Source organism: Podarcis cretensis, assembly GCF_951804945.1.
Source record: "Podarcis cretensis genome assembly, chromosome: 9".
In the NCBI taxonomy this organism is placed as follows: Eukaryota; Metazoa; Chordata; class Lepidosauria; order Squamata; family Lacertidae; genus Podarcis; species Podarcis cretensis.
The window spans coordinates 4,935-65,882 of record NC_137178.1 but is presented as its reverse complement, the minus strand read 5'-3'; the positions used below and the strand labels follow the sequence as shown (position 1 = coordinate 65,882).

At 52.0% G+C, this 60,948-nt stretch overlaps 2 protein-coding genes across 7 annotated transcripts; one reads left to right on the top strand and one right to left on the bottom strand.

The window, feature by feature from the left end:
- Window positions 1-357: 357 nt before the first annotated feature.
- LOC307223808 (THO complex subunit 6 homolog) lies at window positions 358-4,888 on the top strand. Of its 4 annotated transcripts, none has more exons than XM_079990109.1 (8): window positions 363-928; window positions 1,326-1,569; window positions 1,831-2,011; window positions 2,117-2,223; window positions 2,329-2,475; window positions 2,597-2,677; window positions 3,988-4,099; window positions 4,457-4,888. In XM_079990109.1, the coding sequence occupies exons 2-8, from the start codon at window positions 1,342-1,344 to the stop codon at window positions 4,798-4,800; spliced, it is 1,200 nt and encodes a 399-aa protein (XP_079846235.1). In that variant the 5' UTR covers window positions 363-928; window positions 1,326-1,341; the 3' UTR covers window positions 4,801-4,888. The 4 variants fall into 4 exon arrangements, with proteins under 4 accessions (XP_079846238.1, XP_079846237.1, XP_079846235.1 ...); XM_079990110.1 differs by having other exon boundaries at window positions 367-928; window positions 3,988-4,200; window positions 4,457-4,715; XM_079990112.1 differs by lacking the exon at window positions 2,329-2,475 and having other exon boundaries at window positions 358-928.
- Window positions 4,889-5,607: 719 nt separating this feature from the next.
- On the bottom strand, window positions 5,608-53,699 carry LOC307223807 (maestro heat-like repeat family member 5). Of its 3 annotated transcripts, none has more exons than XM_079990107.1 (34): window positions 52,503-53,699; window positions 49,437-49,597; window positions 48,161-48,315; window positions 46,439-46,567; window positions 43,688-43,847; window positions 42,850-42,905; window positions 42,374-42,481; window positions 40,458-40,574; window positions 38,319-38,438; window positions 31,935-32,060; window positions 29,180-29,302; window positions 28,517-28,596; window positions 27,951-28,086; window positions 25,812-25,907; window positions 25,231-25,335; window positions 24,070-24,205; window positions 23,419-23,534; window positions 22,005-22,145; window positions 21,045-21,202; window positions 20,782-20,917; window positions 20,409-20,599; window positions 19,511-19,648; window positions 19,233-19,350; window positions 18,833-18,976; window positions 17,994-18,170; window positions 17,221-17,376; window positions 16,616-16,738; window positions 14,921-15,023; window positions 14,296-14,370; window positions 9,400-9,493; window positions 9,021-9,073; window positions 8,502-8,651; window positions 8,142-8,301; window positions 5,608-7,047 (listed from the first exon to the last, which is right to left on the bottom strand). In XM_079990107.1, the coding sequence occupies exons 1-33, from the start codon at window positions 52,517-52,519 to the stop codon at window positions 8,144-8,146; spliced, it is 4,056 nt and encodes a 1,351-aa protein (XP_079846233.1). In that variant the 5' UTR covers window positions 52,520-53,699; the 3' UTR covers window positions 5,608-7,047; window positions 8,142-8,143. The 3 variants fall into 3 exon arrangements, with proteins under 3 accessions (XP_079846233.1, XP_079846232.1, XP_079846234.1); XM_079990106.1 differs by having other exon boundaries at window positions 21,996-22,145; window positions 52,503-53,698; XM_079990108.1 differs by lacking the exon at window positions 14,296-14,370 and having other exon boundaries at window positions 21,996-22,145.
- Window positions 53,700-60,948: the final 7,249 nt, after the last annotated feature.

Sequence of the window (60,948 nt, the reverse complement as noted above, 5' to 3'; positions counted from 1 at the left end):
TCCCTCCCGGAACAGTGGGGGGACTTTTCTCCCAAGTCACGCGGGTGGCGCTGAGCTCTGCTCGCTGCCTCTGCTGTTTCCACGAGGGTCGACCCACTGAGGCTTCCGCCGGGCGGAGAACGCAAGCGGAAGAGCCGCCGACCAGCCCCACCCTGCCGGGGGTTGGGCTACACGCCCTCCGGGGTCCCCTTGCAGCCTTGTACTTCGGCTCCCGCAGCGCCCCCTCGCCGCCCAGTTCCACCTCCCGGCCAGAAGGAGGCGCAGTTGTGGGACGGAGGGACGAGCCTAAGCACCGCCCTCTCCTTATCGCATCACGTGACAGCGACCCTCCGGCTGCCCCTGAGCCATTTCCGGCTGCGCCATGACTGCGGCGCCGCCTTTGCTTCCGAATCTTCGCCCTTCGCGGCCTTTTTGCCGCGGTCCCGCTTCTCTTCCTGCTGGTGCAGCCGGGACTCGCCTCCCGCCCCTCGACCTCTCTTTCTCTGGGAGCAAGGAAAACAACAAGGCAGTTTAACTCGGAAGTCAGATGGAGGCGTCTCCTCTTCCTGTTTCTATCTCTGTGGGCCAAGGCGTGTCCGCTTCTTCTTCCGGGGCGTATCTCGGGATCCGGATGCTGAGGCGGGAGCGCCGCGGAGGTGCTTTCCTTCCTCCTCTCTGTGGCAGGAAGGAGGCCAGGGAGGCGCCCGGCGCGAATAACGAAGAGCGACGGCGTCCCGGGGGCAAGGCGCGTTCTCTCTTGACGAGAAACTCCCAGCCAATCGCCTTTCGAGGAGGCGGCGCTGCTCCGCAAGGTCGAATCAGCGGCTGCGGCGCTTTCCTCGCCACCAGCCAATGAGAGGAAATGGAACGCCTCCTGGGGGCGTGGCGGTGGGCGGTGGCGCGTCCGTTGCCAAGGCGACCACTTGAAGGAGGCGCTCGAGGCGGGCAGGTGAGCCGAAAGGCGGTGATGGTCCCGTGACGTCATCCTCGCTCGCTCTCCCCCTCCCCAACGGAGCGGCTCGCCTGCGGAACTCGCGGCCTCGGGTCGCGGCGCCGAAGGGCGGGCCAAGCCGCAGAGGGAGCCTCCGCGCCCAGCGGCAGGCAGTCTGCGCGGAAGGGGGAGTGAAGCGCAGCAGGCGGGACTCGGCTCTCCGTCCCCGTCTGATCCTGCAAGAGCCTGGCTGGGGAGCGGACCGGACCCCTTGGAAGGGGCTGGGGGAGCGCCTGACCCCCCATGGCTCCTCCCGCCAGGCCCCTTTGCCCCTGCGGCCGTGGGGTAGGGGGTGTTTCCCGCTGCCCCCCTGCCTCTGACCTCGAGCGCCCTCTTCCACTCCCTCTCCCCCCAGGGATCTCCCGGGGCTCATGGCCCACCGGCGCCTGGCGGAGGCGCTGCAGGTCTCGCGGGACTTGGCGGTGAGCGGGTGCGGCAAGGACGGGGTGTGGCCGGCCGAAGGGGACTCCTGCTGCCCCAGCAGCCTGGCCTGCCTGCGGCAAGTGCCCCTTGGCAAGGATGCACATGGAATCTACAGCCTCTGCTTTGCCCCAGGTGGGGGGCAGCTGGCAGCCGGCTTTGGCAACGGCTCTGTGCAGGTGAGCGGGGACAGGGGGCAGCTCCCAAGTGGGTCCTGCAGACCTTGGCCAAAGGCCTTGCAGGGTGGAAGATGCGGAAGGGGTTGGCCTGAGGGGCTCTTGCTGGCGGATTGAGGGTGAGGGACCTCTGGGTGCCCCAAGGGGGCAATTGAGCCACCCTGGGCTCCCCGCCTTAGCCCAGTGGGTGGAGAGACAGCCGAAACTCCTGCCCCCCTCTCTGCATGGGTCCCCATCTACCCTGCCCCCCTCTCCCTCCCCCAGCTGGTGGATGCCTCCAGGGGCTTGCCTGGCCCCTCCTTGTTCCCGGGGCACCGCACACGGCAAGCGGTCACTGCTCTGAAGTTCCACCGGGCGAAGCCAGGCCTGTTGCTGGCTGCCGGGGCGGATGGCACCATCTCCATCTACGACCTGCTCTCACACTACCCTCTGGCTTCCTGGACAGGTATGGTGGGGTGGGGTGGGGAGGGAGTCCAGCCCTCAGGCACTGGGCCTAGGCTGGGGGACCCCTGCTGTTGCCCTGGACCTCCCCTCTCCTTCTGCTCCCCAGAGACAGAGAACGAGATCAACGCCATGGACTTCTGCCGGGACGGAAGCTCCTTTGCCACAGCAGGCAAAGATCGCCATATCCGACTCTATGACAGCCACACCAACCAGGTGAGCCTGCAGTGCTGGTGGCCTGAGATCTGGAGATCTGCACCCTCTGGGTCCGTGGGATGCTCTTTGTCCGCCTGCCTCTAACGCTTCTCTCCCACTCTGCAGCTCTTTCACATCATGCATGCCCCAGATTTCATGGCCGGGGATGAGTTCACACCCCTCAGCGGACACTCGCGGCGGATCTTTGCCTTGCGCTTCCACCCCACGGAGCTGCATCTCTTTCTGACGGGTGGCTGGGATAATTCTGTCAAGGTCAGTCCTCGGGACGTGCACTTCCTGACCTTCTCTTGCTGATTTTATGCACCTGGGGGGGGGGGCAGTGGGGCCTCTGCCTCCTGCACACAGTTCACCCTTTTGCTCTTCCCTGTGCCAGGTGTGGGACAAGCGGGTGTCCAGAGGTGCAAGGAGTGTGATCAACGGGCCTCACATCTGTGGCCCCGGGATTGATGTGAAGGTGAGGAGCTGGAAGGAGGGGAGCTGGGTTTCCCCCTCTGCGGCACAGTGGTTCAGAAGAGCCTCACTGGCTCATCACTTTTATCTAGTGGGGTTCTTATGGTCTAGATTTTTATTTATTTACTTATTGGACTTTCTGTCCAGGTTTCTCTCTCAAAAAAGCCCCGGGTGGCAGAACAGAAAAACTTTAAAATATGTCTAAACAATCACACACTTTCACTGCTAAATAATATCAAGGTTGCCAGAAATGATGGAATTCAGGCATCAAGCGTCTGGGTGAACTGAGATGCTTTAACATCCTGCCTAAATGTCCATAAGGAGGAAAACAGGTGCACCTCACCAAGGATGGGGGCATTTCACAAGCAAGAAGCCGCTCTGGAGATGGACTTATGGAGGGTCGGCACCAGTCGGGTACCCCCCCCCCCGCCTGCAGTCCCACCATCAGGACCTCCTCCTGCCAAGTGCAAGGTCTGAGGTGGTCCCTCTTGGAAGGGGGCATCCCTGAGGTCCTTCGACCCCAAGCCACTTAGGTTTTTGCATGGTAGTTCTTGGTGCTTTTAGGATTGGTGACCAAGGGCTCCATTTGTTGAGCTGGTGGCCCCCTTCTGCGCTCCGTGCAGCTTCCACACACCTTCAAGGGAGCATATTGCAGTAGTCCAAGCGGGAGTTCCCTGCAACTATTGCAGTTGAGGAAAAGCTGTGGCTGGCGGAGTCTTAGCCAGGTGCAAGCACTCCTCCACAGAGGCTGGTTGGCCTTCCAATGACTGGCATCATGATTAACTTTATTAACATGTATTTATATAGCACCATCAATGCACGTGGCTTTGCACATTTAAAACAAGAAATTGAACCCTCAAGAGTGCAATCTAAGAACTGCAGTCTAAGAGTTGCGAGAAGGGCTGCTCAGCGACTGATCTCCTCATGTTGCTATCTCTGGCAGAGGAGGGTTTCCTGCTTGTGGGTTTCCCTGTGGGGCATTTGGCTGGCCGCTGCCAGAAGAGGGACTAGCAGGCTCACTGGCCTAACGGACCAGGCTCTGCTTCTGCTCTTAGTCCCACCGAGAGGGAGGAGGGATGGCAGGGACGGGGGGGGGGCAGCCTGTGCCCGTGGCCACTGTGAGAAAGAGGTGCTGGGCTTGCTGGGCCCCTTTTGGCCTGATCCGACAGGCTCTTCTCTTCCCAGAGAGAGGAGGCCACCAGAGAGGGCTTGGGCTAATGCCTTGGGGGTGTGCCTGCACATGCTTTTGAGCCAGGAAACCCGGGAGGGAGACTCAGCGGAGCTGACTTGTGCCCTTCTCTCTTCCTCACGTAGGGAGACCAGGTCCTGACGGCCTCATGGGTGCCCCGCAATGCCCTCCAGCTCTGGGACCTGCGCCTGTCTTGCCTGTGGCAAACCCTGCCCTTCCCCTGCAGCCCCACGCAGGGCGAGTTCCTCTACTCGGCCCAGTTTTGCATGGGGGACGTGGTGCTGGCTGGCGGCAGCGGGACCAGTGGGGCAAGCGCCATCCACACGGGCACAGGCCAGGTAAGAGGACCAGCAGCTCAGGATCCCGCGCCTGCTGAGTCACGTTGCCTCCTCTGCTGGCAGCCCCACTCCCAGGGCTGAAAATGGAGATGGGGGGTGAGGGGTGGAGTCCACCTGCATCCTTCCGCACACAAGGCACATGCCCTGAACCGTCGCTTCTCTCCTGGGCTGCTTCTGCCCCTGCTGGAGGGGGCCAGCCTGCCTCCTGCCAGGCTCCTTGCTGACCCCCCTCTTCTTCTCTCCCTCTTCCTGGCAGGTGGTCGGGGAGATTCTGCTGCCCAACAAGCCCGTCCATGTGGTGGCCTCTGCCCCCGGAAGCCAGGCTGTGGCTGTGGCTGGGGCAGGGGGCAACCTTCACTTGGCAGAGCTGCACTGAGCCCTGGAAGGAAGGAAGAGGCAGAGCATCCTGCAGATGCCCAGCCCTGGAGTTCAGGGGCAGGGAAGCCGTCAGCCCCACGCTGCCACGGCCAGGGTGGCAGAGCCAAGCTGCTGCCTCTTGCCACAGGGGTGATGTGGGTGGGTGCCACCCCCTTTCCCCTCCTTGCCCTGCCCAGGCCCCCTGCCCTCCCTACCTCAGTTTCCCTTGTTTGTTCTGCCTGAGGAGGGGGCTCCGCCTGGACCAGGGGATGCCTGGAGCAGAGGCTCTTCCCTCCTTCGGATCTGTGCAATAAAAGCTTCTTGCATCTGGCTGGCAGGATTTGTTTCATGGGTGGGCCAAGTGGACGGGACCCACAGCAAGGCTGGAGCAGGAGTCTGGGTGGGGCACTTGCCTCAGCCAGCAGGGAGGGGTTGGCTAGCTGCAGGTTGGCTCAGCTTTTTGAGGACCCTGAAGCGCACGTGGGGAAGTATGTACGGCAGAATCCTGGCAAGACTTGAACCCCCCCTGCTCAAATCACCACCAGTTCATTTGTCGTAGAGCCAGCTGCTTTGACCAGTGTCTGGAAGCGGCTACTGCCTCTGCACTTCTGAGTTCATAAGGCCTTGTTTTGTGGCGGATGAAAAAACTCCTGAGTCTGCCATCTTTCTGTCCCTGGCTCTGCAGTGGCCCAGCTGCCCTCCTCACTGACGGGGCTCCGTGAGCCCCCCTAGCCCAGGGAAGACAGCCACACGGTGCTGCCTCTCAGGTTAGAGGCATCTGGGGGGCCTGTGCAGGCAGGGGCGGCTCCATCAGGCAGTGGGGTGATGGGCAAAAAGCACCGGCTGGCATCTAATTAGTGGCAAAACTGCCTCTCTGCTTGCTAAGTCTCTTTGGAGTCGGGGGGGCAGGGGTCCCTCTCCCACCAACCACAAAGCTCCCTGGATATGTCCTCCTGGCACCACCTTTTGGGCGGTGCCCCCCAACCCAGAAGGCAAACACCTGTGCAAAGGGATTTGGATGGGTGTTCATTTCCTGGGCTTTTTTTGGGGGGGGGGGATGTCCCCAGTTGGGCATTCCAGCAAAGAGGGAATGCACCTTTTCCTGCTTCCAAAAGGGGGGAGGCAGTGGGAGCTCCCCTAGCCCAGCTTGTTTGGACACTTCCCCGTTGTTGGAGCCATTGCAGCATTATGGGGTGGTGGCTCTGCTGTCAGAAGCAGGGTCTGGGACTCCAAGGCAGGTGAGCTGCTGGGGAGGGTCTTTGAGTCCCAGCTAGGAAGGAGGGGGGCAGAGGAGGGGGTCCCTTGGCGCTGCTGTGGCCAGGCTTTCCGGGTGCCCCTCAGGCAGGGTCTCCCGCAAATGGTTCTGGGGAAGCAGTCCTGGCCAGGCTCACCCGCCCTGTGGTGGAGAAATGGCCGCTGCCCAGCCAGATTCGTGCATATTGATTTATTTTTAACATTTGGATCTTGCCTCGCAGTCCCAGGGAACCCTCAACCCAACTCACAGAGCAACTTCAAACTCAGGTCCTGCCAGGCCACCAAACTGTTCCTTGCCCTGTGTGCCAGTCAGACGCTGTCCAGTATTGGGGGGGAGGAAGCTTCAGGGCAGGCCACTCTTGTGGGTGGGGGCTGGCACTGGCACTGTGAGTTCTACACAGCAGCTCTCTTCCCTCTCCTACTGCTCTTGGATCCGGCGCTGCAGCTGGGCCTGGTGGCCTTCCTGGTGCCAAAGGCTGCCCACTTCTGGACTACTGCTGAAATCTAGGCCAGTGCTTTGGCTGGGCCTGCCCTCCTCAGTCCTTGCCCACAATCCTTCACGCCTGCGATGTCCATGTGGAGTCGTCTCTTAAGAATTCCCTGCCAGATTTGTTTTCAGAGGCTCGTTCCTTTTGCGATTCGGGGAGGATCTCTGGGAAGCAGTGCAGGGAGAGGGATGCCCGCATCCTGCCCACTGCACCCAGGAGGCTCCCCCCCCCAGCTGTGAATGCAGCAGCCCTCTGGTGGTGCTTTCATGTGGGAGGTTGCTGGTGCCACTGGGAAGGAGACCTGCGTTCCAGAGGAGGAGGAGGCAGCTCTGCCACAGCAGCTTGATCCATGAGGGCTCAGTGCAGAACTGGGATGGCCCTGTTCTGCTCCAAAGGCGTTGACCAAGTATGGAAGATGTAGGTCCATGGTAAGAAGTCCCACTTCTGTGCCCTTTGAGCCTTCTCTGACTGGCGTAAGGGAAGGGGCTCCTTTCAGAGCCTGGCCTGGCCGGTCACCCAGCTGGTACGTGAGGGTGCTGGGTGGGCGCCTACAGTCCAAGAGGGTCCATGAAGTCACAATAGACCAAGGGCAGTGGCAGGAGCCTGGCCTTGACTCCGGCGCATCATGGAGCAGCCCTGCTGTCACCTGCGGACGGCAGAAGCCAGGGCCCTTGGGGGGGTCCTTGGAGCACAAGGTGGGGGGCCCCCTCTGCTGCAGGTGTCTCCAAGCACACCATTTGCAAGCAGCCTGAAAAAGGCAGAGAGATGTCAGGACCTGGGCTGCGTACTACTACAGCAACCTTATTGTTTTTACCCTGCCACTCCCCCACCCCCCATGGTGCTGAAAGAGGGCTGTGTGTGCATGCACTGGGGCTGCATCAAGGGATGGGAGTTTCGGACCAAGTGCTTTGGCCATATGGTTGACACCCCATCTTGGGACGCTGGGAAAAGCTTGTGCCTTTTTCTCCTGCCTGAGGCCCTTGACTGTCATGCACTGGCTGGACACCCTCCATCAGTTGCAAACCTAAAGGTTAAACGGGCTCCAGTCTGTTCAGAGGGGCTGAGGCTGAAGGGGGAAGCAGGTGGGCAATGAATATCAGGAGCTGCTTAAAATATCAGTCATTTTGGTTTCAGTCAGCTGCTGCAACTGGAAATATTCTGCATTACCCATTTCTAAATAGAAGAGCCTTCTGCTAATTTCTTTGGCTAGACTCCTTGGCGGAAGGAGGGAAGGTGGGCTGGCTCTGCTCAGATGCTGGTTTTAACCTTTAAAGCCCTATACAGCCTAGGGCCCTCGTACCTATGGGACCGCCTCTCCTGGTATGTCCCATGGAGGACCTTACGGTCTTCAAACAAAAACATCTTGGAGGTCCCGGGCCACAGGGAGGTTAGACTGGCCTCAACCAGAGACAGGGCCTTTTCGGCCGTGGCCCCAATCTGGTGGAACGCTCTGTCCCAAGAGACCAGGGCCCTGCGGGACTTGACATCTTTCCGCAGGGCCTGCAAGACAGAGCTGTTCCACCAGGCCTTTGGCCAGGACACACCTTACCACCTCCTTTGGCAATCCTCACAGAACTCTAGCCCAATGGTTGCCATTAATCTGATTTGAATTGATTTTATAATGAAATGATTTTAGAATGTTGTATCATTTTTACTGTTGTTAGCCGCTCTGAGCCCGACTTCGGCTGGGGAGGGTGGGATATAAATTATTATTATTATTATTATTATTCTGCTCTGACGTGGCATGGCTCCTTTGGGTGCTCTTTGCCTACAGGTGCCCCAATGTCATCAGTCCAGGGAAGGCCCAGCACACTTGGCCTAGAGACTGTCCTAGAGCGATACCTTTATGGTCGACCGTCCACCTGGCTCAGGTGGGCACCTGCATGCTGAGGGCTCTGCTTCCTCCCACCACTGGCGGTCCTTCTGGAAGGAGTGGAGGTCCCAGCCGGGGCTTCGGCTGAATGCCTTCGGTCTCCTCGGCTGGAATCGGTGGGCTGCTTCCCTGTAATGGGGCAAAGTGGGCAGCATTGGCATGAAGAGCCCCCTTGACCATCCTGTGTTCTGGGAGAAGGAGTAAGGAAGACTGGAACCCAAAGCAAGCAAGGGCCACTTGAACACTGGCCTCTGGCCCTCCCTGCCCTGGAGGCTGAGGCATGTCTGAGCCAGCCCCTAACCCGCCCCCCGCCCCCCCACCAGCAATACCTCGCTGGGTGATGCTGCGCTTGGCTCTCCTGGGACTTTCCAGGCCCAGAAATGCAGCCCCTTCCAGCAGTGGGGGGCGTGGCGTTGGCGATTCTGGTGGCAGCAACATTGGGCTGGGCGCTCTGCTGTCACACTCGCTGAGCAGTTTCCCTTTGGGGTGTGAGTGAGAGAGACCCAAGGGGTTAACTTCAGCCTGCCCACTTCCCAGCACTTCTAGCCACACAGCAGCTCAGCTTTCCCCCAGCCAGGCAGCCACTCCCACATTGCCTCATTAGGGAGACCCCCCCCCCCAAGGTGATGGTGAGCAGAGCAGGACTTGGGTCTGGGCCCAATCCACCTACTCCGCAGAAGCCTCTTGCCCTCTTGAAAACCTGGTGGTCACTATCCTGCAAAGAAGCAACCAGGGCTGTTACAAAGGGAGGAGGGGTGAGTCTGGGTTCTTTCTAGGCCTGTGACTGTGCCAAGGAGGGATGGAATCCCGCAGAAGAGGCTGCTGAACCTGAGCAGGCTGTGTCTCACCTGCAGAGCTGCCCTTGGTCTCTGGAGTGCTCTTCTCTCCAGCACCTGACAGCCTGGAGGGGAGGAAGGGTAGATGGCACTTCAGTCTTTGCTTCTCCAGGCACCTTTCCCATCCTCTGGCTTCTTGCGGACGGCTGGTCCTGTGGCCCTTGTCAGCCTCGCTCCTCCCTGCCCCTCTCCTCCCTCCACTGGCCTTGTGTCCCTGGCCTTGCACCCATTCATCTGCCCCCCTTGCTCCCTTGCACAGGCACCCCCACTACACATCCTGCTCATCCCTTGGCACCACTAACGTCTCCACTTTCCCCCGAACGCTCCCCATTCTGTTGGCCAAGATGTCTTTGGCGCCTGAGGGCACCCACCCGCCTGCCTCACAGCTCACCTCTGCTTCACTGACAGCTTCTGCAAAACCACCCGGTACGTTTTTGCAAAGTGCACCATGATGGGATCTGGGCTGGACTCAAACTCCTGGAAAACTAGAGCAAAGCAGGTGTGCTGGTCACAAGGCGGTTCCAACAAGGCCTGGCTGCCACCTGGCTAGGATTGCAGTCCTATAGAAACCCATGGAGAAGGTCAGCCTCACAAAGCCCTCGCTCTGGACACAGCACCAGCCACCGGAGAACCCCTTCCACAACCCTCACCGTGGCCTCTGGGTTGCACAGGGAGGCAGAGGCTGCTTGATCCTCCACTGCCTCCCTCCAGTGGAGCTTTCACAGCGGATCCATGGGACTAGGCATTGAGGGGGCCCATCCTGACTCTCAGCTGCTGCTGAGGTGGCCAGAGGTACTCGGGTTCTGTGGTTGCCCCTGAGGAGATTTCACCCCTCCCATATCCAAGAATCTCCTGACGAGTCTGCTGATTCTCCAGAGAGGAGGAGCAGTGTTCTGCTATCTACTTATTCAGCTCTTGCACCAAGTCAGTCAGTCAGTCAGTCAGTCAGTGTGTCGGAGAGAGAGAGAGACTGAGTGTTAGAGATCGTGTGTAGAGATAAGGTTGCTGCTAAGAGCAGCTGCAGACACTCAGTGCAGCATTCATTTATGCTTAGACCTATTTAGCTCTGTATATAGTTTTGTATTATAGTTGTAGTTATAGAATAATAATAATAATAATAATAATAATAATAATAATAATAATAATTTATTATTTGTACCCCGCCCATCTGGCTGGGTTTCCCCAGCCACTCTGGGCGGCTTCCATAAAAACCAAAAATACACTAAAATATCACAGATTAAAAACTTCCCTGAACAGGGCTGCTTTAAGATGTCTTCTGAATGTCAGGTAGTTATTTATCGCTTTGACATCTGATGGGAGGGCGTTCCACAGGGCAGGCGCCACGACCGAGAAGGCCCTCTGCCTAGTTCCCTGTAGCTTTGCTTCTCGCAATGAGGGAACCGCCAGAAGGCCCTTGGAGCTGGACCTCAGCGTCCGGGCAGAACGATGGGGGTGGAGACGCTCCTTCAGGTATACTGGGCCGAGGCCGTTTAGGACTTTAAAGGTCAACACCAGCACTTTGAATTGTGCTCGGAAACGTACTGGGAGCCAATGTAGGTCTTTCAAGACCGGTGTTATGTGGTCTCGGCGGCCGCCCCCAGTCACCAGTCTAGCTGCCGCATTCTGGATTAGTTGTAGTTTCCGAGTCACCTTCAAAGGTAGCCCCACGTAGAGCGCATTGCAGTAGTCCAAGCGGGAGATAACTAGAGCACGCACCACTCTGGCGAGACAGTCCGCAGGCAGGTAGGGTCTCAGCCTGCGTACCAGGTGGAGTTGGTAGACAGCTGCCCTGGATACAGAATTGACCTGCGCCTCCATGGACAGCTGTGAGTCCAAAATGACTCCCAGGCTGCGCACCTGGTCCTTCAGGGGCACAGTTACCCTATTCAGGACCAGGAAGTCCTCCACACCAGCCCGCCCCCTGTCCCCCAAAAACAGTACTTCTGTCTTGTCAGGATTCAACCTCAATCCATTAGCCGCCATCCATCCTCCAACCGCCTCCAGGCACTCACACAGGACCTTCACCGCCTTCACTGGTTCTGATTTGAAAGAGAGGTAGAGCTGGGTATCATCTGCATATTGATGGACACCCAGTCCAAACCCCCTGATGATCTCTCCCAGCGGCTTCATATAGATGTTAAAAAGCATGGGGGAGAGGACGGAACCTTGAGGCACCCCACAAGTGAGAGCCCAGGGGTCTGAACCCTCATTCCCTACCACCACTTTCTGAACACGGCCCAGGAGAAAGGAGCAGAACCACTGTATAACAGTGCCCCCAGCTCCCAGCCCCTCAAGACGGTCCAGAAGGATGTTATGGTCGATGGTATCAAAAGCTGCTGAGAGATCCAGCAGAACTAGGAAACAGCTCTCACCTTTGTCCCTAGCCTGCCAGAGATCATCGACCAGTGTGACTGAGGCAGTTTCAGTCCCATGATGAGGCCTGAATCCCGATTGGAAGGGATCCAAATGGTCTGCATCCTCCAGGCGTGCCTGGAGTTGTTCAGCAACCACGCGCTCAATCACCTTGCCCAAGAAAGGAAGATTTGAGACTGGGCGATAGTTGGCCATACTGGCCGGGTCTAAAGATGGTTTTTTAAGAAGCGGTTTAATGACCGCCTCTTTCAGCGGATCTGGGAATGTTCCCTCACAGAGGGAAGCATTCACCACCCCGCAGAGCCCATCGCCCAGCCCTTCCCGGCTTGCTTTTATTAGCCAGGATGGGCAAGGATCCAGGAGACAGGTGGTTGGTTTCACGCGTCCAAGCAGCCTGTCCACATCCTCGGGGGTAACGGATTGAAATTGATTCCATGCAACTTGACCAGACAAAGCTCTAGCACTCTCCCGCCCCGGCACTGCTCCCACGGTGGTGTCTAGCTCCTTCCGAATATGAGTGATTTTATCTGCAAAAAACTTTGCAAAATCGTTGCAGGAGATCTTGGGGTCTTTACAAGGCCCCGGTGGTAAAGGTGGTTCCGTTAAATTACGAACCACCTGAAAGAGTCTCCTGCTACTATTTTCTGCAGATGCAATAGAGGCGGTGAAGAAAGTCTTCTTCGCCGTCGCTGTCGCCACTTGGTAGGCTCGATGTTGAGCTCTAACCTGTGTCCGGTCAGATTCGGAGTGAGTTTTTTGCCACCGACGCTCTAGCCGTCTCAACGATTGTTTCATCGCCCTCAGCTCCGAAGAAAACCATGGAGCTGTCCGGGCTCCATGCAATCGGAGAGGGCGCTTCGGAGCCAGACAGTCGATAGCCCCGGTTAACTCCGCATTCCAGCGGGCCACCAGGGAATCAGCTGAAAGGCCATCAACATGGGATAAAGCATCCCCTACCACTCTCTGGAAACCATTTGGATCCATTAAGTGGCGGGGGCGGACCATCCGAATTGGTCCCACCTCCCTGCAGAGGGGAAGGGTCGCAGAGAAGTCCAGTTGCACCAGGAAGTGATCTGACCATGGCACTTCTTTTGTTTCACTTTTACTTAGTGTCAGATCACCCACGTCACTAGAGGTGAACACCAGGTCTAAGGCATGTCCATGACTATGAGTTGGGCCAAACTTATTCAGGGACAGCCCCATGGAGGCCATGCTTTCCACGAAGTCCCGAGCAGCCCCTTGTAAGGTCGTGTCGGCATGGATGTTAAAATCTCCTAGGACAACCAAACTAGGTGTCTCCAGGAGAAAATCCGCCACGACCTGAAGCAGCTCAGACAGGGAATCCTTGGTGCAGTGGGGAGGTCGGTACACCAAAAGGAATCCTGTACTGCCCCTATTGCCCAACTTCCAGAACATGCACTCAGAAAACTGGATCTTCCCAGTAGGACGCCTGGTGCACGCTAGTGACTTCCTAAAAATCACTGCAACCCCCCCTCCCCGCCCACATGACCTGGGTTGCTGTGCGTAAGAGAAACCTGGTGGGCAAGCAGCGGCAAGGACAGGCCCATCTGCTTCCTCCAACCAGGTCTCTGTCACACATGCCAGGTCAAATCCTCCATTCACAATCAGGTCGTGGATGGCAGTGGTTTTATTCATCATTGACCTGGCATTACACAGCAACACCTTCAGGTCATGTAGGTTTCCCCTGTTGATTCCAGTATCCATCCGGTCAAGGCCAGACCCGGAGGCAGGGATAGTCTTCAAACAACGACTAAACCTGCCTCCTCGGTAATGACATGGTCTGGTCTTAGCGTAACTCCGCCTCCTGCCCATGATCACCGAGATCGGATGTCCCAGTGCTTCCGCCCCTGTGGAACTTGTCCCAGCCATTGTGTTGGCTGGGGCCCCACTCCCAGGCAGCCCTGATCCCGCCCCTTAAAAACAAAACACAAACTATACAGAACCAATAAAACAACAACAACAACAAAAAGAAACAGAACAATTATACTAAAATTAGTCCCCAACTAAATATCCATCCCACCCACCCCCAACAATGGAAAAAAGGAAAAAAATATATAAAAATTTAAATTTAAATTTAAATTGTCACCGACTGCTTGAGGACATTTTAAAGCACATTAACCACCTGGAACAGGGAAGCAATGGCAGAACACTTCCCACCCTTCCCAAAAAGTTTGTTCCAAATAAGTGGCTGGGCCACGCCCCCTGAGCCAGTTGGAAAAGGCCCTGGAAGGGAGCAGGCCCTGCAGTCCTCACCCAGCCGAATATGTAGAAGATATTCTACAGAGCTGCTCTCCGAGTCGTGTATACACTGCCAGACTCTGCTATACTCTGCTGTGCGACGACTGTATTGTGGAAGTGAATCCGGTGCTCACAACTCTAAGCTGTGAGTCCACGGCACTTTGACCTGGTGGTCTCTGGAAGTGCTACCCAGCTCGCCTAGCCCAGTCGGGGTTGAAGTGCATGAGTCCAGTTGGTGACACTGGCTCAAGGGCGATGCTGACAGCCCCGTCTGGCTCTTGGGGCAGGAGGCAGAGTCCTGGCCGTCTAACCCGAAACCAGCTACAGGGGCTTTCCTTCTAAGGCATTTCTAAGTCGTTTGACTTTTAAAAGTCCCTCAATCACATGAAAAAATACAAGATAAAGATAATAAAGCAGAAACACAACGTCATACCAACCAGTGAAACATACTATAAAAGCAGAGAGAAGATGGACTGCAGGAACAACAGGGTCAAATCTGACAGGTCAGGGAGAGGCGGGACACACAAGAAAAAGGCCTCCGGGTTGTTTCATGCCTGGTGGAGGGGGCGGGCATTGCCTCTGTAGCTCTGGGCCTGCACCAGAAGGTCTTCCTCCCCAAAGTGCGCAAAGCGGAAGGGCACCCCTCCCCCCTTACCTTTGTTCAGGTAGACAATGTCCTCCTGCTCAAGGTTTTTTGAAAGCTCAGAGCTGTAGTAGTTGAGAGTGTGACCTACACAAAGAGGAACACGAGGCAGTTTGGGCTGCTTCTCCAAGGACTGCTCAAGACTCTGCTGGTTTGCAAGCGGAGAGATCTACAAGCCCAAACCCACACCCAAGTCTGAAGGCACCATTTCAAATGCAAAGGCTTATTCATCCTTGTGCGGCTCATTCACAGATTAAGGCAATAAACATTGGGAAAGGGGTCTCAGAAAGAGGGGAGGCCATGTCAGTGGAGGTGAGGCAATGTCAGGAGGCCTGAGGCTCCCGATGGCCCTGATTCTGCTCCCCTCCCCTCCGGTGGGGGTGAAGGCAAGAGCCCACCCACTGCCTGTCTCCTGGGCTCCTTCTTACTGGCTGGGCTGTCACCCCCAGGGATGCATCGCCACACATCCTGCAGGGAGTCCAGCACACTGCATTGTGCTCCCTTTCTTCAGCCACAAAATAATGTCAAATAGTGAAGGTTTATGGGGGCACTTGAGCATCCAGCTGCATTGGCAGAAGTGCTAACTTAGAGTAGGCCTATTTCCCTGTAGGGGAGAGGAGCATTGCTCTCTGCTCACCTGTGAATCGGGCGGCTGCATGACTTATTTCTGCCTGGGGGTGATGGAGGTATCCCAAGGCCTGGGATATAAAAACGTGGATGTCATCGTGGTGGTTCCTCATCTGCAGAGACAGAAAAGGCTGGCATGGATTGCGGACGCTGCTTTGATTCCTCCTCGATTTTGAGTCTGTTCCCACAGGCAGGTTAACCTGCCCTCTGATCCGCGGGCAAAGGGGGATATATACATTTAATAAAGAATGATTATTGACAAGCCTTTGCTGCTCCTTAAGCAAGCAGCGCAACCAAGGCGGAAACACAAGGGCCTTTTCAGGACACGGCCCCTTGGTGCTGCAGCCCCAGCAGCCAGGTGCACCTTTAGGGAGACTGGCCGGCCATTTGCAGGGCCTAGGGAAGAAGAGACTCCCAAGCAAGCAGCTCTTTTCTCTCCCTGGTGAGAGGCAGGGCTGGGCCTACTGCATCACACAAGGGAAGCCCTGGCCCTGCAGATGTTGCTGAACTACAACTCCCATCAGCCCCACCAAACATGGCCAACACCAGGGAGGATGGGAATTGTAGCTCAGCAGATCTCGAGGGCCAGCGGTCCCCCACACCAGTCCCAAAATCTGTGCCAGAGAAGCTCTGGTGTGGCTGTGTCCTTGAATTGGCCTCCTAATCTGGACTCAACCCCCCCTCCTTGCTGGGGCCAGAGGCTCCCCGTTCCCAGTTGCCTGCCTGGTCCAAGTGTCCTGGGATGATGATGATGAGAATTTATATACCACCCTATACCTGGAGGTCTCAGGGCAGTTCACATAAAAGATCAACATAAAAACCACAATATATATAATTAAAATAAAAACAACCCAATAACACCCCTCCAAAAACAGCCACATTTTAAAAGGGCATAGGATGTCAATCAATTCAACCAAAGGCCTGGTTAAAAAGGAACACTTTTGCCTGGAGCCTAAAGGTGTATAATGAAGGCACCAGGCGAACTTTCCTGGGGAGAGCATTCCACAGACGGGGAGCCACTGCCAAAAAAGGCCCTGTTCTCATAAATGAAGAGGGGCAGCTTGGAAATCAAACAGATAAATGACGGGCAGAGCCACATCTGACAGCAGGGGTGCCAACCTCAATAAAATATTGGTGGGGGGCAGGAAAGTCCAGCCCTGCATACTCAACCACATGGCATGCTGCACCCAAACCATTTGAATGGCAATGCCCATTAACTTTGGGAAGGCCCAGCCCCCTCAAATAGTTTCGGGGGGGGGGCGAAGACCCCTCAGCCCCTAGGAATTGGTTCCTATGCCCAACAGCACAGCTTGCCAAGCTCTTAATCTGGAAACCTCCTGTTTTCTTGGTGGGAGCACCTGTGGGAAGGGAAGGATCCTTTTTCTCTCCTGTGTTTGTCCTCTGCAAGAAAAAGAGCAGCTGCCCTCCAGCCCCCAAGCTGTGCATCTCCTTCGCTCACAGCAGCAGAAGACTGTGGCTCTGGAGGCCAATTCAAGGATGCGGCCGCACTGGGGGCAGCTTCAGAGACATCGACAGGGAGGAAATAAAAAAGGCTGGGAAGCTGAGAGGGGGCTGCTGAGCATGATGGGGGTCATTATGGAGGATGAGAAAAATGTGGCCAGATGGGGGCATGGAGACACATGAATGCCAATAATTTTGTATCTATCTCTGAAAAACCAAACCTCAGACTTGGTGCCCCACTGACCAGGTATTTCCACACATTCACCACGCAATTCCGGGAGTCATCCCAGGCCAGGCTCCGGAACATCAGCTTCAGGTGGGCCCACCCGAGGAAGACCCCGCAGTGCAGGAGGGTCAATTTGCAGCTCTGCAAGCAGAGGGAAAGCCAGGGGGGTCACCCAGGGAGGAGGAGAGGCAGCTGCACTTGATCCAAAGAGACGCTCCAGAGGGTTAGGGTTAACCCCTTTGCCAGCAGCTGGTATCTCCTTCCCTCTCTGCTCCCCTCCCTGTTGGCTGCCCAGATTCAGGCTGCTCGGTCAGGAGAGCTGCTAGGAAGAAAGAGCCCTAGCTCACCATGGCCAAGTCACCAGCCCAGGACTGTCCGCATGGACCAGCAGCTCTCTCCGAGGTTTCAGGCCAGTGCTGCCCACACTGACTGGCAGCAATGGCTCTCCTGGCTCCAGGCAGGCGTCTTGCTCAGCCTTCCCTGCAGATGCTGCCAGGCAAAGCATCTTCTGCATGCAAAGCAGGTGTCCATGACCCCAGAGCGCTGGCCTTGCCAGTGTGCTGGGCCTGCGGATCTGAGGAAAGGGCTGGGCTCCCTCCCTCGGGGGCTCTGAGGCTACTTGCCATGGCTACTGTGCCGTCTCGGTCCTTCAGGTGGAGCAGCAGAGAAAGGAGGCTGTGGAGGACTTCCTTCCTCAGGAGAGGCTTGTCTGCTTCTTTGGCCTTCATCACCAGCTGCCCAAACAGGGAGATGGATGCTGCACGGACGGGGCCTCGCTCCTGGGAGGGGGAACACCAAGGCGGACAAGAGGCACCCAGGTCAGGGCCAGGACAGCTGCGCAACACAGGGTGGAGATGCAGGAAGGTGGGTCCGGGGGGGGGGTCACTGGGTGACAGGTGCTTCTCGCCCCCCAGCTCTTGGGGGCACTGTGCCTTCTCCAGCACTGTTTAACTGGTGGCCACTGGGATCGGGGTGGAGGAGAAATGCATTTTGGCTTGCACCTGAAGCCAAATCAATCAAATCCACACTTTCTAAAGCAATGTGAGAACAGAACCATCCTTTGAAGTTCACATATATTCAAATTATGTGATGCAATTCTCCAACCAATGTTTTCAAAATGCATACTTTGGGCAAAAGTGTGCACAAAAATGAAGATATTAGTGAAAACAACATTTCTCAAAAAGATTTGAACCTCTCCAGGCACTCAGGGGAAAGCGTCTCTGCCCTCAACTGGGTGTCTAAGCAGCAGCAAAGGCCAGTGGCCAGAGGAGAAGAGGCAGGCCCACCCCCTCCCTGGAGGCCAGGGCCCTCATGGCTGACGCTGACCCTCGAGGCGCTGGCTGCCTGGCCTTGTGCCTTTGCAAACATCCTCCTTCCCCAAACGTCCCCCACTCACATCTTCGAAAAAGGAGCGCACATTAAGGGCCAGGTCCATGCAGAGGGGCCCGATCCCCTGGCCGTCCATCTCATAGATGGCAGTCATGATGTCCTGCAGGCCCTGCAGGATGTCTTGTTCGTGGCCACTGAAGACGGAGCCAATCAGGGTGGGCAGCTCCTCACGGAGAACCTTGACCTGAGGGGGGGGGAGAGAGGGTGGAGGGGCTGGGGGGGCTCAGCATCCGCCACTCACACCAGCCACATCAAGCACCCCCCCTTGCTCAGCCAGCCTCCCAACTGCTTCCTCTCCCACCCCAGCTTTGTCCTGAACAGAAGTATTTATTGCCTTGGCAGAGCACCAAGATGCGGGTAGGGAGGAGAGTGAGCGAAGGCAGGGAGACCCCCACCCACCAGGGGCCGGGTGAGGCAGGAAGCAAAGGCTTTGAAGGAGCGGAGGAGGTTTTTGGGGGAGTCCTGCTGACTCCTGATCTGAGAGGGTTTTCCTGGCTAAAAGCTGAACCCCCCCATGCCCCCAGAGTCTGCTGCAGCTGCGCTGGCAAGAGGCTGGCAGGACACTGGCTGCTCCTTCTCCCTGGTGCTTGTTCAGGATCTCCCTTCGGCCCTTTGGCCTGGGGGTTAGGGGCAAAGGGGCCGGAACTGCTTGGCCACCCCCTCTTGGAAGAGGCTACCTCCCCCCTCCCTCCCTCCCTCCAGGAGGCTGTGTCCCAGAGGGAGCCTCACCTGAGCTGAGCACGAGGGGCCCAAATGGAAGCCCTGTTGTGGGGGGCAGAGCATGAGGCCGCTCTTCAGCCCCTGGGGCCCTCCAAGCTCCAGCTGCTTCCTGGCCCCCCCCCTCACCTTTGCCGGCTGGAAGACAAAGCTGCCAAGCCCCTTCAGGCACAGCTCCTTGATGATGGGGTTGGCGGCTGCTGATCCTTCCTCCAGGTGGTCTCGGAGGCTGAACCGGTTCATCATCTTGACAGCGGATGGGCTTTTGAGGAACTGAGAGGCAGGAGGGAAGGCTGAGCAGAAGAACCCCCAAGCCCTGATGGGACCCCCTCCCACAGAGACGCCAAGAGGCAGCCTGAGAGGAGGCGAGAAACGACTCAGTGAAGCCCCCCCCCCGACTTGCCCTGGGCTCCAGGGCTGTCCTTGCGAGAAACCCCTTTCCCCAGCCCTCCGCTTGCCCTGACCACTCAGGGGTGGGAGGAAGAATCCAGCTGGCAGCTGCCCCTCTGACCCCCTGGCACCACCTCACCTCGATGACGAGAGCCAGCGCAGTCATCTTTTTCATCTCATCCTCCTCGCTGTTGAGGATGAGCGCCGCTTCCCCAAAGATGCCGGGGATCTGGGGGCTGTCGCACTCGGTCATGGCCCTGCTCAGGCGACAAGTGGAGAAGGCAGGATGTCTGGGGAGGGCCAAAGTGGGGAGGAGGAGCAAAGGCAGCGGAGAAGGGGAGCCGGGGAGCCGAGGGGGATCTGCCCCCCCCCAGGAAGGAGGCCTGGGAAGAGCTGCCTGGCAGGGCTTCCCCTCACCTGGCCATTAGGCGAGTGCCTTGCAAGAAGCGATCCGGGGTGCTCAGCACCATCCATCCCTGCTGGAACTCGATGCAGGCATAGACGGCCCAGTCTCCAGCCACAGAGAAGAGGTTCTTCATGATCTCTACTGAAGTTCTGCAAGGGAGCACCAGGAGTCAGATCTCCCCAGAACTCCCCCAAACTCTCCTCCCGCAAGATACTGCCTTGGGGCTGGCTCTGTCATGAGGCAGAGAGGCAGGTGCCTCAGGCGGCAGGGGCTGAGGGGAGGGGACTGCGAGGGCCACATCGCCTGCCCTTCAGCCCTCAAGTGCGTGGGAGATGCTGTCCTTTCACCAGCACTGGAGTGAGATCTGCCTGCCAATCCACCGGGCATCGGTATGTGCCTGGGGGGAGGGTACCACCTTGCCCTTCACCTCATGCAGCAAAACGTCTTGAGAGCCAGCTCTGCTTCCCCATTTCTGAGCAGCATGTGGCAGGAAGAGGAAGCCAGAAGCCTCCTCCAGGCACCAGTGAACTCCATCTGTGCCACTCCTGCCTGCGGCTCCCAAGTCCAAAGGAAGAGGCTTCTTCCCATTTTCAGGAGACGCTGCATTTAGCGACGACTTGAGAACAGGCAGGTGGACTCAAAGGCCCCTCCTTCCCCGCTTTCCGCACAAAGAGCCCCAACCCACTTGTTGCATCAGCTCTTTCCTGCCTGCTGGAGGGGGCGGCCTCCATGGAGCAGGCAGAAGGACCTCCTGTCATGCTGCACCACACAGGCCCCCCTGCCTGCATCCCCCCCCAGTTCTTCCTGCTGCAGGACAGGACCCTCCCTGCCCCCCCCCACAACAGACGCACACCGCTTCCTGCTAGGGACCAGCCTGGCCAACCTTCCCTTACGGATCCCGTCAGGTACCTCTGGAAGCTGAGGGCACTGGTGTTTTCTCTGAGGAGGATTTCCTGCCTGACTTTCAAAGAGTCGGGCAAGTCCAGCTGCATCACATACAGGACCTGCTTGAGCAACGGGATGAACAACTGCAGGTGCATCTCTGCCAAGGCCTTGCGGTATCCTGGGATGTGGAAGGTCTCGTAGATGACGTTCATGGCCTGAAGAAGAGGAGCGCCAGGCACTTATTCTTCTGGAACATGCCATGTCCCCTCAAGGCCATTCACGCCACTGTCGCCTGTCACACCCAAGAGAGAGGGAGGGAGGGGCCCTCTGCCTAGAGAAGACCAGCTTCCCACCCACCAGCCAGTGGGACACAGCCAGGCCAGGCCCCGTTACTCACAGCCAGAGACATGGTGGCACTTTCTTCGTTGCTCTCCAGGGGATCCTTGACCTGAAGGTGCTTCAGCAGGAGCTGCAGGACTTGGATGGCCACCTGGGGGCCAGAAGCCATCACTGTCCAGAGCTCGTTGGCGTGCCTGTGAAGTCAGCCCCGCGGGATGCAGGATCAGTCAGCGGCTTCCCCTGGGAGGAGCAGCAGCAGGGAGCAGAGCATGGCTGTGGGGGCAGCCTAGCCACGGTTACCCAGAGAATCAAGCAGCCTACCTGTTGACAGGTATTGAGAAGGACAGGCAGCTCCGCATCACCTCCTCCATGTGGTAAGGGACCATGAAGGCCAAGGCCCTCAGCACCACCTTCCGGGTCCAGCAGGAGTGCTGGCACTGCTGCAGACACAGGTAGATGGCACCAACGATGTCTTTCACCTGGGAGAAGAGAAGCGCTGAAGGCGGCCCAGCAGAGCTTCCGCCCTGTGAAGTGTGGCCCAAACCCAGGTGCCCCTTGGGCTCTCAGGGGAGGAGTCAGCCCAAGGCTCCTTGTTCTGGCCAGCGCCAGAGATGTTTGGGTGCAAATGCTCTTTGGTTTATGTGGGACCTCAACACACACACTCCGTTTTTGGCTTTTGTGTCTCAGTGGGGTTCATCATTTGCAAAGGGAAGGCAGCTCTAGCTCCTCAGTTGGAGTCACTGAGCCAGCAGGGTGGAGCAGAGGCTCCCAGGCTGAGGGACTCTTCTGACCATTAGCTCCAGGCTATCTGTAAAGGGGAATCCCCTCACACAAACCTGCCTGAGCTCTGAGGTTCCAGGGGAGGTCCTTCTGTTGGTCCCACCACCCTCCCTGGCATGCTTGGTGGGGAGGCAGGACAGGGCCTTCTTGGTGATTGCGGCTCCCAGGCAATTTTAGAACACCCTCCCCAGAGAAGCCATACTGGCTCCCTCCTTGTTGTGCTTCTGCCAGCAGGTGAAGACCTTCTTGTTCCAACAGGCTTTGGGGGACTGCTTTTAATGAAAGGGCTGGTGCCATGCTGCTTTTATTGTAATTGCATGGCTTTAAAAGACTTTATATATGCATAGAGTTTTACTTCTATCAGTGTTCTGCATTCTGATGACTGATTTTTCTATATTTTTAGCTGTTCTTGGTTTTATCTGCAAGCTGCCTTGAGTCCCATCAGGGGAAAAGGTGGGGTATAAAGAAATCTAGAATGATAGTCATAATCACCCTTTCCACCTTCATTGCGTGGTTCTTCAGAACGGCATTGAGCACTTCCTCTGCAGCCTTCAGCAGCTCAGCGTTGGAGCCTCTCAGATTATCCAGAACGGAGAGCAGGAGGTTTGTCAGCTGAGACGGGAACAGGTGGTCCTCACCGTGCTGCAAAGAGCAGGGGGAGAGTAAAAGGTAAAATGGTGGGCCGGACCCACCAGGAACCCTCCCTGCTCTGGAAGCGTCCTGGGTTCAACCCCAGCAGCATCTCCAGGCGAGAGGACCAGGGAGTAGCAAATGAAAGATTGCAGGACAGACCACAGTGAGCCTGAGGGACCGCAATGCCCAGCCTGGCATAAAAGCAGCCTCTTTGGGGCCTTCTTTCAGGAGCAAACAGCTCATAGTGGACGCCTTTTCCTTGCCACCCTTTGCTCTCATTTTAAACATCCCATAAAAAACGCATAATTGTTCCCTTCTTAAAAGCCTAGATCTACATCCCCTTGGGAAGGCAGTGAGAGGAGTATGGCTGCTCTGCAGGTATGAGGCTGTATGAGCAGAGGTGGATTTAGGGGAGCACAGCCGCTGGGTGAAGAGCCTTGGGGGTGCTGCAGGAGAATGAAAGGCAAGAAGTGGTGTGGGGAGCCGAATTTTGGTGTCACACAGGTCCATGACTGGTGGGAGATGCTGGGTGGTTGTCCACATGGTCAGAGGGACCAAGCAGAACCTTCTTGTTCTGGGCAAATTTTGGCCAGGCTGGAATATTATTATATCAGAGATCATAGTCCAGAAAATCTGGAGGTGCCTGCCCATCAGCTGCTCCACGTGAACCCTAACCCTCACAAGGACAAAACGATGTTTTTTGTTGGCTGCAGGCAAGTGCCAGGCCCCTCTCCCCACATCACCACCAGGGATCCATGTCATTGGGGTGGGGCTGGCATGGGATTCAGCTGGAGCCCATGCACAGAGGCCCAGGGGTCTGGAGCCTGTGGGGGGCACTTGGGACCTCGTGAGGCCATTTCCATTGCTGAGAGTGAGGTGCAGGGCACCTGCAGGGCACCACCTGAACCTGGCTTGTGGCGTTAGGCCCTCCTCCCTCCTGTAGATCAGAGATCATGTCCAACATTTTTTGTGGTCTTTAATGCTGGCTTTGCACCCCTGCTGTCACCACCATGACCCACTCTCATGGCTCCACAGGGGGTGGCATGGGTTTGTGTGTCTGTGCCCGGTCCCTGCTCTGCTGTGCAAGGGGCAACGCATCCTGAGAGGCCCCCTGCTGCTTTTGCAGAGGCCCCTGAGAGTTGCTGCCAACACACACTTTCTAGGGCTGGGGGAATCGTCTGGGTGACACGCAGAGCTGGATTCTGAAACCATGGCTGAGCTGTCAGCTGAGCCATGGCTGAGCTGTCTGTCCCTCTGTGCGCCAGGGGACTGGTCACCATACCATGGCCATGTGCCAGCTGCTCTCTGGAATCAGGAAAGAAAAGCCATCCTCTTCCTGGGACCTCGAGTACCTCCTCACTGACCACCTCATCCTCTTCTGCTTGCTCTTCTTCAGCGCTGTTGAAGGAACAGAGGGCAAAGGAGGAGACCACTCTGGGCAGCAGCGACTTCAGCATTTGCCAGAAGCTGCATACTGAAGATGCCAGGCAGGCACACCCTTGCGGGGAGGCACTTCCACAATTTAGGGGCCGCCACACAGAACACCCTCTCCCAGGCCAAACCTCCAGCTTCTGCAGGTGGAGGAACTACCAAGAGGGCTCCCTCCACGCAACATCTCGGAAGGAGGCAGCCTTCCAGGTATTTGGGGCCTGAGTCATTTAGTGCCCTAAACACCAATGTAAATGTGGATTGGGCCCAAATGATGGCCTTTAAGAAATCAGTCTGACACGGCTGACACCCCCTCACCCCCTGCAGGTGCGATGGGCAACTGTGGCCTCTAGCTCACTCACTATCTGGGCACAGCAGCAAAGAATCACAGAACTGAGAATTGTAGCATTGGGAGCAATGCCAAGGGCAATCTAGCCAGGTCCCTGCAGTTCAGGAAGCACAGCTAAAAAGATGTGGTGGTGGCGGCAGATCCCCCATGTCTTACCTTGCCGACGCAGCAGGACCTCATAGAGGCAACTGACTCCTTGCACCGCAAAGGAACTGATACGCTGCACCGGATCATTGCACAGAGTAATCAGGACAGCTGTCAGATGAGCCAACTTGCAGAATTCCCCTGAGAACTGATTTACATAAGGGAAGGGAAGGAGCTGCTGGCAAGGCACCCTCCGGGTGCTGCCTGCTGTTGTGCATGGACTGGGATGCCCACTGCGGCGACCCAACAGCCACAGGACACATGTCTGGAAGCAGCTTGGGCAGGATCAATGCCATGTGTGCTCAGGAGAAATGCCAGGGGAGTCTGAGTGTGTCTGCTTGAGGGGAGCATTGACCTCCCCCCTCCACAAACCCATGCAGAGTCCAAAGAGGCCTTCATGGATTCTACCAACGCCCTGAGTCATCATCATCATCATCATCATCATCATCATCATCATCATCTTCACCATCACCATCACCATCATCATCATCATCACCACCATCATCTTATTATTATTAATTCAAATTATAAACCACCCTTTATCCAAAGATCCCAGGGCAGTGTACAATATTAAGAACTTAATTTACACAGCATAATAAAAAATAATAATACAGAGCATAATAAAACACAGCATGATAATAAAATAATCATAATAGCACCCACCCATATATAACAGGCCATAGATTGCTTAATGGTGAAGGCCCGGGTAAAGATGACATGTTAAGTCATCCAATGATGTTGCCAAGTGAGCCTCTCAGGGGGGAGCATTCCACAGTTGGGGAGCCACCACAGAAAAGTCCGGTCCTGATCGTGCAAGAGAGCTAACTCTCCTGAACGCCCAAAGTGTTGGAAGTTTGTCTGGATGCTGCAGCCACCGCTGTGGAAACATCTTCTGCAATTCCCCACTGAAGAGTCCTCAGGCCACGCGGGGCTGGAGCAAACAGCCCAGCACCATCCTGGGCCTGTTTTCCTCCTTAGGGAGCCAAGGTTTCCTCTGCCCCTCTCTGCCAGGCACTGCGATGGGCTCCAGGGGGCACCGTGCCATATGTGGACAAAGGGGGCAATGAGGAGGGGGCTCAGCTGCCCCAGGGCTGTCCCTGCTGGACTTCTGGCCAGGAGCGCGTGAGGAAGAGAGGCCTATTCTGGGCCCAAGGAGACTTTGCTGATACTCACGTCTGAGTGGAAATGTGTAGCGACGAATTTCAAGAGCTTCATGGCTGTCTCCACAGCATTCTCTCGCACATGGTTGACTTTTGCCTGCATCCAGGGCTCCATGAGCTGGAAGACAAAGGGGAAACTCAGGAAATGTGTCCTGGCTGAATTCTGGGACTGAAGTTGAGGGTTGCAGACAGCACTTCTCTTCCGTCAGATTTTGCAGAATTAGCAGGACCAATAATTGGGTGTGTGTTTGTTCCTGTTAGCATATTAGCAGTCTCCTCTGCATCTTAGAAAACAAATGATTTATGTCCCTAAACATGTCTCTGAACACCCCCTGCCCCCCTTCAGAGATCTGCTTGGCATCCTGTGATGTGTGGCCTAAGAGGAGAGAGCCTGAGAACTACGAGAGGTGCCAGCACTTGGCAAAGGCACCAGAGCTCCTTCCGCTGCCCCCTCTCTAACTGCACACCCCCGGCATTGGTACCCAGGGAGGCGGGCAGGTGAGGGGCTCTGGCACCAGCTCCCATGCTGATGAGCACGCAAAGGATCATGCTGCTTGCCTCACCACCATTGCATTCCTTTGCATTCAGTCATACCTCCATCATGTGCTCCAGCTCACTTGGGCTTCGGTTTTCCAGCAGCAGGGCCTGCAACATCCCTTCAAAGCTGCTGATGGTCTGGAAGTAGAGCCCCTGGAGCAGAAAGAGGCAGCTGCCATTAACCTTGCACAGCCCAACAGAAAAGAGGCATGGGGGTTATCTCTCTCTCTGTGTGATCTACCTACCTACCTACCCCTTGCTAAGAGTTTGTGGGGTGCAAGACATCCTAAATCCCTGGATACAATAACAGAATGAATCAGGCTTGGGGGAGTTAAACTGTTCCATGCACTGAACCCCTGGATACAGTGGTTATGTTAACAATACAAGCCAGGCCAAATTGGTCATCCCTTCCTGAGTGTGGGTCATTCAGGAAACAAAGCCTAGAGAGGTAGTTAGCAGGGGACATAAGGCCAGAGTTGTGATGTGCTGACAAAGCCTGTGACAACTGTAGGAAGGAGTCAGAGAGCAGGGCTGATTTCTGTTTTGGATCCAAAGCTATTGCGCCTATTGGAGAAGCAAGACCTCTGGAGCTCAGGTTGTATACATGGGTAAATGAACCATATACCATAAAGATAGAAGGGGAAGAAATGGAGGCAGTAAGAGATTTTACTTTCTTGGTTGGGTTCCATAATCACTGCAAAAGCTATGGTTGTCCCAGTATGTATGTATGTATGTATGTATGTATGTATGTATGTATCGCCGAAAAACTGATACTTTTGTATTGTGGTGCTGGAGGAGACTCTTGAGAGTCCCATGGACTGCAAGAAGATCAAACCAATCCGTTCTGAAGGAAATCAGCCCTGAGTGCTCACTGGAAGGACAGATCCTGAAGCTGAGGCTCCAATACTTTGGCACCTCATGAGAAGATAAGACTCTCTGAAAAAGACCCTGATGCTGGGAAAGATGGGGGGCACAAGGAGAAGGGGATGACAGAGGACGAGATGGTTGGACAGTGTTCTCGAAGCTACCAACATGAGTTTGACCAAACTGCGGGAAGCAGTGGAAGACAGGAATGCCTGGCGTGCTCTGGTCCAGGGGGTCACAAAGAGTCAGACACGACTAAATGACTAAACAACAACAACAAATCATAAATACTCCATAGACTTTGCTGTGCCTCATTTCCAAAAGGAAACACAAGCCTTGTATAAGCCTCAGGACCCTGGAGTCTCACACCAGAGAGATAAAACAGCCTGGCTGACACCCACCCCCCTTGCCACATGGGGTTGGGGCCTGGTCATTATCCCAAGAAGTCATTTCTCTGCCTGGACTAGCCAGAGTAGAGGAGGAAAAGGTAAGGGCCGTCTGGGTGTTGGCTCCTTTCTGCCAGCTCTTTGACTACGGAGGGCGAGAGAGCTGGCACAGGCCTCTCCCCACCCAATAAGCAAAGTGCAGCTCCATGCCACCCACAAAGAAGCCATATCGAGACCATTCTGCACAGAGAAGGAGCTTCTCAATTCACTGATGGAGCCTGGAGCAGTTTCGTGTGCTCTGGTGTTGGTGGCGGATGGGTGGGCATGAGGGTGGAGATGCAGTGGGGCAGCACAGCTCCCCATGTTTCCTGTCCTGCGCCCATGAGGATGGCAGCCAAGATGCTTCCAGGGCCGCATCCAGAGGGTGCTGCCAGAGGGCCCCTTTCCTGTGTGGGGAGAGATCTGCTCCTTCAGCACAAGCACTTTCATCCATTTGGCTGGTGGCCACTGCCAGACAACTACTGACAAGTTTTAAACAGTAAAATGCAGCTAAAAGCAATTGGTACAAAGAGAAAACAAGCCGACCAGTACAAAAACATCACAAAACCACCCCAAGCCAGCACAAGGTCAAAACCCACCAGGGTCAAAAGCCAGGCAGCACAAGGAGCTGCAATTCCAGCCAAGGAGGCCAGGCAAGGCAGAGCCTGGGGGGCGCACCCCATAAGCATCTGGGGCATGACTGCCAGAAGAGCACCATGCTCAGCCCTGGGAATGCAATGGCAGCAGCCAATGGGAAGTGGAGGCATGCAAACAGACGTGCATAAATTTGCATGCACAGTTGGTTGGGATTTGCCAGATCTCTCATCTGCTCATTGTAAATTCCAGGGCAGTTCTCATCCGGAAACTATGTTGCAATGCAAGTGAGATGGCAAAGGGAAGGGCTCACTTTGACGCTGGCTGCCTGCTCATCTGCTGCAATTTGCCCTTCCAGGAGCTCCAAGGGGGCCAAGCAAAACATGCTTTGGAAGGAAGCACAGAGGAGGCTGGTCTTCTTCTCTGCCTCAAGGGGAGGCTTCAGTTTGCTGAGGAAAAAGAAACACACCTGAGATTAATCTGCGGCAGCAAATGGTGAAATGATGGTTGTGCTCAAGTCGATTGAGTCACATCCTTCTATTCACATCCACATCAGTCCGACAAAGGCACCTTGGGGCTCCTAACCACCCTGCAGCTGCAGTCAAGGATGGTAGCAAGGGAGGGAACCCCTCAGCTCTGAGGACATGTGCCTGGCATGTAGAAGGCTTGATCTCCAGCATCTTCCCTCAGAGGTTGCCGGGGGGCCCTCCCCTCTGCCTGAGCCCATGCAGAGGCTGCTTGGGCTACTGTCTGGGCCAGTCACACAGGCAGGTTCACCGGTCTCTGAGGAGGGACCCACTCAGCACATCCCCCCTTCCACTTTCAGTCAGGGGAGCAGCCCTGAATTTTACCCCCCCCCCAGCATCCTTTTGCCCCTACCTGAGTTGTGTCACGATGTACATGGCGTCTTGGCGCACGGTGTCCGTCAGGGCATGGATGGGCTCTCTCTCAATCAGCACCTGCCAGTCATTGCAGGGACACAGTGTGAGTGGCATCACTGAGCATGGCAGGCGCCCTGGCAGGCAGACCCAGAACTGCTCTGCCACCTCTTGTCACTTCTGTCTTCTCTTTTCCAGGCTAAACACACCCAACTCCCTCAACCATTATTCATAAGGTTTGGTTTCCTGACCCTTGATCATCTTGGTCACCCTCCTCTGAACATGTTCTAGCTTGTCAATATCCTTCCTGAGTTGTAGCACCCAGATGTGGACCGGGGATTCCTGGTGGGGTCTTACCATGGCAGAACAGAGTAGCAGTGTGACTTCTCTTGATCACTTGCAACAAACAACCTGTGAGCTGGACAGAGCTGGCCCAAATCAGCCCAGTGAACTTTATGGGTTTGGGTTGTGTCCTACCCCAAACTGTCTCTGGATCAGTGGCCAGGCACTGGGCAGAGACTTGGTGAGGACCCACCACTGTGATGATCAGGGAGGATGCTTCCTCAGACCACCAGCTTATAGGTGTAGCAAGTCTAGAGAAGCAACCAGATTAGTCTGTTCACTTACTACAGGTTTCTGGGTACGGAGTGTGCAGCTGACTTACTATCAGGCATTCCACAAGGGGGGATTTCATGTACACTCGAAGGCTGTGTGCTTTTCCTGTTGCAGAAACGGCCTCAAGGAACATCAGCACCGCAATCAAAAAGGTTTTCTTCAGGCTTATGGTCTAAACCCAAACCCAGAGCAAAAAACAGACACTCATTATCAAACAATGCTGAACCCTTATGTAAGCCTCTTTTGTAGGCAAGATATTCTCTAGCAGGGGTTGTGATCTACTTTCTGAATTAAAATCTGGCAGGGATCTACCCTCATTTTGGGGGTGGGTGGGTGGTTCAGCTCATAGTTGTTGAGCTTCTGTGGGGGGAGCCAGTGATCTACCAGTAGATTACGATCTACCTGTTGGATGTGCCTGTTCTATAGAATAAGTGCACAGTCTGCAAAGTTCAAACAACCAATTAAGCTATTTAAACAACTTTTGATCAGGTAAAAAGTTCTCCCCCCTTTTAACCAGGGAACAGATATTTTAATGGAACATTTAATACAACTTCTTTTGAAGAAGTGCAAATAGCAAGCACCATTTCAAGAGAGGCCTTCATTGTCGGTTCTTTGGCATGTATGTCTGCTATTATTTGGATACCAGTTGAAAGCACATTAAAACCTGCTCAAGTGTTTGGGTCATAAATTGGCTCTGGGATTCAACTGTTCTCTTGTTATGCTGGTTTGTTATGCTGCTTCTCATGCAATTTTTAGAGGTGTAATTGCTGGCTTTGGATGTTGTGTCCCGTGCCAGGCTCCTTGAGAAGGAAGAGCAAGATATAAATGAATAAAGTCTCTTTTAAGGTGATGCCTTTTGTAGCATACACATTGCTATTTGGCATCAGGATTTCCAATTCATGTAGCTAACCAAGTAATATTAACTATTGTCTGAAAGCCCTAAAAGACCTGTTGAAATAAAGGGAACAAGAAAATACGTTCTTCATTTGAAAAGATCCAGTGCGAGTAATGTAGAGGCCATGTTTGTGGCTGATGCAGCCAGTTATTTGTGGCAGTGAAAATCAAACGAGGAGCTGCTCAGAATTTGGGGGAAAGTGCCCAGGTTGAACTGGTGAATGAACAAAAGGGGAGGCAATGAGGTGCAGCTTCAATGTCTCACCAGAATAATGTCTGGCACCACAGCTGCTGAGCATGGAACCAGTATTTCCTTTGAGCTTTCCCTAGCTAGCAGTCAGCTCAATCCCTATTGATGTATTACTACTACTACTACTACTACAATTTATATACCACCCTTTATCAAAAGGTCCCAGGGTGGTGTACAACATTAAAAACACATTTTTTGCTTCAATGGGCATTATGTTACACTTCCTTGCACTGAACCTGCTTTTGCCATTTTGTTGGCAGAGATCCTTCTGCAGCTCTGCAGTTTGCTAGTGACCTGACGGGGACTTGATCACTGTCACTGATGCTATGGCAACTACTAGTTCTGACTCCAAAGGTATTTAACTGGTGGCAGCTGCCCTGGAGGTTGATCTGTTTTCCAGACCCAGTTCAAGATGCTGGTTTCTACCCACAGATCCCTCAAGGTCAGGGGACCCTCTTATTTCTGCCCATGCCTCCTCCCCCCCCCCCATGCCACAACCTTCTCCTGAGATTTAAGCTCCACTAAGGAGGCCCTGCAACAAGTGTCACCTGGTTTGCATTCCAGTCTGGCCTCCATGCTGCCAGATTCCCCAAGCTCTGGCATCTCCATGAACCTGGTTCTCTTCTACCCTTCTGGAAGCAGACCCAGACCTGACCTTGCTGTTGAGATTAAAGTCTGCATATCTCTGTGCAGCTGTTTATTGTTTGATTTTGCTCTTACTGGATTTTTGGTTTTAGGAACTTAAAAAGCTGCCTTATATATGCAGTCAGACTGATCAATATTATGAACCTTACCAGTAAGGAGTTATGAGCTGGTTGCTCCAAGCTCAGAACATGTAGTTGAAACAAGTCACCCTAGTGTGTCTGCACAAATAATTTAGAAACATTCACTACTCTGGAACCTAAGTTGTACTGCCTGTGTTTTCTAACTGCTGTGTGGAAAAGCACATGAACCTGACCTTGAAAAGTTTGTAAAAATATCCCTTTTAACCTACTAAACATGTGGTCTCTTACTATGCTAAGGGAAGAGAGGAGCAATATAGAAGAGGCTATTTTAAAGGTCTAAGAGCCTATACTTCCACACATTACTTTTTTGCATATGTTGTGATTTTAAATTTCTGCTGGGTTTCTCTCACCAAAGAGTACTTGCTCCAAAACTTGATCTTGGCTTCCAAGGCACTCTTTTTTATATACCTATATAAATCTCATTTAAGCAGAGGTTGGATGGTCATCTCTCAGGGACACGTTTGTTGAGATTCCTGCATAGCAGCGGGTGGACTAGAGCAGTGTTTCCCAACCTTGGGCCTCCAGCTGTTTTTGAACTACAATTCCCATCATCCCTGACCACTGGTCTTGCTAGCTAGGGATGATGGGAGTTGTAGTCCAAAAACAGCTGGAGGCCCAAGGTTGGGAAACACTGGACTAGAGGACCCTTAGGATCCCTTCCAACTCTACAACTCTATTATTCTAATTGGTATAGAAAAGTTATGAAACAAAATAAATCCTGCCCTTCCTATGTCACAAAACACATAACTGATATAGAATTAAAAACCATAACCTGAAAACAATTAAAACATACAACAACAAATACAGCGATTTGTTGATACACATAGTGCATAACACCATTCTCTTTATCGTAAAGGCAAAAATGGCCACAATACCATTGGGCTGGTGGTGCAATACTCAATCAATTTGGACAGAATCAGGTCCACTCTCGGGAGAACTTCATCTTTGATCCCCAGGGCCACCTGCCCATAGCAGAGCAGAAGGGTGTTCCACTTGAAGTCCTGGGGGTGGGGGAGACAGTCAGTGTTGCCAGGATCCTGTCCAGCATTACAGGGAAGCCAAAGTCAATGGGATTACCCTCCTTCTTTTTTTTTTTTAAATGATATTTATTCAGAATTTCAAAAAGAAAAAAAAATACAAGAAAAAACAGAAATACAACAACAAAACAACAAAAAACAAAAAAAGAATAACAAAAAAAGAAAAAAATACAAATCCAAATTACATCCTTTCATTTACTTGTTTCTTGGACCTCCTCACACCTCCCTTTTTGTATTCTATCTTAATTCATTATTTCAGCAAATTCTTCCCATACTTCACAATTTTTATTTAAATAAAACAATCTGTCTCTCTCTTTTCCCCCCCCCGTTAACTCAACATATCCTTTCCAACTTTTACTATATTCTGTTATTCAATTTACCGTTGATTTCTTTAACCTTATCTTACCTTAAGAACCATAAAATTTCAAAATTTAAACCATATTTATGCATACCTCCTTCAAACCTTTCTACTAAAGCCAATTAATTCATTTCCAACATATTCTAATATTTCATTAGTATCACACTAATTCCAAAACGAAAATATATAAAAAGAAATTCTCTTCTAAATAAATCCAACGTCCCTTCTTCCTGGTTTCGGGTTATGTCAGTCCATTCTAACCATTACATCCTGTCCATCAATCTGGTGTTCTAATGTCCAAGGCTCTCAGGTCTCTTCTACGCCCCCTCTGCAGATTTTCTTGTTCCTGTTTGTACTTGCACCCTTCCCTCTCCCTTGTTGGTTTCTTTCATGGTTTCTTCCCTCTCTCCTTGAGGAGAGGGTCTCCGGGGAATTCCAAACGGTGTTGTTGTTGTTTAGTCGTTTAGTCGTGTCCGACTCTTCGTGACCCCATGGACCAGAGAACGCCAGGCACTCCTGTCTTCCACTGCCCCCCGCAGCTTGGTCAGACTCATGCTGGTAACCTCAAAAACACTATCCAACCATCTCGTCCTCTGTCGCCCCCTTCTCCTTGTGCCCTCCATCTTTCCCAACATCAGGGTCTTCTCCAGGGAGTCTTCTCTTCTCATGAGGTGGCCAAAGTACTGGAGCCTCAGCTTCACAATCTGTCCTTCCAGTGAGCACTCAGGGCTGATTTCCTTCAGAATGGAGAGGTTTGATCTTCTTGCAGTCCATGGGACTCTCAAGAGTCTCCTCCAGCACCATAATTCAAAAGCATCAATTCTTCGGCGATCAGCCTTCTTTATGGTCCAGCTCTCACTTCCATACATCACTACTGGGAAAACCATAGCTTTAACTATACGGACCTTTGTTGGCAAGGTGATGTCTCTACTTCTCAAGATGCTGTCTAGGCCTGTCATTGCCCTTCTCCCAAGAAGCAGGCGTCTTTTAATTTCGTGGCTGCTGTCACCATCTGCAGTGATCATGGAGCCCAAGAAAGTAAAATTTCTCACTGCCTCCATTTCTTCCCCTTCTATTTGCCAGGAGGTGATGGGACCAGTAGCCATGATCTTCGTTTTTTTGATGTTGAGCTTCAGGCCATATTTTGCACTCTCCTCTTTCACCCTCAATAAAAGGTTCTTTAATTCCTCCTCACTTTCTGCCATCAAGGTTGTGTCATCTGCATATCTGAGGTTGTTGATATTTCTTCCGGCAATCTTAATTCCGGCTAGGGATTCATCCAGCCCAGTCTTTCGCATGATGAATTCTGCATATAAGTTAAATAAGCAGGGAGACAAAATGCAGCCTTGTCGTACTCCTTTCCCAATTTTGAACCAGTCAGTTGTTCCATATCCAGTTCTAACTGTAGCTTCTTGTCCCACATAGAGATTTCTCAGGAGACAGATGAGGTGATCAGGCACTCCCATTTCTTTAAGAACTTGCCATAGTTTGCCATGGTCGACACAGTCAAAGGCTTTTGCATAGTCAATGAAGCAGAAGTAAATGTCTTTCTGGAACTCTCTAGCTTTCTCCATAATCCAGCGCATGTTTGCAATTTGGTCTCTGGTTCCTCTGCCTCTTCTAAATCCAGCTTGCACTTCTGGGAGTTCTCGGTCCACATACTGCTTGAGCCTTCCTTGTAGAATTTTAAGCATAACCTTGCTAGCGTGAGAAATTAGTGCAATTGTGCGATAGTTGGAGCATTCTTTGGCACTGCCCTTCTTTGGGATTGGGATGTAGACTGATCTTCTCCAATCTTCTGGCCACTGCTGAGTTTTCCAAACTTGCTGGCATATTGAGTGTAGCACCTTAACAGCATCATCTTTTAAAATTTTAAATAGTTCAGCTGGAATACCATCACTTCCACTGGCCTTGTTATTTGCAGTGCTTTCTAAGGCCCATTTGACTTCACTCTCCAGGATGTCTGGCTCAAGGTCAGCAACCACACTACCTGGGGTATATGAGACATCCGTTTCTTTCTGGTATAATTCCTCTGTGTATTCTTGCCACCTCTTCTTGATGTCTTCTGCTTCTGTTAGGTCCTTTCCACTTTTGTCATTTATTATGGAAATCTTTGTACAAAATGTTCCTTTCATATCTCCAATTTTCTTGAACAGATCTCTGGTTCTTCCCATTCTATTGCTTTCCTCTATTTCTTTGCATTGCTTGTTTAAGAAGGTCTTCTTTTCTCTCCTTGCTATTCTTTGGAAATCTGCATTCAATTTCCTGTATGTTTCACGATCTCCCTTGCATTTTGCTTGCCTTCTCTCCCCCGCTATTTGTAAGGCCTCATTGGACAGCCACTTTGCTTTCTTGCATTTCCTTTTCATTGGGATGGTTTTCGTTGCTGCCTCCTGTATAATGTTACGAGCCTCCATCCATAGTTCTTCAGGCACTCTGTCCACCAAATCTAAATCCTTAAACCTGTTCCTCACTTCCACTGTGTATTCATAAGGGATTTGACTTAGATTGTATCTTACCGGCCCAGTGGTTTTTCCTACTTTCTTCAGTTTAAGCTTGAATTTTGCTATAAGAAGCTGATGATCTGAGCCACAGTCAGCTCCAGGTCTTGTTTTTGCTGACTGTATAGAGCTTCTCCATCTTTGGCTGCAGAGAATATAATCAATCTGATTTCGATGCTGCCCATCTGGTGATGTCCATGTGTAGAGTCGTCTCTTGTGTTGTTGGAAAAGCGTGTTTGTGATGACCAGCTTGTTCTCTTGACAGAACTCTATTAGCCTTTGCCCTGCTTCATTTTGATCTCCAAGGCCAAACTTGCCAGTTGTTCCTTTTATCTCTTGACTCCCTACTTTAGCATTCCAATCCCCTATAATGAGAAGAACATCCTTCTTTGGTGTCACTTCTATAAGGTGTTGTAAGTCTTCATAGAATTGGTCAATTTCAGTTTCTTCAGCACCAGTAGTTGGTGCATAAACTTGGATTACTGTGATGTTAAAAGGTCTGCCTTGGATTCGTATCGAGATCATTCTATCATTTTTGAGATTGCATCCCGTTACTGCTTTTGCCACTCTTTTGTTGACTATGAGGGCCACTCCATTTCTTTTACGGGTTTCTTGCCCACAGTAGTAGATATGATGGTCATCCGAACTGAATTCACCCATTCCCGTCCATTTTAGTTCACTGATGCCCAGGATGTCAATATTTATTCTTGCCATCTCATTTTTGACCACCTCCAACTTACCCATGTTCATGGTTCTTACATTCCAGGTTCCTATGCAATATTTTTCTTTACAGCATTGGACTTTCCTTTCGCTTCCAGGCATATCCGCAACTGAGCGTCCTTTCGGCTTTGGCCCAGCCGCTTCATCAGCTCTGGATCTACTTGTACTTGCCCTCCGCTCTTCCCCAGTAGCATGTTGGACGCCTTCCGACCTGAGGGGCTCATCTTCCAGCGTCATAACTTTTATATGCCTGTTGTCTTTGTCCATGGAGTTTTCTTGGCAGGGATACTGGAGTGGCTTGCCGGTTCCTCCTCCAGGTGGATCACGTTTGGTCAAAACTCTCCACTATGACCTGTTCATCTTGGGTGCCCTGCTCGGCATAGTTCATAGCTTCTCTGAGTTCTTCAAGCCCCTTCGCCACGGCAAGGCAGAATCCCCCTCCCCTATTTTAATTTTGTAATTCAAAAAGTAGTTATTCCAAAAGTAGCTGTCAACTTGTTTCACAGTCCCACCAGAGCTAAGAGCTTCCTTGACTCCAGGCACTTCCAGACACACTCCAAATTCAATCTTCCAATGTTGCAGCTTTTGGTCATGCAGGACTTTGGATCTTTCCCTTTGTATCTTTTGAGGTGCAGTCGCGGCCTCTTCCATCTTCATCTGCCCTTGGACTTGCCTTATCAAGCCAGTTTCCTGCATTACTTGTTGTAGAATTTCCTTGTATTTGTTTCCTGTTAGCTCATATTTACTGGCAACAGCAGTCATAAAGTCCAACTTTTCATTCATCAAATTCATTTTCTCATGCAACTGCTGCAGCATAGCAATTGTTTTGCCAATGGCAGACGTTAGAACTTCCTCCCTGCACATTTCTGTTCAAGGTCAAATAGCTGGTCCCACGGTCTAATTCTCACAACTATAACGTTTCCCTGTGAACTGCAGCAACAAACTGACAAGCTCCCTCTAGGGGACACAGTTTCTAACGTCCATCTTTAAAAAGTATCCAACAAAGGGAGATTTACTTTCAATTTTCAAATACTTTGTTTCCTTAAAATAGAAAGATGCAGAAAGCAGCGTTGAAGTTCATTTGTTTCTCTTTTTTAACTATCTGTCAAAAGTGTTCCATTTTCAATCAATGGAGATCTCCAACCATTTCTGTCCTGACTCCCCATTCCCAGGTTTGGGACGATAGAAACTTATATTCCTTTACTCTTTCTCTGCAGGATTAAACGGTCAAAGTCCCCCCCCCCCCTTTCTCCTGCTGTCAAGGGGGTTTTGTTAGTTATAAATGCAGGAAATTTCAATCTTTGGATCAATTTTCCAGGCTATTTAGCTTGCAAAATCTTTACTTCAGTCTGTTTACAAAAAGCAGAAGGCGGACTTCCTGTTTAGACCTTCCCGCTTCGTTGCCTAATTCATAAATTTCATAAGTTTCTTAGTCAAATCTTCCGTTTTTACTCACGGGTACTTGTTTTAGAGTCCAATTGTCATCAGGAAAAAGTCAGCGCTCTCCGGCGATGGCTGTGCGTCTTCCCCTCTGTGAAAGTAGCAGTCAGTTCGCAGCACCGCGCTGCTCACCCCACTCCGCTCCGGAGCCCCCAAAAAGGGGTTTCCCCGCGAGTGGGGGAGGCGCTCTTGGTGCCCTGCTGAACCCCACGTTCCCAGGCTTCTCCACCTGGGATTTCTAGCGGGTCCCCACCTTCGCCGCGGTGGGAAGACCCAGTTTCCACGGAGCCCGTTCCTCCGATCGGAGGAACTCCGCCATTTGCCGATGTCACTAACCCGGAAGTCCGGGATTACCCTCCATCTATCATTCCCCCAAAGGTCCTTCCCTTCACTCAAGCAGCAGAGAGTTTGACTTTCTTTTTTGAGAAGACAAGATCCCTGGAATCTCTGCAGACAGAGGTGGCTCCTTAGTGCCCGCCTAGTGGAGAACGAGGTCAGAGGCCTCCCTGGTGAGACTGTGGAAAGTTCTGCAGCAGCCTCCCTTTCTGCAGGCGGAGGTGGGGGTGGAGAATGACATGAATCAGCACAGTGCTGAATTCAGGGTTTGAGGGCAGCTGCCTTGCGTGTCTAATGCATCCTGCAGGCACTCTGGGAAAGGCCAAGGATCTTGCCTTCTGTCCAGCCTTGGGCCCATGATGAGCCAGAGGTCATCAGGAGGGACTACGCAAAGCCTCCATTACAGGACTTGCCACACTTGCTTAAGGCAGTCTCATATGTTCTGGAGTCATTGCGACACAGAGAGACATTGCCAAACAGAGTGGAGCAGAGCAAGGAGTTTGGGAAGCCACAGCCAGCAGCAAGGAGGACCCAATGGCAATCAAGCTCTTTTGCCCCATGCAACTAATGGGAGACAATGCAGAAGTCGCCTCACCCTCCCTGAGAACCAGTGAGAACACCAGACTTTGGCTGTGTCACGAGCAGTAGGCTCGTACTGTAACCGGTAGGCTAGTCTTTGCAGAAGTACAACATAGCCATGTCCAAGAGAAACTCATAACTTCCATATTTATACTTGGGAATAAAAATTGTCTAATTTCAACAAAATATTTTGTTGTTTAAGAATATAAAAAGGAGAGGGAAATACAATACCATGAGCATCTCCCCTCCCCGCTGCCCTGGCAATGTATTATTTTTCTGAAATAATACCTGGCTGCTGCTTTCTGTAGATGTTTCATGGGTGGAATAAGCCTTGCTGAAGTTCTCCAAGGCTTTGAAAACCTCATCAAGGTGGCGAGACGCAGCCAAGCCAACTGCAGAAGCAATGCCCTGAAGGAGGAGGAACCAGCCAAAGGAAACAGGGTGAGGAGGGAGCAGGGTGTGTGCGCACATGGCCCCATCTCTGCACAAGCAGATGAGCCAGACCAGACCATGTTTGTCCTGAGTTACACAAAACTCTTCCCTGGGCAGAGGAGCCAGGCAATGGGATTCTCTGAAAGGTTTCAGACACAGATGATTACAAATGCAAACATTTTAGGCACTTCAGCAGATCAGCACCCTTGGATGGCAAAGGGCTGCACACAACATAAACAACACGCTAAAGATCTCTGCTAAATCCACTAGCCTTTTAGGATACAATTCTCAGGCAAGTCTCTCAAGGTGACCAAGAGACTGATGGCACTCCAAGGACTAACCCAAAATGTATTGTGACATCAGCATTCATGGATCAGAGGCCACCTAGTCAGAGACATGGAACGGCCACCTAAGCGGGCAAGGAGACCGCTTCTGAGGTTGCAGGGTTTGAACTCTATCCAGGTGGCTCTCCACCTGCTGACTGCTCACTTGGTGCACCTGGCAATGAAACTCTGGCCCACAAGATAAAGTATTAGCCTTTCAGATGCCATAGGATTCTTGACTGTTGCAACAGAGCAAACCAACAAATCCAGCTCTTGTTCCTAGTCAGTCACCACCAGTTCAGACTCCATGATTAGACTTCTTTGCCCCAATATACATCGCTTGATACTTGCTTATGTTGAAATGCACCTGCCGTTTTGCTGCCATTTCACTCATTTCACAAACTCTTTCTATAGCTTCTTACAACCCTGTGGTTGTTTTTTTTTTAAATCACGCTAAATAACATAGTATCATTGTTCATCACCAAATTTGGCCACCTCACTGCTCATCCCCAACTCTAGATCTTTCATGAACAAGTTAAAAAGCCGAGGTCTCTCCTTTCTTGTAACTTGAGTCCATTGGCATAGGCCCTACCCTCCAGAGCAGAAGAAAACAAGCTTGCTCCACCTACTTCCTTCCAATGGGAGAACTGCCTCTGCTTCCTGTTTCTTAACCAGTTATTGATCCACAAGGGGACCTTTATCCCATGACTATTGAGCTTACTCAGGGGTTTCTGGGATGCAGCATTTTATCAAAAGCTCTTTGAAAGCCCAGTTACACAATGTCATCTGAATCACCCCTATCTGTATGCTTGTTCCAAAACTCTCAAGGTTTTGTAAACTGTTTGAAGGTTTTCTTACAATCAAGTTATAAGAATTGTGTGGGATGGAAATATACAAATAAAAGAATGCTAAAAGGTTAATGAGACAGGACCTAACCTTGCAGAAGCCATGCTGGTTCTGTTTCAACCAGGCTTGTCCTATCTGCTTCATAATTCCACATTTCATAATGCTTCCCACCAGTTTTCCCAGGGCAGACATTCATCAAACTGGCCCGTCATTTCCCAGATCTCTTTTGGGCCCCTTTTTGAAAACTGGTGATCCATCAGCTACTTTCCAGCTTGACTGCTGCATTTCCCATTGCCTTGCCCTTCAGAGAACTCCCTTCTGCTGGTCCTGTGGACAAGGAGGAGGCTGGAAACCTCTCACCTTTTGCTTTACTCTTGGATTACTGAGCTGTGCCAATGGCCCAACATCAGCCTTGGGTCCCCAGGGATGTGTCCAGGCCCTTGTGATCATGTCAGATTGGGCAGGAAATCAGGTGACAGATGTCTTAAGGGAGCCAACTCAGAGGCATTTCTTCTCTCCCACACTCAGAGCCACTTTTCTCCGGGACAAGCAAAGCTCAAATTCTTTCACCTGGTTAATGAAATGCCCTGAGGATGGCTCCTCTTTCTCCTCTGGGCCTCCCCACCTGCATTTCCCACGCCAGCCCAGCCCCCTATTCCCTGCCTCAGAAAGTGCAACACTTCACAGGCTGCTCTCCTTCTCCTGACCCACACTTCGCCCTAAGGTCCAAGCTGGGCCATCAAGGACAGCAGGAGGATGTGGGGCTTGTCTACAAATGCAGTGATGGAGCCCCTTTCCTGGGAGGAGAGCAGCTGCCTTGCCTCACCGTGGCTTCCCAAGGTCCTCTGTGGTGCAAGGCCAGGAGATGGCTGAGCTGCTCCTGGACTAACTGAGAGTCATCTGAGACACGCAGGATGGCCCCATAATACTGATAGAGAAAGACCTGTTGGAAGAAGAGGAAGAAAACAAACACCCACAAGATCACAGGGAGAACCTGGAGTGTGTGTGTGTGTGTGGGTGTGTGTGGGTGTGGGTGTGTGTGGGTGTGTGTGTGTGTGTGGGTGTGTGTGGGTGTGGGTGTGGGTGTGTGTGGGTGTGTGTGAGAGTCATCTGAGACACGCAGGATGGCCCCATAATACTGATAGAGAAAGACCTGTTGGAAGAAGAGGAAGAAAACAAACACCCACAAGATCACAGGGAGAACCTGGAGTGTGTGTGTGGGTGTGGGTGTATGGGTGGGTGTGGGTGTGGGTGTGGTTGACTGAGATTTCTTTTCCAAAGCATGTTACAATAGTGTTGTGAGCCTTGGTGGTAGTGGGCTGGGATAGGTGGTATTCCCAAGTCCCTTCTAATTCCTGGATCCGGCAAGGATTCAGTTGTTGGAATAGCCAGGCCAGCTTCTTGGTAAATTAATAGCCCCTACTTATGTGCAGCTGGGGTAACAAAGGAAGTGGCTTTGTGCTGGTAGCTATCCCTTCCTCAACTGGCTTGTAGTAAGAAGGAGAAAAGGCAGAGTTGAGGCATGTGTGAGCTGGGCTGGAAGCAGGAGGCTGGCAGAAGCCTGAGAGGGAGAGACATGCTTTATTTCTGTTTGAAACCAAGGCTGTGACTATGGGAGAAGCAAGACCTTTTGGGGTTAATACATTGGTACCTTGGTTTTCAAACTTAATCTATTCCGGAAGACTGTTCCAAAACCAAAGCATTCCAAAAGCAAGGTGCGCTTTCCCATAGAAAGTAATGCAAAATGGAATAATCCGTTCCAGACTTTTAAAAACAACCCCTAAAACAGCAATTTAACATGAATTTTACTATCTAACAAGACCATTGATCCATAAAATGAAAGCAATAAAAAATGTACTGCAGTCACACACACAAAAAGAGCTACAAAAACAAAATAAATAGCAAAAACAGACAGACCTCAGAGTAACACTCAAAATGGAAGTGTCGCACTCAAATCGGAAGTGTAACGCTCAAAATAGAGCATGTTTGGCTTCCGAAAAAAGTTTGCAAACCGGAACACTTACTTCCAGGTTTGCAGTGTTTGGGCTCCAAGGTGTTTGAGTACCAAGGTGTTTGAGACCAAGGTACCACTGTACTCTGAGCTCCTCCATCGTAGGCTGAGGTTGTATATGTGTGTAAATAAACCACAGGTCCTATAGGCACCACATTCCCCCTGTCCCTCATTCCCAGGAAACTGAATGCTGGGGAAAACACCTGGAACCTCTGGAATCTCTCACTGCTTGGAGACTGGGGTGGTGTGCAACATAGAAAGTCCTTCTTCATGCAGTACAAAGTTAAGCTGTGGAACTCCCTCCCACAGGAGGCAGGGATGGCCACCAACCTAGATGAGTTTAAAGGAGGAATGGACAAATTCATGGAGGAGGGTATGGCTTTGGGTGGCTCCTAGCCAGGATTGCTCTGCTCTGCCTCTACAGTTGGAGGCAGCAATGCTTCTGAATCCCAGTTGCTGGAAACCGCAGGAGGGGAGAGGGCTCTTGTGCTCAAATCTTGCTTGCAGGTTTCCCTTTGTGGTTGGGTTAGGGGTTCAGGGGCAGCATTTTACAGCTGTAGGGAACTGAACTAATGGAGAAAAGAAACATGACTGGATCACATGAAAACTCCATGAGAAACTTCTTCTGGAAAGCTGACCGGATTGCTAGGACCCCACTGACCCCAGGGGTGGCCAGAGCCCCAGGCCCCCCACAAGCAGAGCAGTTCATGGGGCTTCCTTCTTCCACGAACCTTCTCCGGGCTTTGGTCGTTCTGGGTCTGCTGCATTCTCATCAACTCACGGCTGAGCTCTGCACAGCAGGCCTTGTCCGTGACGTCAATCAGGAGCCGCTCCACAAACTGCAGGACACAAAAGGGAGAAACAGACTGAAGGGCAACAGCTGGCTCTTCCCAAGGCCCTCCACTGCAATGCCAAATGCTTTGGAGTGGCCTTCAAGATTGCTCAAATATATCCCTTGATTTAGTTTTAAAAACCTGACTGGTGCCTGAGGGTCCTCACTGTGGTGCCAGCAGCAAAGAAAGGCTGTTTGAACTTAGCCAGCAAATTTAATGTACTTTAATATCACTCCACCCCACAAGTTAGAACAGCCCCTCTGTGACAAAGGTGCACCAGTTTCCTCCTGCCTCGTGACTGGTTGGCTCTGCTTAGGTCACCTGAATAAATGCCCCCCCCCCCCGCCCTTGAGGAAGAAGAGCTCTCACCTTACCTCCACCAGCTTTCGCTCCCACACATCAGTCTTGTAGGCGTCACTCTCTGTAAAGGCTGCATAGGAAAGGCAGGCAGTGGATCAGGGCCACTGAGTTTCATGAGCATCATAAAGCGCTTCAGACACTAAGTCTGTGGAGCAAGCAAGGATTGGTCCTTTTGGCCTATGCAATGCTAAATCTGATGGTGTGGGCTTCAAATGCATATCACAGGTCCTTGCATTTGAAGCCCATGCCATTATAGGCTGCAATCCTAACCCCACTTTCCTAGGATTAAGCTCCACTGAATACAGTAGGACTTACTTCTGAGTAGACATGGTGGTAATGACAGTGTTAGACTGTGCACCAAAATAAACACAAGCTTATCAGCAGCACTCAAACTGTGTGTGTCCAGAAGAGCTTTGCTAGGCATTTCCCCAGAGCTCATTTGCAGGCTTCAGCAGCAGCCACGAGCAGTTCATTAGCAGTTCTCCAAATCTGTGAGGCGACTTTTGTTCATGGGAGGGGCAGGAGAGGCATAAGGGGAACAATGAGGGACCTTGAGGGATAGACAGGAAGCGTCCGCTGTGCAGGGTCTCTCTTAGAGCACACTGTCTGGGTATTTGCCCCCATCTGCCCCAGTATAATAAGGGGTGGTGGCCGTTTTCTGTGATGGTCCTGTGCAGGGACCTCTCAGGGACCTGCTGATGGAAGCTGGCTGCTGCCTCTGGCTCATTTGGCTGAGCAGGCCTAGTTTTCTCAAGGTGACCCCTATCCCAAACACACCAGAGAACTTTGGATCAGAACCAGACACAGAGGCAGAGTGGAAACGGAGTACTGGGAAGGATGAGGCTTTTGTACCTTTGTTTGCCAGTTTCCCCAGAACACAGAGGATGCTACGGTATGGGAGCAGCCGCCCTTGGAAGCCATCCAGGAGCTTGCTCAGCACTTCTACTGGGAAGTGGTTCCAGAGGGCCACCAGGATGTCACCTGCTGCATCCTGGTACAGGTCTCGAAGATCCTGCAGAAGCAAAGGGGATATAAATGTCAGGCGGGCAGCTGAGGCCACTTGCCCATTTCTGCTCTGGGGGGAGCACTGCAGCTGAAGGGACCTTTCACTCAGGCACCCCCCACCCGCTGTATTTCTAACAGGCGCGGACAAAGCTGTTGGTCAGGGTAATATGGTGAAAGGTTGTTTTCCAGAAATTATCATCACAGGCCATTAAAAGACAAGAAGCAGCTCCTTCAGTTTAACCTGGAAACATGTTGGCAGGGGGGTTGTGGAAGATCCCTGGAACATGGTCCAGCTAACTGGTTGTGGTGAAAACATGGGCGGCTGCATTTCAAGGCACCTGAGATTCCCAGAGCACCTGCAAGGGCAGACACATGTGGAGCACATTGCAGAAATCTCATCTGGACCACTGCAGGACCCAGAGAACTGATAACTGAGTCTGTGTATAAGAGAAAAATGGTCAAAGGCACTTCTGGCTACTGCTGCCTCCTGGCCACACAGAGGCCAGGCGGTGCCCAGGGCTCCTCCCTGGTGAACCTGCGGGTTGTGCAGGACTCCTCACTAGACTCCTCTGTCAACATTTGTGTGGGGTGGGGCTGGTTGCTCCTAAAGAGGACCTCCCTGGACCCCAAGGTGCTTGACAATTACCTGCCACAAATACCCCTTGCCACAAATACCCCTTTGGGTGTGAGGTGGTTGAGAAGGTGGTGGTAGTCCAGTTGCAGACACCTTGGGTGGAAATGGGTTGTCTTGACCTCTTCCAGCCTGGCTTCAGGCTCTGCTTTGGGGCAGAATCTGCCTTGGTCAACCTGGTAGAGAACTGTCTTCAGGAGAGGGATGAGAATGGAGACCTTGCTGCTCTGGACCTTCTCCATGAGCTGGTGGCACTGTGGTCCAGCAGTTCTGCTCCTACCTATGAGTCCAGTCAGAAAATAACACTGGGGAGTTGTGCTGCCCCTTGCCAGTTGTGCTGTTGGGGTCTGCAGGGCACCATTTTACCCCAGCACTGTTTAACATCTATATGAAGCCATTTAGAAGGGTCTCTGGGAGGTCTGGGGCAGGGTTTCAGCAGCATCTGACTTGGAAGAGGCTGTGACTGTTCTAAGCCAGTGCCTGGGTGCAGTGGTGAGCTGGATGAGGCCAACAAACTGAGAAAGAATCTTGGTAAGATGGAAGACTCGGTGAAAAGAGTCTCCAAGGTCTGGGAGTTGGGGAGCTCATCAGTTGTGGATGGAGTTATTCTCCCTCTGAAGAAACAAGTGCATTGTTTGGGGAGCTCCTAGACCCATCTCTGTCACTGAAGGCTCAGATGATGTCTAGGGAAAAGCAGCTACGGTCAGCATAGACTGGGTTGCCAACTACACCTTTTTCTTAGCTGCTATTACTGGGGATGGGCTAATGGGATGGCCTGTTGTTCCACCAGGGCTCTGACTTGAATGAAATTCTCCCGTATTTGCAATATGCCCAAGTACTGGAAATTATTGGGTTGCTTATATCCTTATTTTTATTATGTATTTTGTGCTTTTTATATTATAATTTTATGTTGTGAACTGCACTGGGATCTACAGATGAAGGGTGGTATACAAAATTAATGAAAAAATAAATAAAATATTGCAAGGCTTGAAAGGTGGTGGGAGAGTCAGGGACTCAGCGGGAGCGCAGGGAGGAGAGGAGATGGAGAGCGAGGGGGAGCAATCTGAGGGCAGCGTAGGAGAAGATGACAGCAGCCCGAAAGATTCCATGAGCCTCTCCAGCGAATCGGAAGATTCACAGAAGGGGGCGCCGATGGGCAGGGCAAGGGGGGACCCAAGGGGGACACCCCAGAAGCAAGGGGCCAGCGGGGACTCCCAGAGCAGCAGTTGGAAATCAGGACCAGCTTCCCCACCAGAGCGTAGTGGGGGGGGGAGGAGTCCCAGGTATCAGAGCCCACATATTCACCACCAGCGAGAGAAGATGAGTCAGGGTTGGCCACGCCTCCATCGGAGAGCGAGGGAACGGTCAAGAGGAAAGTTGCCGGCTGGGCGCGCGCGCCAAGTTCAAATGTACAGGCGAGCGGCACAGAAGGTAGCCCGGATAGGGAACCAGGTCCTAAAGCCCGCCGGAAGGAGGGGGAAGAATCATCAGGGTCAGCGTCAGAGGAGTCCAGAAAGGATGAAACCCTAGCGGGCAGGAGGGCCCAGAGGAGAAAGGAACTTAGGAAGAGGTGGAGCAAAGTGAGAGTCTTAAACTGGTGTGGAAGGGGCGGAGACTCAGACGGGACTTCGCCGGTCTAGGCTTTAAGACGTAGAGCTGCGCGCTGCGGCTTTGAAATGGAAACTAAACCTCAATAAAGACTTTTGTACATAACGACAGCCTGGCGTTGGTCCTCTGTGAGCTGGGATCTAGAGGCAGCTCTGACAATTATGTATTTTGTGCTTTTTATATTATAATTTTATGTTGTGAACTGCACTGGGATCTACAGATGAAGGGTGGTATACAAAATTAATGAAAAAATAAATAAAATATTGCAAGGCTTGAAAGGTGGTGGGAGAGAGCCAGCATCGCTCACTCCTTCAGCTTAGTGATATATGAAGCATCTATTTCACCAGTTCGCTCCTTACTGTGGTCCTCAGCATATCTTCAGCAGCTAGTTTGATGATGACTTTAGCCAGTTTGTAGTCTACGCTATGTGCCGACCTGATCACAGCCTGCAGGATTTCATTAATACGCAATCGATGCTTTGGAGAGATCTGCAAAAAAGAAGGAAATGCTAAAGGAAACCAAAAGTCTCATGCCAAGTGCCAAAGGTGGTTTGTGGATGCATGCAAAAAGCAGCAAAGGCCAGCATTGGATTCACTCAAGGCACCCTGAAAAAAGAAGAGAAAAGAAGCTTCCGTCTGAACCCACAACTGACTCCTCAAAGAATTCATGCTGGTGAGAAGCCACAGAAATGCTTGCAGGGAGAGACAGATTTAAGCTTAGCACAAGGCCCCTCACATCTCACTTGGAGGACTACAAGGCTTTCCTCTCGCAGAACAGGGGTGATCCTGAACTCCCCTGGCCTTGTGGGCCATTTTAACAGTTGGCTGGGGCCTCTTTCCTGTCACTCACCTGATGACCAAGCTGAAAAAAGAGATTCCTTTGCAGACATGGCTGGCGCCAGAGGAAGGTCCTTTGTTGCACCAGCTTCCATTCAAGCAGGTGCCACAAAGGGGCCTGCTCTGGTCAGTGCTGGTCAGCTGCCCTCTGTAATGATCTCTGGCAGGCAAGCAAGCCCTGATAAGAAGTAATGATTCTCTGACAGTTTTATGTATGTTTATTTACAAAAAACCCCACACATCCAGAGCACAGCTTCTCGCCTGCTCACATTTACAATAGTTGGTCAGTCTGAATCTTCACATCTCCCACAGCAGGAAGGACGTTAAACTCCCACCTTCCACCTCCTGCCCTTCTGATCTTATCCAGATGCCTAGAACGGGGACTGAGAGGCTGGCCTGCCCCCTCCCCACTGACCTCTGCTTATCTGCTATGCTCTGGCTGCCTTCCAAGTCTTCCTCCCCTTGAGAGATAACAGAGTCTTCCCCAGGAAGGGGGGGGGGTTGAACTGCCCTTTCTTGACTCTGTCAGCCAGCTCTCATCTGCAGAATTGTTCCCTTGTTCACTTAGTTCAATTTCTGAGTCTAACTCTTTCCCTGTGCTCGGGGGGGGGGGCACATTCCTGACACCCTCCCACCAATTTGCCTCACCACCACACCCCAACACCAAGGCGGAGCAGTCCTCCTTGTGTCCCCCCGTGAGCCACCCTTTCTGCTTTCTCCTTTCTGGCCACACACACCATCGCTGTCTGTGTGTCTGACTCTCCCAGACACCACTCTGCTTCACATAAATGCTTCAGGTCCCCCTGCCCCCTGCTGCTCCCAAGGTCAGTAGGTGCCTTTGGCAGGTGGTGCTTGCTTGGAAGTGCCTAAGGAACATCCAGAAAGGTTCCAGCGGCAGAAGAGCCCTTCTGATGGATGCTCTTCCTGATGGCTGATAATGGCTCCAAGTTCAAAAAGCATCTTGAGAGGCAGAACACAGCATGATTCACCTATGAGGATGTAGCAACCACATTTTATAATAATAATAAGTTTATTATTTATACCTCACCAATCTGGCTGGGTTTCCCTATGCCATAAATGATGTGTAATCATTGGGGGTCACAAGCAGACCAGATCCAGGAGACCCTCAGTTCCCTTCTGCAGCTAAGCCTTATTGCCATTGCTATTTAACATCGGCATGAATCTGTTGGGAGCGGCCATGAGGCATTTGGGAGCATCTCACAGTCACAGAGTTTTCCTGCCTACCTTGTGGATGCTCTGGCGATACTTGCAGATGGCCCGCAGGACCCCGGCCAGCTTGGTCTCTGCCAGGGCACACAGGTTGTCGATGGAGGCCTGCACCAGGAAGGGACCAGTTCCTTCCCGGAGATTCCTCAGGTTGCAGAAGCAGATCTGTGATTCTGATAAAAGGAAAGAGTGAACCCTGACCAGGCCATTCTGAATGGGTGATTTATTTTTTATTAACATTTATGCAATTTCTATGAAGAGGTAAAATCAGTTATAATTAAATGGGCACAAGATGTAGGTCACAACCTTATGATGGAAGATTGGGAAAAATTATGGAAAACTGACCTAAAATTTACAGATTGTTCCCTATTGAAGGAGAATTACATGAAGATGATGCACAGATGGTACACAACACCAGTGCAGTTAGGGAAAATGTACAAAACTAGTTCAAATATATGTTGGAAGTGTAAGGAAAAGGAGGGGACATTTTATCATATGTGGTGGGATTGTAAGGTAATTAAAAAAATTTGGGAAATGATATACAGTAAATTGAAGAAAATGTTCCATTCAACATTTGTTAAAAAAACCTGAAGCATTTTTATTAGGGATTGTAGGGAAAGATCTGCCAAAAAAGCTGAAAAACATCTTCATGTATGCGACAATGGCTGCAAGAGTTCTGGTAGCACAAGAATGGAAGACTGAAGAAACCCCAACCAAAGAATCATGGCAAGAAAAATTGATGGACTATGCAGAACTGGCAAAACTGACATACAAGCTATGGGACAAGGATAACTGTGACTTTAAAGATGAATGGGAACCCTTTACAAAGTATTTGAAGATACAACAAAGTGAACTGGACTCCTTTATACAACTGTGTAACATGCAGAAAACAGCATTTTTAGAGAAATCAAAGACTGGAACTGAGGGAAGTCGGGGTGGGGTGGGTGGGTTCTGTGGGGGGAGGGAGGAAAAATGGGGGGAAATAAGGCTGATATGTTTCTGGATAATATGTTTTGTTTTAATTTTGAATAAAAGTTATTTTTAAAAAAACATTTATGCAAGTTCTGTCCTAATACAGTACATGAAAGGTGGGTGTGGGTTGTGGGCAGTAGTGCTGCCACCGAAAGAGAAGCAGTTCAGCTCTGCTCTCTGCAGCCAGCAAGTGAAGCAGCCTTTTCCAGGGGGTGGGGTGAGGGCTCAAACACAGCATCTGAGCCCCTCCCTGTGAAAAAGGGTGCCTCACTGGGACAACGATTTCATGACCCCCTTCTTCTGCCTAAGGCTGACAGCTCACCATTCTCGTCTAGCTCTTCCTTGTGTGGCTCTGCCCTCTCCTTTTGCCGGGGAAGAGCAGCAGGCGCTGTGTCTCTGCTCCGACTGTGCTCCTCTTCTCTCGCTGGATGAGCCCGCACTCTATTCTTCCGTGGACTTGCTCTCTTGAAAACGGAGCAGATCCTGGAACAGAACTGAGAGCTGAGGCAGGCAGAAATATCTTTCCCAAAGATTACTTAGATGTTTCCTAAACCCACCATCACCTTGTAATATCATGTTAAACGTTATTGCAAGTCTTCTCAAAAAAATACTAGACAGAGGGCACAAAGAAGAGAACCATTTTTTTGAATGGCAGTTTATAAAGAGCTCATTGTCCAATATTTAATATGAGAGACTGTGTGTTCTCCAAAAGAATATAACAAAGGAAGACAGCCTCCTCAGTCCTCCCCATGCGATTACAGAGCCCACACAGCTAAAAATGCAGAGCTGACCAGCATGAAATTCTATCAAGATCTAATAAAACTATAATAGAAGAGTAACAGAATAAGGTGAAATACATAAACTTTCTGAACTTTAACAGAACATGTACAAGCCAAGCACTATGCACACATAGGCCTACAAGGGCCAAAAGAATAAGGGAGTCAGTGACATTTGGGGAATCCCCCTCATCAAAGGAACAGCTTTTCCTCACCTGCTGAAACATTGGTATCTGAGGAAGTGTGCATGCACACGAAAGCTCATGCCAATAACAAGAAGAGTTTGGATTTGATATCCCGCTTTATCACTTCCCGAAGGAGTTTCAAAGCGGCTAACATTTTTCTTTCCCTTCCTCCCCCACAACAAACACTCTGTGAGGTGAGTGGGGCTGAGAGACTTCAGAGAAGTGTGACTGGCCCAAGGTCACCCAGCAGCTGCATGTGGCGGAGCGGAGACACGAACCCGGTTCACCAGATTAAGAATCTACCACTCTTAACCACTACACCACACTGGCTAACAAACTTAGTTGGTCAGTAAGGTGCTATTGGAATTATTATTATTATTATTATTATTATTATTATTATTATTATTATTTTGTGCTGAAACATTGACATCAGTCCAGAAAGGGAAGCAAAGAGCTGCAAGAGAGCCAGGTTCACTGAGCCCCTGGGAGAGCCTGATGCTGTGAGTTTTTCACACAGGGCAATCTGCCAGCTTCAGTGAACAGAAAAGTTGACATTTCCCACTCAATTGTTAATTAATTGTTAATCAAGCAGCAACCCAAAGGATGGTTGTAAGTTCCTTACTTATCCATTTGGGACCCAGATTAATGGAAAGTAAGGTGAATTGGGGCCAGAGGTGTACCTAGGCTCTCGAGTGCCCTTGGCAAAGAGCTGCATTGACACCCTCCTTGTCCCTTGCACCCTGGGTAAGGAGCTGTATTGCCCCCCACCCCAAGCAGCAGAGCAGTGGTCTGGGGAATGCACAGATGGCCAGGTGGGATGCTAGCCAGTCTGAACCAGAGTGGAGAGGCACAATTTTGCACACATGCACCCAGGCCTGCATCCTTGGCGGGGCCCAACTTGACCAACCCCTAGGTATTAGATTCAGGAAGGTAGCCGTGTTGGTTTCATGGTATCTGAAGAAGTGTGCGTGCACACGAAAGCTCATACCAAGAACAAACTTAGTTGGTCTCTAAGGTGCCACTGGACTTTAAAATAAATAAATAATAATAATTCAATAAATCCCTAGGTATGTCCCTAGGGCATGGGAGGCAGTTTGGTTTGTTATTCCGGAAATATGACCAAACACCTCATCCTGCTGTGGATGCAGCAGGGACCCTCTTTCTCTACACTCCTGCGCAGACTCAGAGGAGAAGCTGTTATGCGCAGAAGTTACCATGCCTGGAGTAAAGTGGCAGCAATGGACTGCTTTGAGCAAGGCTTCTCTAATTATTATTTCTTATTATTCTTATTCACTTCGTATCTTTACCACTTTAGAGGGGGAAAAGAAAAGAAATCTCAAAACATCTTACAACACTTTAAAACATCAAATAAAACAATCCAGATTAAAAGATTACTGAAGAAAGTCAAATCTAAAGCATACATTCAAAGAAACATAATTAACAGGAAACTAAAACATTAACTACATATTTAACACAAATTTAACAAAAAAATGTCTTAAATATTTCAAAAGAAAACATTACTCAAGGAAGTCACACATAAAATCTACAGCATATGTGAGAAAGTAACAGATACATAAATGTGAATGCTCCATTAGTGGTTGCTCACATCCCCTTGCGAATCACCTGGAACGACATGGGTTCCCTATCTCTGAGATATTGAATTTGGTTGTTTAATTGCAGCTGAAGTGGAGCAGAAAGGAGTTCTCAGCCAGAGCAGAAAGGAGTCCTCAGGCAGAGCTGCTCCACAGTCCTGTTCCCATCCTCACTTCAGCCCTTTTAGGGCACCACAGAACTGTTGCTGCATTTTATGGATTGAAGATAGCATTGTCTTTAGCCTGTTAGACTCTTGCAAACTTTCCACTTCACAGAAAGGCGAGGAGGAAGAGGAAGGTCTGGGTTCAGTTCCTCCCCCTGCTGAATTGCTGGTTGGTGTGACAATGGATTGCCTGAGAGAGCTCCAGGCCTGTATAGGTTGACCAGAATCTTTGTTCTTTTACAATTGCACAGCAAACAGTCGACAGATACAGCTTTCTTAGTCAGGAGACTCAATTACGGAAACACCAGTGCTAATGTGCACCCGTTAAAACCACACCTGGGCTTTAGGTTGGGTAGGTGGGTAAGGGGGGAGCCAGCAGCTCCAGAGAGACAGGTGAGCTACATTACTTGATGGCTTGCACATTTCCAGCTGCAAAAGGCATGTGCAGCCGGGCAGCTCCTTGGGTCTGGGGCTCCTACATGGTGATCTGCTGCCTCCAATGAGCTGAAACCATTTGTCTTGGCATAGCCAGGGAAATGGAGCCCCCTCCACCCTTCGCACCAGCCTCCCTCCTGCTCCACACACATGAGTCTCACCCCGCCTTGCCAAGCACAAGGCCAAAGATCTGACAATCATGTAAGATAAGGTCTCAACTTCTGTCCACCAATTACCTTCCACAGAGAGTCATGTTCTTTTGTGAATTTTGTCTGACTCAACTTGGCTGACATTTTCCAGACGTTTGTGGGCAACTCTGTTCTCCAGTTCACCACAATGTACTTTATGTCATACGTGACATCACAATCACGGACTGCATTCATCCCAGTCTGTCAGCGCCAGCACTGAAGGCTTGGAAGCTCTGGAGTTCCCTGCCCACTGCGGAGAGAAGTGCCAGCACATAGCAGATGCCCAGAGGTCAGGGCAGAAAGGGCAGCAGCATGGGGCTCCTCCTGCTGCAACAAGGGCCTGAACACTCTGCACCTCCATGTTTTAAAATAGGTGCAGGTTGTGAGAAGTCACAGCACAGAGCCCCTTCTGCTGTAATCCATTCTGGGTCTTATTTCTAATAATTTTTCTCTCCCAAACTGGTTTCATTTTTCAATTTTGACCTTCTTCCCAAAGACTGCAGTGAACCCTCCCAGGTTCTAATGGTGTAACTCTGTAATTTAATAGTGCCAAATGAAGATCATATTGTGACTCTTCTGGTTTGATAGGGAGTTGCTATCATGACATGAATTTCATTAGACTGGGAATATTCTGGAAGTGGCATGGTGAAACTGTTCTTTATTAATTCTGAAGAGAATCATAACACGCAAAAACAATTTCAATCAATACAATTGTTTTTCCCAAAAGGTGGGATCAGGATTGTTACCAATAAATCATATGCTGTGATGTAACTGATGGGAAGAATTAAGCAGATGGATAAATATAGAGTTGCATGCCACCCCCGTCTCTGAGAGATGTGGGATTCCAGGGGTTCCAGGTGCTTACACAGTGTCTGTTTCCCTTTGGAAATGAGGCACGGTGGAGACTGGTGTCTTTATAGTCTTCTTCTTCTTTGGCAATCACTCATAGCCAAGTAAGTTTGTCTTCCATAAACACAGTTTTAACAGTGAGCCCATAAGTGACTGTGGAGGCCAATTCTGAATCCGTACACTGTATGTCCTTCTGCACTGGGGACATAGGTTTCCAGGCGGGAGTTGATCATGGCGAGGGTTTGCCAAACGCGCCTTTCTCTTAGCTCATTTCTCCCCTTCAACCTGAGTTCGAGTGTTTTCAAAGCCCATGACACCTTTGGTAAAGGCTGTTCTCCAACTGGAGTGCTCATAGGCCAGTGTTTCCCAGTTGTCGGTGTTTTTTAGATTTGCCTTGAGAGAATCTTTTAACCTCTTTTATGGGCCACTGTCAGAGCTGCCTCCAGGTCCCAGCTCACAGAGGACCAACGCTAGGCTGTAATTATGTACAAAAGTCTTTATTGAGATTCAGTTTCCATTTTAAAGCCGCAGCGTGCAGCTCTACGTCTCGACCTTAGACCGGCGAAGTCCCGTCTGAGTCTCCTCCCCTTCCACACCAGTTTAAGACCCTCGCCTTGCTCCACCTCTTCCTAAGTTCCTTTCTCCTCTGGGCTCTCCTGCCCGCTAGGGTCTCATCCTTCCTGGACTCCTCTGACGCTGACCCTGACGATTCTTGCCCCTCCTTCCGGCGGGCTTTAGGACCTGGTTCCCTATCCGGGCTACCTTCTGTGCCGCTCGCCTGTACCTTTGAACTTGGCGCGCGCGCCCAGCCTGCAACTTTCCTCTTGACCGTTAACTCGCTTTCCGATGGAGGCGTGGCCAACCCTGACTCATCTTCTCTCGCTGGTGGTGCATATGTGGGCTCTGACACCTGGGACTCCTCCCCCCCACTACGCTCCGGTGGGGAAGCTGGTCCTGATTTCCAACTGCTGCTCTGGGAGTCCCCGCTGGCCCCTTGCTTCTGGGGTGTCCCCCTTGGGTCGCCCCTTGCCCTGCCCATCGGCGCCCCCTTCTGTGAATCTTCCGATTCGCTGGAGAGGCTCATGGAATCTATCGGGCTGCTGTCATATTCTCCTACGCTGCCCTCAGATTGCTCCCCCTCGCTCTCCATTTCCCCTCCTCCCTGCGCTCCCGCTGAGTCCCTGACATCCATCCCCCCCTCGAAGCCCCCCCTTCCCCCCTCCCCCTCTTCTGGCGTGGGTTCCGGGTGCTCCAATGCTGTGGGGGTGCATGCCGGATACAGGTCTTCCCCCCTGGCATGCTGCCAGTCCGTGACGGGTACATCGACGTCGCTCTCCTCCGCTTCCATCTCGTTGCCGGCGTGCTCGAACCCAGGATCCTCCCCCAACCCGTCCATGCCCCCTTGTTCCCCCATTTCCTCTGGGGAGTCTGCGTGCCAGGGCCCTCTGAGCAGTCTCCTGCGCCACTCCTCCTCAGGTTGAGTGTCCCACCAATAAGAGCGTTCCGCACCCAAGTCTGAGACCGACCCCTCTGGCGAGGTAGTCTCTGGAACCGTCTCCTCAGCCGAGGAGAACCCCTGAAACGTACTGGCTGAGAGTGTGGGGGTGAAAAGATATTCGTCAAAATAATCCTCCGGCATGGGCCTGTGTGGGAAGAGTGCGTGGAACTCATCTTTGAGGTAGTGCTCCTCCACCGCATAGTACGGCACCCAGCTGTTGGCGCTGGCCGGGGCACCTTCCCTTGCGATGAGATATTCGACTCCCTCTTCCCCCCATCTCGAGTCTAAAATCTCCGTCACCTCGTTGAGTGGCCCCGCCCTCGGCGACCCCCCCTGTCACGGGTGCGTCTCTAAGCGGACTGGGAGCTGTCCCTGGCTCCTGAAACCTGTGAGGTGCCTTGTAGGGCGTTAGCACCGATCTATGAAAGACCGGGTGCATTCTGGAACCCTCTGGTAGTGTCAAACGGAAAGCCACTGGGTTGATCTGTGCCTCGACTAGGTAAGGGCCCAGCTGCTTGTGTCCTAGCTTCTTCTTAGCTAAGGATCTGGCCGGCACTGCCTGGGCTGCTAACCAGACCCAGTCCCCTACCCGTATGTCCTCCCCCACTCTTCTGTGTTTGTCTGCTTGCATCTTGTATACGTGTTTTGCTAGGTCTAACTGTCTACGGAGCTGTTCATGGACCTCCTGTAACTCCTCTGCCAATGCCTCTGCTCCCTGTGGCTCCCCCTCCCCCTCTTTCTCTAAGCCCGGGAAGGTCCTGGGATGTCGCCCGTGGTTGGCGAAAAACGGTGTCACCCCCGTGGACACGTGTTGTGTGTTGTTGTAGGCAAACTCGGCCAGGGGCAGGTAGTCCACCCAGGTCGAGGGCTGCTGGTTGGCGTAACATCTCAGGTACTGCTGCATGACGGCGTTGACCCTCTCCGCTTGTCCGTTGGTCTGCGGGTGTCTTGCTGACGCTAGGTTGACCTTGACGTTCAGGATGCCCATCAGCTTCCGCCAGAAACTCGAGATGAACTGGCGCCCCCGGTCGGACAGGATAGACCGTGGCAGGCCATGCACCTTGAACACGTGGTCTATGAACAGCTTGGCTGTCTGTTCCGCTGTGGCCACCTTCGCGCAAGGAATGAAGTGCGCCATCTTGGTGAACATGTCGACTACCACGAGTACTGCTGTTTTGCCCCTCGAGCTGGGCAGGTCAGTGACAAAGTCCAAGGCTACCCTCTCCCACGGTTCGGACGGGGTCTGTAGCGGTTCTAACAGTCCCGCCGGCAGTCTGTGTACTGGCTTGGCCCTTTGGCAGGTGTCGCACCTCGTGACGTAATCCGCGACTTCTCCCCGCATCTTGGGCCACCAAAAGTCTCTGGCTACTAATTCCACCGTCTTTTCCTTGCCGAAATGTCCGGCGCTGGGTGCGTCGTGTAGCTGTTGCAGTACTGTCGCGCGGAGTTCATCTCCCGGTACGTAGATGGCCCCCTTGCGGAGGAGCAGTCCGTCGCGTATCTGGAACTCGTCGTCCTTTGCCGTGCCGCTGCGCACCTCCTCCATCTTGGAGCGCGCGAAGGAATCCGTATCGCTTCCAGGTCTACTGTGGCTGAAGCGCATGCCCACGCCTTGGGTGCGAAAATGTGTTTGGCCGCTACCGGTGCTGCTTCCTCCAGATACTGCGGCTTCCTGGATAGCGCATCAGCCATGATGTTGTTGTCTCCGGGGATATATTCTATCCTGAAGTCGAAGTCCGCAAAGAACTCCGCCCAGCGGATGTGTCTCTGGTTCAGGAACCGCGCTGTGCGCCAGTACTCCAGGTTCTTATGGTCCGTGCGAACTTGCACCGTGTGTTTGGCTCCGATGAGGAAGTGCCGCCACGCCTTGAATGCTGCATGAATGGCCAGCAACTCTCTGTCCCAGATGGTGTAGTTCTGCTCCGACTTGCTGAGTTTCCTGGAGTAGAAAGCACACGGCCTCCAATCCCCTTGCGGGTCTTTCTGCAACAGGACTGCCCCCACGGCTCTGTCGGAGGCATCCGTCTCCACCCTCATGGGTTTGCTGGGGTTCACATGCAGCAGTTGTTCCTCGGAAGCGAAAAGACGCTTGAGTTTCTGAAAGGACTGCTCCGCCTGCTCCGTCCAGATGAACTTCTTCTCCTTGGAGCTGAGGGTGTCCGTGATGGCCGCCGTCTGCATAGCGAAACCCTTGATGAACTTGCGATAAAAGTTAGCAAAGCCGACAAACCTCTGGACCTCCTTCCGATTGCGCGGGCTCTTCCAGTCCAGTACTGATCGTACCTTGGCGCTGTCCATGGCGATTCCCTTGTCGGACAGCTTGTAGCCCAGGAAATCCACCTCCGTCATGTCGAACTGGCATTTCTCCAGCTTGGCGTAAAGCCTGTGCTCCCGTAGTCTTTGCAGGACTTCCTTGACATCTCTCTCGTGAGCCTCCTGCGATTCCGAGAAGATCAGAATGTCGTCCAGGAAGCAGACGCACTTCTTGTAGAGGAGCCCCGCTAACACGTGATGCATGAAGGCTTGGAAGCAGTGGGAGCCATTTTGTAAACCGAAGGGCATAACCCTATACTCATAGGTGCCCAAGGGCGTGAACATGGCCGTCTTCCACTCGTCGCCCTCCCGCATGCGTATAAGATTGTACGCCCCTCGTAGATCCAACTTGGTGAAGATGCGTCCCTTCCTCACCGTCGCGAGCAAGTCGTCGATCTTGGGCATCGGGAAAGCCGTGGGCTTGGTTTTCGAGTTTAAAATTCTGAAATCAACTACTAGCCTCTTCTGGGGCGTGTCTTTTTTCTTCACAAAGAACACAGGACTGCCCCCCACTGCTTTGGATTCTCGGATGAAGCCCCGCTTCAAATTGTGATCTATGAACTCCCTGAGCTCTTGCAGTTCGTCTTCAGACATGGAGTACAGTTTTCCGGTCGGCAGCGTTGCCCCCAGCAGGAGGTCAATCTTGCAGTCGTAGGGTCTGTGGGGAGGCAGCTTGTCCGCTTCCTTCTCGCAGAAGACCTCCAAAAACGCCTTGTACTTGTCGGGTACCGCTTGCAGCATGCCCAGTTGTAGCTGTGGGTCATCCTCTTGCCCCTCGTCCTCCTGGTTAGTCATGATGCAATGTTCTGCGCAGTAGGAGAAGCAGAAGGTCAATTTACGCTGGTACCATGCCAATGCCGGGCTGTGCCTGTCCAACCAGCTCATGCCCAACACTATGGGCGTGTCTGACAGTTGGGTGACGTTGAAGCTGATGACTTCGCGGTGATTTCCAATTCGCATCACCATTGGCGGCGTTTGCTGTACCACCTGTCCCCCCAGCAATTCTCTTCCATCGACTGTCACTACCTTCAGGGGCATCGCGGCAGGCAGGAGCGCTATGCTATGTTGCTTGATGAAATCCACTCCTATAAAGTCTGCATTGCTACCAGAGTCAATGGTAATAGGGACTTCCATGGTGAGCCCATTGGGAAGCTGGAGTGTTGCGGTGAGCTGCACCACTGGTTTGGGCGGGAGGGGGTCTGTGGGCTGTAAGATTCCTAGGGACTGCTTCACTGACTCGTCTGGCTGGGCCCCAGCGGCTCTGCTTCCAGCCAGACTTCGTCGTTTCCCTGCTGCGGTTCCCTCTGCTGAGCTGCTTCTGTTACTTTTGCTGAGGCTGCATTGTGCTTGCGGAGCCTCTGGGGGCACTCTTTTGCCATATGCTGAGCACTTTCGCAGATGTAACACTTCCTGTTCCCTCTAGGAGGCTTCACCTTGGCTGCTCCTGGTGTGAGGGCTCTGGTTGCTGACTGAGCCTTGGCACCACCTATCTCCATCGGCTCCTCTCCCCCTCCCAGTGGAGGCATGGATTGAGCGCGCGCTGAGTCCCTGGGAAAGAAGGGAGGTGCTCTCGCTGGTGTGCGTCCCCAACGCCCTTCGTCTTTGCTCCAGGGACGTTCTTCCAGACGCACCCCAATCGTCAGCGCTCTCTGGACAACTTCTTGAGTGCTCCGGGGTCTCTCCCCCCTTGCGATTTCGTCTTTCACAGCCCCGTTCAGCCCCTCCCAGAAGAGGTCCCTGACGGACGCTGAGTCTTTTTCCCATCCCAGCGCGTTGATCAATGCAAAAAAGCGGGAATGATATTGCCTTACAGTGGCTCTGCCTTGTTTCAAACCGTGAATCTCTTTTCTAGCGACATCCACATCTATCTCCGATAAAAAACAATCGTCCATTGCCTTAATGAAGGCTTTTGCGTTTTGGAGAGCTGGATCATTATCTCTCCACAGATTGCGCAACCACGCTTTAGCTTCTCCATGGAGATGCGTTAGTATGAAGCCTACTTTCTCCTGCTCATCTCTAAAGTCCTTCTCCAGCAACTTTAGCGCAAAAACTACGTCTGCTCTGAAGTTAGGATATTGCTGCAGACTCCCATCGAAATGCGACACCAGGCTCCCCCCTCTCTTCCCGAGCCCGATCCCTTCTGATTTGGCTCCTGGTGGCCCCTGTTTAGTCAACATTTCCAACCTGGTTTGCAGATCCTTGCAGACAGCATCTGATTCCTCTTCTCTCCTCTTTGCCGCTCGTATTTCTGCATTAAGTTGTACCACGGCATCTTGCAAAGCTGCCAGTCGTTCTTCTGTAGTCATCTTGTGCTGCTTTTGTGAGCTCGCGAAGCACCAATCTTTGCCCCTCGCTGCGTCCTCTCACGTTGCGAGGTTCTTTGAGTGGAGACGGGACTTACTGTCAGAGCTGCCTCCAGGTCCCAGCTCACAAAGGACCAACGCTAGGCTGTAATTATGTACAAAAGTCTTTATTGAGATTCAGTTTCCATTTTAAAGCCGCAGCGTGCAGCTCTACGTCTCGACCTTAGACCGGCGAAGTCCCGTCTGAGTCTCCTCCCCTTCCACACCAGTTTAAGACCCTCGCCTTGCTCCACCTCTTCCTAAGTTCCTTTCTCCTCTGGGCCCTCCTGCCCGCTAGGGTCTCATCCTTCCTGGACTCCTCTGACGCTGACCCTGACGATTCTTGCCCCTCCTTCCGGCGGGCTTTAGGACCTGGTTCCCTATCCGGGCTACCTTCTGTGCCGCTCGCCTGTACCTTTGAACTTGGCGCGCGCGCCCAGCCTGCAACTTTCCTCTTGACCGTTAACTCGCTTTCCGATGGAGGCGTGGCCAACCCTGACTCATCTTCTCTCGCTGGTGGTGCATATGTGGGCTCTGACACCTGGGACTCCTCCCCCCCACTACGCTCCGGTGGGGAAGCTGGTCCTGATTTCCAACTGCTGCTCTGGGAGTCCCCGCTGGCCCCTTGCTTCTGGGGTTCCGATTCGCTGGAGAGGCTCATGGAATCTATCGGGCTGCTGTCATCTTCTCCTACGCTGCCCTCGGATTGCTCCCCCTCGCTTTCCATCTCCTCTCCTCCCTGCGCTCCCGCTGAGTCCCTGACATTATTATTATACCACAAAGAGGTATTTGAAGAAGTGTGCATGCACACGAAAGCTCATACAAATAACAAACTTAGTTGATCTCTAAGGTGCTGCTGGAAGGATTTTTTTTATTTTGTTTCGACTACAGCAGACCAACATGGATATCTACCTATATCTGGAGACTACAGAGGGAGCAGCCTGCATAGGGGAAACTTCAGCACCAAACAGCATCAGTAAACCCAATGCATTTGCCATTACTTACTACAATGTTCACTATATACAGACCCAATAAATTGATTCATAAAACCCCTGCTGAGGTCCTCTCACAAATTCCGCAAAAACAAATTAGAGATGAGCTTGCAGTCTCTTCAAATCTGAGTGAGTTGTGTACAGCTATTAACCAAATTAAAAACAACAAAGCCAGAGGACCTGGTGGGATACCTGTTGAAGTCTTCAAAGTGGGTGGAATTGGACTTGCACAACAACTTCACAAGCTCATCGAAAAAATCTGGGAGAGAGCAGAGATCCCAGCAGACATCCCCAGCGGGGATGCCAAAATTATCAATCTCTTTAAAAAAAGGTGACAGAACAGATTCTGGAAACTATTGAGGCATCTTTTTATTGGCTGCGGCTGGCAAAGTTCTTGCAAGGATCTTAGCAAACCGTCACTTAAAAATATCTGAGGCGACTCTTCCTGAATCCCAAAATGGTTTTAGACCCTCCAGGGGGACAGTGGACATGATTTTCAC

What these genes read in the sequence shown, in the direction of transcription:
- LOC307223807 (XM_079990106.1), bottom strand. An exon ending in TGCGCTCCTTTTTCGAAGAT is followed by an intron (nt 17,377 to 17,993) that starts GTGAGTGGGGGA and finishes TCCCCCTCCCAG; the next exon opens with GAGCGAGGCCCCGTCCGTGC. An exon ending in AAGCTGTCAGTGAAGCAGAG is followed by an intron (nt 9,074 to 9,399) that starts GTGAGCTGTGAG and finishes CCTCCCCTCCAG; the next exon opens with GCTGTCAGGTGCTGGAGAGA.
- LOC307223808 (XM_079990109.1), top strand. Translation starts at nt 1,342, where the DNA reads ATGGCCCACCGGCGCCTGGCGGAGGCGCTGCAGGTCTCGCGGGACTTG. An exon ending in ATGACAGCCACACCAACCAG is followed by an intron (nt 2,224 to 2,328) that starts GTGAGCCTGCAG and finishes CCCACTCTGCAG; the next exon opens with CTCTTTCACATCATGCATGC. An exon ending in GCTGGGATAATTCTGTCAAG is followed by an intron (nt 2,476 to 2,596) that starts GTCAGTCCTCGG and finishes TCCCTGTGCCAG; the next exon opens with GTGTGGGACAAGCGGGTGTC.